The sequence below is a fragment of the Pseudophryne corroboree genome (assembly GCF_028390025.1).
Source record: "Pseudophryne corroboree isolate aPseCor3 chromosome 3 unlocalized genomic scaffold, aPseCor3.hap2 SUPER_3_unloc_4, whole genome shotgun sequence".
NCBI classification, from domain to species: Eukaryota; Metazoa; Chordata; class Amphibia; order Anura; family Myobatrachidae; genus Pseudophryne; species Pseudophryne corroboree.
The window spans coordinates 550,644-613,432 of record NW_026967530.1 but is presented as its reverse complement, the minus strand read 5'-3'; the positions used below and the strand labels follow the sequence as shown (position 1 = coordinate 613,432).

Below are 62,789 nucleotides of genomic sequence, written 5' to 3'. Positions count from 1 at the left end.
ATATTTATTTACTAGCTCAAGACATACTACAATAGATACTGTGTGCCCTCTTTCCATCGGTTAGGGGGTCTGACATGTACTGCACCTGGGATCACTGGTTAGTTCAAGAAATGGGCGATGGCTAGGACTTGTCAGTATTCTAAATTCCTCTCTGGTTATATTGAGGAAGCTATTGTTTTGGATCTTCCAAACAAACTCTGTCTCTGGGCTTTGTTTACCCCACTGTCCCCTCTTTCAGTTGAGACAATGACATCTCAGCACTCATTCTTCTGGAGAGAAACCTGGACCTATTCATAAACAAAGGTGTAAGCCCTCTTCATAGAATCTTAAAGCTTAGTGTAAATAAGGCTATTTGTTTTCAGTTTGTGGGAAAGATTATGACTGAATTCCAGTCACCCACCCTGCATTTATGTGTCATTTATTTGGAATGCAATTAATCTTATTTTCTACTTCTGTGCATAACCATGAGCAGGAACTATGCGAATCCCTCCCAACTGTCATAGGCACAACACCTCTTCAATACCCCACAGCTGGACACCAAACACTACCCTCCAACCTTTGTCTGAACCCTCCCAGCATGCAAAGGAGAATTTCTCAGGTCCAAGAGCCGTTTTAAACTTACCATACTTGCTGACATTATTAAGGGGAATATTAACTATAAAACGCATTATATTGGTTAAATATGTAGCGATCGAATCGCTCGCTAGTCGCACACAAACACCGCCATAAATACCCATCTCCATGCGCAGGCGACGTCAGAGCGTCCCCTACGCAACCTGAGGGGATGCGTACGCACGGGGGAGTCGGTGCGCAAGCAGCGGGCACGTGCATTGGGGTTAGTACAAGGCATCATAGGTCGCTATATTTTTCGACTTTGACAGTCGACCCTTTGGCAGTCACCAATAACTGCCACTTAACAATTCAAACAGAAAAATATATGTCATCATGGAATACCTTTTTATGATTGGGTAGAGGGAGGAGAGGAGAAGGTGGGAAAGGTATGACCTAGTGGGATAGTAGAAGCATGTGTGTATGAATCCCTGTTTGAGGGGTCATGTATCATCGTGCCGTACGTGTTTTAAATCAAGCTTCGAGGTATTGCGAAGTATACATTTGAATCCTTCTTATCCCGTATTAAGGGTCTGTGGATGGGCTGTCAAACTTTACCGAGCTCTTTTCGGCTTTTGGTTGCAACAAAATGGGGGAGCACATTTAGTTGATGATACATGAATGGGGGGAATATGTGAGTGCTGATATCTGTGTCTATATTTCCTATCGACTATGTGTGTCATTACCTGAAGGTTGTAGAGGTGAAGATAAGAAGCAATTGTTATAAATGCAGTCATAAACTATGTGAGTTTAGCATGCATTCGCCGATTGAGGTCTTGTCTTGTGTCTTGTCTTGATGTACATGTTGTCTCTCGGTGCTTTTGCTATAAATGGCAACGAAAGCTTTCCCAATGTCCATAAAATTACAGTCTCTAAAGTATTTGGGCTTTCGTAAAAATTTAAAGTCACTAGGGATATTGGGGGTCTGTGGCATAGTCCATCAATGGTCTGTATAAGAGAGGTTGTCAAATTCTTCTTCCAAGCGGATGTCTTTGTACCTTGGAGGAAAACAAAGGAGAAACGGGCGAAAGAAACGGACCGTGGAATCACATTTTCATCACAACATTGTCTCTATCGTTGGGTCATAAATCAAATTAGTTGTTGTTGTTACAGTGTCCTCGCTCCTCAGACTCATCACTCTGGTATTACTTTTACACCTCGTCAAAATCCGAACGCATCTAAATATCAGACCAACCAGTATGACGACTCTCAGAATACTCAAGAGAAATTTCCCTACATCCATGATAATACCTTGGGCCCATTCTCCTAAACCAGAGAACCAATTTCGTGGGTTCAACCATGACACCCAACTGGTCAGCTCATTACCCACAGCAGCGAGAGTGAGATTATGTCTCCTTCGGAACTCCCACTTTAATTGTAAAATGTCATCCATCTTTTGGTCTATGACCTCGACCGGGTCCTCAGTGCTGTTTGTAATGTACGTGCAGCACTTTACTCCATACTGAGTTGCTAGGGTGACACAATACCTGCCTGTCACTGCTGTGAGGTAATTGAGAATCATCCTATGCTGAACCAGTTCTGTTTTGTAGGCTTGTAACTCTCTCCCTGTATACCTGAACGTGTCGTCATACATTTCGGTGATATTGTCTATCAGGTTCGCAAGCGCGTTTATATACCTAAAGTTTATCACTCCCCTGGCTGTACGAGTGATATCCATCGCGAGGAGGAATTGAATCCCGGTGGATTCATGGATCAGATCAGAGGCATGATGCTCTGTCTTCTCTATCAGGTGCCTTTTAACGACGTGCTCGTAATGAGTGTGAGTATAAGGAGCTTGGGCACCACGGTGAATATCTTTCATTTTGTTATGGGATACAATCATTACTTCAGGCAGTACTTTTCCAATATAACACAATCCCTCTGAGTTTGGGGCGAGGAACCTATACGCCTTCCTCCCGCATATGAAATATGCATCATCGGGGAGAACATATGGGACTGAGTATGTCATAACCATGTTACAAACTTTCCGTGTGAAATCTCCTAACCCTAATTCTCCCATCTGTCTAGTACACATATCTGGTTGTATGATATGTGCACAGTATCCTGGTAATACTTCTCCAACTCGCATGGTCCTACTTCCTAGAGTGTACCTATACCGGAAAAATTTCCTATGGTCGGTTATCTGGCGTATAAGTTCTGTGTCTATGAGCAATCTGTCTGCTCTATGTGAGAATGTCATGGTTTGATTACTCCATGACACTTCCCAATTTCCCGGCTTTCGGGGATTGGAAATGTTAAAGCACACTAGGGACCTATCCACATGATATTGGTGGAGCTTCAAACTAGGAGGACTAGAGATATTAAACCTCTTATCCACCGGCCTCCCACCACTTAACTCAAGTACCTCTCCTACAGTTAAAGGGAATGGTACTAGCCCTGATTTGCTATGACCTTGAGGTACTTGAGACCACACCCAACAGTCTGTCTGATTTAACACTTTACCCACTAATGAGTGATAGTCACCCAATGGATGCCGGTCCATGTTGATATTAAAACTGGACTGACATTTCTTGATGCACCCATCCTCAACTATATTGTCACAATGCCTACATATGCAATTTTCTTCAGCTAACAATCCTTCACAATTCCTTCTATGGTCAATGCTACCAGATCGTTTTCTGATACTCTCCTTTACTCGGTGATTATGTTGTTCTTGGAAATCTACGCCTCCGTCTCTGTCATCAGAAACCCATTCCGGATCCTTTCTCGGCCTCACTGGTACTCTCACCGAAACAGACTGCTCTGGTCAACATCATGGTCAACAGGAAAACACGGACTGCAGTCTCTTGGGGCGAGTCCATCTTACAGGAGAAGAAAGAGAAATTTGTAATGGGGGTACAAAAAAAATACTTTGAGGGGAAAGAAAAATGTTACGATGTCTTATGTCCTCTAGTCTTGTTGTTCTTCTTGCTCTGCTGTTATCTCAAAGGTGCTGTCTCTCAGTCTTCCAAACGAACATTCCGGTGATGCAATATTCCTTCCAAATCCCTGATCTTTCTGTAAGGAGCAAAAATCTTGCATTACCATTTGTCTAACTGATGTGTGACATACCATCTTTAAAGCATGAGAAAATGAGAGAGAAGAGAAAAAACAAACAAACGAGAGAGAGAACAATTCATATATGTGTTACATAAAACAACAAAAAATAGCATTGTCAGATCTTCCGCTCACCATCAGGCTGTCACACCAACACATCCATTGGTATCTTTGCGCAGTCTCTCCCACCAGTATTTCCACACTCCACCTTTCTGTGCCTGGCCAGGACACACCGATGTCGGTAGGTCACACTGGGGTTAGGTAGACTTCTGCAAAGACCAAGTAGCCATGTGATGTTTGAGTTCTGCCAATGAACGTCAGAGATGGGGAAACAGAAACATTTATAGATAAATTATGTCAAAGTCAGAAAAATGTCTCTATGCACGTTGCCATATTTGCACCGCACACTGGTCCGCGCTGCGCATGCGTACGCTCTCCCGTGAAGGCGCATACCCGCAATAGCGTGCACTCGCAGGCGCGGTATGCGTATTTACGGTAGAGTTTATGTAGTCGTAGCGTGCGACTCATTCGTTACATATTTTCACAATTAATGTAGTTTGTAGATCATGGTCCCTTTGATAGTTTCTGAAAGTTTGGTTAATATAGAATGTCCCTGAGCTGAGGAATCCCTCTTTGTATTGTAGGAAGGGTCTAACAGGAATCATACAGCAGTGTTTGGTACCCATCGGAAGAGTATTTAATTAGCAATATTCCGGTGTTGGTTTGGAGCGTATTAATCGCTCGTGCGAATAGTTATGGACATAAGAAGTTTATGTCCATTTCTATTATTTACTCATACTCAGGTATGCGGCGGGAAACCTAGTTTCCCACCCACCTGAGCTGTTTGAAATCGTCACAGCCCACCTATATGAATCAACCTATGACCTTTTGTTATGATGCAGGGCCGAATTCCTTCGGCCAATGGACAATGGGATTGTAGGGACTATGAGATTGCATTGTGTGTGGGGCATAAATAGGCAGGCCGACCATATCCAACTGCACTCTCTCACCAACGGTTATCTGCTGATAGCCGGGAGCTGGATATCGAGGCGCATGCGATCATACCCTTTGTGCGTAAGTTTTCTCTCCGTAATCATTGTCTTTCTGTGAGCCAATTTCTCTCATCTCTCTCCGTCTCTCTCTCTTTCCCTTCTCTTTCTCTCGTATCTCACATAGACTAGTATTGTATTGTGTTAGATAGTATTGTATTTTGGTTAGGAAGTCTCTGTTATATTGTAGTGTATCATTTGTACTGTTATCCCCTTTTTACAAGTATATTAGATATAATACAGTTAATAGGCTTTGGACCCTAAACCAGTATCTGTGTATTTCCTATAGTGTTAAGTGTTCACTTGAGCGTCGGTGACGCTCAAGCAGCTTTGTAGTTAGTCAGGTTACACAAGGTTGCACTTACACCCTGTACTCACATTAAGGTATTCTGTGTATTTCATTGGTATAAGGTTTAGACATAAAGGTATAGCGTTGTGAGCGTCTGCGCCGCTGGTGACCTCCTCGTGGTCTCGAGCGTAAGCTACGCCATAGCGAATCATTACTCTAGTCATAGCCAATAACGTGTCCTGTGATCACTGGGCCGTGAGCGAACGTGACGCTTGAGCGTCTCGCCTACGGCTGAGCGATCGTTACGCAACTAGCGTACCATTACGGTACTTCTTAAGTAAACAGCGTACAGTGTTCTTAGACTTCATAAAGGGTTGTTTATACGACAAGGGAATTTAGCATTGTCAATTGGGGACTCGTCCGATCCTTCTCATATCTGCACTAGGTAGATCAGCAGACATTATCCCTCCAGCAAAGGGTGGGAGGTTGTCTCGCAGTGCTGACGGGATAAGCGTCTGCTTCGCTTAGATAAAGAGTGCTGAAGGAATCCGGGAACCGGAAGTAAGAACAAAACGCTTGTGTCTTTTAAAACTGTTTTATTTCTCTTCTGTCTTGCGTATACACGCACGCATACATTTATCTGCATTTCTTTTTCAATTTCGTATATCACTATTCCTGTTTGCCAATTTTATAGTTGATAGAAAGGGCTAAAAAGAGATTTGCTGTTATTTCATAGTAGAGGTAATAGTTAAAGTATAGAACAACACACGGTTTGTCTAGGAGACAAGGCAGTCAGTGTGGATTGCGGTAGATGATCAGGGATCATTTACATTGATAAAAGTATATATTGTGTTACGGTGGATCTTTGCATTGCGTACACGTGTCGCTAACAAAGACTAGCGTACGCAATCCAAAAGGCAGACGCACGCAGCGTACATTACGCAACGTAGCGTCCGGTTACGCCCACGTAGCTCAAGACACGAAAAGTTGGATTTTAGCGCAAAGCGATAATTAGCGCAAAGGCGATAAGTAACGCACAGCGGTAGATAACGCGAAGCGGTAAATAACGCAAATCTATTTTTGGAAAATCTGAAATTTAGTTTAACAGATCCTGCTCCTAATTGGTAACACGGTTGGACTGAAGACAATTTCTGCGCAGAAATAGATATAGAAACAAAGTGTACATGTGTTGAGTGAGTGTGTTTTATATCACATAAGTTTATATAACTTAGAGGTTGAACCAAAAGGAAAGTCGGGTACTCGTCAAGGGACACACGTGTAAGTGACATATACGGTGGCTAGGGAGGCATCCCTGGTTAAATAATATTTGAGCATTAGAGTATAGCGGACCATAAGGTAACAAGACCAGGAGGTCATAAGGTAACAAGACCAGGAGGTCGCAAGGTACTAAAAGGTCCGCTATAAAGGTACAAGAGGCACAACGCCTGGGGTGTTGGTGCAGAACCCATATAGGCCATAAGCTCTTGCTGAAGGAATCGCGGCCGGAAACATCGATTCCATTAATCTCTCAGTACATAACAGGTAGTGCTTATGTACTGAACGATTGGACCGCACGTAATTGTGTGCAGTAGTTAGTAATCTGACCTAATACCATTAGAGTAAAGTGGTCACAAACGCTATTTGTACATTCTGACGTGATTTGTGTAATTTTTTATTTTTTGGAAGAGAAGTTCGCTGGTCACTCAGGAACTATCTAACAACCCCACCTTTACTGGAAAGAGTAAGTGTCCTGCGGGTAACCCTCATATGTTCCAGTAAACAGAAGGTTCCATAGGGGCCCTGTATCGAGTACGCCAGCACCATATCGGAGTGATCAGGTCGTATTGGTCGAGGTGGGCGAGTGAGTGGGGTACTCGGTAAACCGCCACCGCCGGCCTATTTTTGAATAATTTGGTTTGCTGTAAGGGTTCGCTGAAGACCGTGATAAAGATCACAGGAGTAGTAAGCAACACCTGCAGATTATGGGGGCCAGTTGTTCAGGTAGGGGGCGATCAACCTCGGTTCGGGTTGATTCAGAGAACCGACCAGTCGGGTCGGCAAGATACATCATGTGTGAAAAATACGGTAGTCACACAGAGGTTTTATGTGATGAATGGGAGAGAATGACTGTACAAGACAGGGACAAATTCCCAAGAATAGGTAGCTTCAGTCCAGAAGTGTTACAAAATTTAAGGAGGAGGATATGTCTCATAAAATCAACAAAGAGACGAATTCAGCATCATGATTATTTACAGTTATGGCACCAGGAAGGTGAGATACAGAGAGGTTTGGCTCTGGCGGCAGGATCTGGGGCAGTCAGGAAGCTGATAGCCACAGCTCCTCCTCCACCATACATTGCAGGAGAGAAGTTGATTGCGGAGAGAAACGCACTGGGTTGTAAAACACAAACTCTTAGTAACCCTGTAAATGTTAATGATGTTAACCAAGTAACCCATGCAATTATTAACCCGTGCAAGTTGTACCCTGTTTTGAACCTTCCTCAGGAGTGTGATCAAGAAGACGATTCGGCAACAATTTCAGCTCTCTCTCTTGCGGCCACCATAGCAGAGACCACAGTAGGCACAGCAACACCCATGAGATTAGTGAAAGCCCCTAGCGGAGGGATAGGTGAGGTCGTGTCAACGGGTAAGTACGGCACCATGCACTACACTGAAACAATTGTACCACAAGTTGTAGAATCTACGCAGAATGAGGCTGTTAGACTTGCTCCTGTAAGGGTAATAGCAGTTCCCAATGGAAAAACAGATGTGTCTGGAGCCACTCCCATAAGGAACATTGCCATGTACACTCCGTTTACTAGAATGGAAGTAAGGACCATAGTGTCTGAATTCCCAGACCCCAGAAAAGATTTAGTGGCAAGCCAAAAATACATCAGGGATCTAGGAAACACTTTAGAGCCCAATAATAAGGATTGGCAGATAGTACTAAGAGCTTGTTTACCTTCCAATGTCGACTCAGTTCAATTCTTGACTGATTGTGGACTAGATAAAGATGTACCGCTTACAGATGTGTACGACAAGGATAATGTAAAAAGGATAAATTTACAGCTAAAAGAGTATTTCCCAGCCGTTGTTAAATGGAACAAGATATTTTCCATTAAGCAAAAGGAGTCCGAAACGGCAACAGAATATTTTCACCGGGCACTATTAGAAATGGCAAAGTACACTGGTATAGAAGACATTAAGACCAACCCAAACCATCGAGAAGTAGCAGTATCTGTACTGATGGATGGTTTGAAAGAAACATTAAAAGCTAGGGTACAGACCACGCAACCATGCTGGCGAGGTCTGTCAGTGTCCACATTGAGAGAGGCTGCTATTGATCACGACAGAAACATCACTAGGCACAGGGAGTCGCAAAGTGATAAGTTGATGTCAGTAAGTATACAGGCGCTGACCACAAGGCAGCCTGCGTATGTACCACCGAATCCTGTGGGTAAGGCAAGTGTAATAACATGTTTTTCTTGTAACAGACCGGGACACTATGCACGAGAATGTAGAACAAAGAGTGTACAAAGATATTTTCAACCCCCTAGACAACGACACGACACACGACATTGGGAGCAGGGTCCACAGAGGCGGAGTTTTGAGCCACATACAGGGGAAACAAAAAGATATCCCCCGAACAGAGATTGGCATGCCTCTGGTAGTTCCCAGCTAACCCCCTCACAGGTAGTCGCTGCCAGCGGGATTCAGGGAGGTCAGCATACCCACTAGGGGTGTGGCCATACCTGTAATCTGCAGCCAGTTAAGTTGATTGCCAGTCTTGGAAGCGAACCAGAGATTGCAATCAATGTAGCTGGTAAAACTTTAAACTTTCTTGTAGACACAGGGGCGGCCAAATCAGTGATAAATTCGACAGTGGGCATGAGAACCACTGGTAGGACAATTCCAGCCATGGGAGTAACAGGAGTAGTCCAGCACTACCCTGTTAGCAAACCAGCCGAGATTACAATAGGGCCTTTGCATACCAAGCATTCCTTTTTGCTGGCTGCATCGGCACCAACTAATCTCCTGGGTAGAGACTTACTATGTAAAATGGGGTGCGTCATTTATTGTACTCCTGAAGGTGTATTCTTGGACATTCCTGAGAATCACGCTCAGGAGGTACGAGACATGTTAGACTCCCCATCAAAATTAATGTCACATTCCATTATGACAAATAGGAATCCATCCCAAGTAGAAGAGATGACATCTCAGATACCACAGTCACTTTGGACAAAAGATGGACAGGACACTGGATTAATGGCAAACGTAGCTCCAGTAGTTGTACAAGTAAAAGATGGTAGGATAGCTCCAAAAATCCCACAGTATCCTCTGAAGCCAGAGGTGGAGTTAGGAGTTTTCCCAGTAATAGAACGCTTGCTGCAACAGGGCATTCTGGTAAGAACGTCCAGCACAGCCAATAGTCCCATCTTCCCTGTTAAAAAGAGTGGGGGGAGGGGTTACAGGCTAGTGCAGGATCTAAGGGGGATTAACAAAATAGTTGAGAGTCAGTTCCCCGTAGTGCCTAATCCAGCTGTCATCTTAATGCAAATTCCTCCCACTGCCATATTTTTCACTGTTATTGACCTCTGCTCCGCTTTCTTTTCGGTACCTCTGCACCCTGACAGCCAATATTTGTTTGCATTCACATACAGAGGAGTCCAATACACGTGGACTCGGTTACCCCAAGGTTTCATAGATAGTCCAAGTATATTTTCTCAGGCTTTGCATGATTGTTTACAGTCTTTCCAACCAGAGAGTGGATCAGTATTGATACAGTATGTGGATGATTTACTGCTGTGTTCAGATTCACTGGAAGCCTCCCTGAAGGATACGAAACAGCTCCTGTTTCATCTTTCAGACACAGGTCACAAGGTTTCCAAAGACAAGTTGCAATTATGCCAAACTAGGGTAAAATATTTGGGACACTGTCTAACACAAGGACTGAGACACCTGACCGCTGATAGAATCCAAGCCATTAGAGACATGACACTACCACAAACCCAGCAACAGATCAGGACGTTTTTAGGAATGTGTGGGTATTGCCGTAATTGGATCCCAGGGTTCTCCATATTGGCGCTACCTCTGCAGGAAATGGTCTCCTCAAACAAACCTGATAGGATTTCGCATACAGACGAATCCGAAACAGCATTTGAGAGACTCAAACAGTGCCTAACGCAGGCACCAGCACTAGGTATGCCAGACTATGGGAAACCCTTTGAACTATACGGAACAGAAAGTGCTGGGTGCGCAGCAGGTGTACTAACCCAAAAGCACGGTGATGCCAGCAGGCCAGTCGCATACTACAGCGCTCAGCTAGACACGGTAGCGTGATCCCTCCCCACATGCTTGCGTAGCGTTGCGGCAATAGCATTGCTAGTGACAAAAAGCGAAGATGTCGTGCTAGGCCACAACCTCACAATCCATACACCGCATGCGGTATCTGCCTTATTGAATTCTGCCCAAACCAGACACGTCTCATCAGCAAGGTTTACAAGATGGGAATTGGCATTAATGGCCCCAGTAAACATCACCATAAGGAGATGCAGCGCATTAAATCCTGCAACATTTCTACCAGGTGTGCCTGGTCAGACACAAAGGGTGGAAGGTGAGAGTGATGGGGAAGGAGGATTTAATGCAAAGGAAGATACACATGATTGTATGGAATATTTGACCCAAAATTTTACCGCAAGGCCTGACATCAGTGACAATCCACTGGAAAATGCAGAACTCACGTTCTACACTGACGGTAGTTGTCATAGACAGTCAGACTCGGGAGACTTGTGTACTGGATACGCAGTCGTAGATGACCAAGACACCATAGAAGCGGAACCGCTAGGCCCACCTCACTCAGCCCAGGTTGCTGAACTGGTCGCCCTAACCAGAGCATGTGAATTGGCTAAGGGTAAGTCAGCCAATATCTACACCGATTCTAGATACGCGTTCGGGGTAGTACATGATTTCGGAGCTCTATGGCGTCTCAGAAATTTCATGACGGCAGCTGGTACACCGATAGCGCATGCAGCTTATATAAAAAGGCTTCTAACAGCGATACAGGAACCCGACAGAGTGGCTGTTATCAAATGTAAAGCACATACATATAGCCAAGACCCAGTATCCCTTGGTAACAGCCGAGCAGACGAAGCCGCAAAGCTTGCAGCTGCTACCCCCATACAGACAGACACCACACAACTGATGGTATTTAATACCATCAACACACAGAAGTTGTGTGAGATGCAGAATTTGTGTTCCACACAGGAAAGAGCAGTCTGGAAGGCAAAGGGATATGGCCAGGAGTCCTCAGGGCTCTGGACGGATGGACATGGTAAACCAGTGGCCCCCAGGGCATACCTTCCATGTCTGGCTGAAGCAGCTCATGGGCTGACTCATCTAGGCAAGGAGGGGATGTGCAAATTGGTAAGAGCATACTGGTGCGCCCCAGGATTCTCCTCTCATGCGAGTAAAAGAGCAATGTCATGCCTTACCTGTCTGAGAAAGAATATTGGAAAGGCAATACCTACAGAACCATCCCATATCCCACCTGCCGGCGGCCCTTTCCAGGTAATACAAATTGACTTCATTCAATTACCCCCATGTCGAAATTTAAAATATGTACTTGTATGTATAGATGTTTTCTCGAATTGGGTCGAAGCTTTTCCAGCAGCTACAAATACCGCTATGTTTACAGCTAAGAAAATTGTGCAGGAATTTGTATGTAGATATGGTATCCCTAGAATCATTGAAAGTGATAGGGGTACTCATTTTACCGGTGATGTCTTTCAAGGAATGTGTAAATTAATGGGTATTGATAGCAAGCTGCACACTCCGTACCGTCCACAGGCGAGTGCGAAGGTCGAAAGAGTGAACAGCACTATTAAAAATAAATTGAGTAAAGTAATGGCAGAGACAGGATTGACGTGGCCAGAAGCTTTACCCATTGTTTTGTATAGCATCAGAACCACTCCCAGGTCCCCTCTTAATCTGTCTCCTTTTGAAATCTTGTTTGGTCGACAACCGCATGTCATGATTAACCCTCAGGATGATTTGAAATGTAACAATGAAGTAACTGTAAAGTACTTGATTAACATGAGTAAGCAGTTGAGGAATCAAAATGATAATCTAAAGTTGGTGATTCCTGATTTACCAGATAGTAATTGTCATGACATTGAACCTGGGGATTATGTAATGATACGAAATTTTCTACGCTCAGGTTGTCTTATTGATAGATGGGAAGGACCATACCAGGTCTTATTGACTAGCACCACAGCATTGAAGGTTGCTGAGAGAGAGACTTGGGTCCACTCATCCCACTGCAAAAAGGTTGCTGATCCAGAGAAGTCCCGTGATAAGGAACAGACGGTAGAGGTTGTATCACTGGAGTGTCTGTTCCAGGAGGACTGAGGCGGCACCTGAGCCTTGAAGACCGAAAGCAGCTGTCGACTTCCCTCTCCCTTTTATTGTTTTCCTCCACTTCCCATCCCCTCTCCCTTAAAATTTCTTTTTCCCCCTTCTCATTCTTCTCCATTTCCTCCTCAAAGATGGACTTGCCCCAAGAGACTGTGATCCGGATTTTGATGTTGACCATGATGTTGACCAGAGCAGTCTGTTCCGGCGAGAGTACCATAGAGGTCGAGAGAGGATCTGGAATGGGTTCCGATTATGATGATGGAGGCGTAGTTTTCCAAGATCAACCAAACCAACAAGCAAAGGCGAGTATCAGAAAACGATCCGATAGAAGAAATTGTGATGGATTGTTAGCTGAAGAAAATTGTATCTGTAGGCTCTGTGATAATCTGGTTGAAGATGGATGCATAAAGAAATGCCAATCCAGTTTTAATATCCATATGGACCGGCATCCATTGAGTGACTATCACTCCTTAGTGGGTAACGTATTAAACCAAACAGATTGTTGGGTATGCTCTCAAGTACCTCAGGGTCATAGTAAATCAGGGCTAGTACCATTTCCTTTAACGTTAGGGGAGGTACTTGAGCTAAGTGGTGGGAGACCGGTGGACCGGAGGTTTAACATCTCCAGCCCTCCTAGTTTGAAGCTCCACCAATACCATGTGGATAGGTCCCTCTTATGTTTTAATATCTCCAATCCCCGTAAGCCGGGAAATTGGGAAGTGTCATGGAGCAACCTTACCATGACCTTTTCACACAGAGCAGATAGAATGCCTACAGATACAGAGCTCGTACGCCACATAGCCAGTAGAGGAAAATCTTTCCGGTATCGATATACCTTAGGAAATAGGATTACTAGAGTTGGAGAGGTATCACCAGGATACTGTGCACATATCGTACAAACTGATACGTGCATTAAGCAGATGGAAGAATTAGGGTCAGGAGATTTCACCTGGAAGGTTTGTAACATGGTCATGTCCTTCTCCGTCCCTTATGTTCTCCCCGATGACGCATATTTCATATGCGGGAGAAAGGCGTACAAGTGGCTTGCCCCAAACTCTGAAGGATTGTGTTATATTGGAAAAGTATTGCCTGAAGTGATGACTGTTACACATGACAAAATGAAGGACATACACCGTGGTGCCCAAGCTCCTTATACTCACACTCATTACGAGCACCGAGTTAAAAGACAACTGTCAGAAAGGTTAGAGCTTCCGGCCTCTGATCTTATCCATGAATCCACCGGGATTCAGGTTCTGGTAGCGTTAGATTTCACTCGTACCGCTCGAGGAGTGATGAATTATAAATACATTTCCGCACTCGCCAATTTGTTAGATAATATCACTGAAATGTATGATGACACGTTTAGATACACTGGAAGAGAACTCCAAGCTTACAAAACAGAACTAGTTCAGCATAGGATGGTTCTTAATTATCTTACAGCAGTAACAGGCGGATATTGTGTTACATTGGCAACACAGTACGGCATAAAGTGTTGCACGTATATCACGAATAGCACCGAGGATCCGGTAGAGGTCATAGACCAAAAGATGGACGATATTCTGCAATTAAAGTGGGAATTTCGTCGAAAACACAATCTCACCCTTGCTGCTGTAGGTAATGAGCTGACTGGTTGGGTGTCATGGTTGAACCCGCGAAATTGGTTCTCCGGTTTGGGAGACTGGGCTCAAGGAGTCATAATGGATGTTGGAAAGTTTCTACTATGTATCTTGGGTGTCGTTATATCGATTGGATTGATATTTAGATGCGGGCAGGCTTTAATGAGGTGCAAACAAAGTACAAAAGTGATGAGCTTGAGGAGTGAGGAAACCGTAATTAACCTGGATTTGATTTATGACCCAATGATAGAAACCAGAATGTGATGAAAATGCGATTATACGGTCCGTTTCTTTCACCTGTTTTTCTGCTTTTCTCCAAGATACAAAGACCCCCTTGGACGAGGAAGTTGACGAGACGCTATACAGACAACAGACAAGCACCAAAGAAGGATTTTGACCACTTGAGAAATGGACACTTGATGAACTTTGCCATGGATCCCCAGTTTCCCTAGTACTTTTAAACTCACGCTAGCCCAACATTTTTTGTAAATCTGATGGCTCAGACAAAGCTATTTGCTCATGCCCAAGGAGCAATACAGCGCAAAGAAGACGACTCTCAACAGATACCGAACACAACTTCGACGACAGATGTACATTTCCCTGACATAGAATATCATTGCATTTTCCATAAGTGTTCTTTATCTTCATCTCTACAACCCTCAGGTAATGACACACATAGACGATAGGGAATACAGGCACAGATATCAGCAACCACATACCTCCCCCATTCATGTATCATCAACTAAAATGTGCATCCCCATTTTGTTACAACTGAAAGCCGAAATGAGCTCGGTAGAGTTTGACAGCCCATCCACAGACCCTTAGTACGGGATAAGAAGGAATTCAAATGTATACTTCGCAATACCTCGAAGCTTGATTTACCACACGTACGGCACGATGATACATGACCCTCCAAACATGGACTCATACACACATGCTTCTGCTTTCTCACTAGGTCATACCCTCTTCACACCTACTCCACTCTCCTTCCTTACCCCACCATGGAAATCAATTAACCCCTGACTTACATTTTTCTCCTTAAATATTTTAGAAGGTGGCAGTTATTATTGACTGCCAAAGGGTGGACTGTCAAAGTCAGAAAAATGTCTCTATGCACGTTGCCATATTTGCACCGCACACTGGTCCGCGCTGCGCATGCGTACGCTCTCCCGTGAAGGCGCATACCCGCAATAGCGTGCACTCGCAGGCGCGGTATGCGTATTTACGGTAGAGTTTATGTAGTCGTAGCGTGCGACTCATTCGTTACATATTTTCACAATTAATGTAGTTTGTAGATCATGGTCCCTTTGATAGTTTCTGAAAGTTTGGTTAATATAGAATGTCCCTGAGCTGAGGAATCCCTCTTTGTATTGTAGGAAGGGTCTAACAGGAATCATACAGCAGTGTTTGGTACCCATCGGAAGAGTATTTAATTAGCAATATTCCGGTGTTGGTTTGGAGCGTATTAATCGCTCGTGCGAATAGTTATGGACATAAGAAGTTTATGTCCATTTCTATTATTTACTCATACTCAGGTATGCGGCGGGAAACCTAGTTTCCCACCCACCTGAGCTGTTTGAAATCGTCACAGCCCACCTATATGAATCAACCTATGACCTTTTGTTATGATGCAGGGCCGAATTCCTTCGGCCAATGGACAATGGGTTTGTAGGGACTATGAGATTGCATTGTGTGTGGGGCATAAATAGGCAGGCCGACCATATCCAACTGCACTCTCTCACCAACGGTTATCTGCTGATAGCCGGGAGCTGGATATCGAGGCGCATGCGATCATACCCTTTGTGCGTAAGTTTTCTCTCCGTAATCATTGTCTTTCTGTGAGCCAATTTCTCTCATCTCTCTCCGTCTCTCTCTCTTTCCCTTCTCTTTCTCTCGTATCTCACATAGACTAGTATTGTATTGTGTTAGATAGTATTGTATTTTGGTTAGGAAGTCTCTGTTATATTGTAGTGTATCATTTGTACTGTTATCCCCTTTTTACAAGTATATTAGATATAATACAGTTAATAGGCTTTGGACCCTAAACCAGTATCTGTGTATTTCCTATAGTGTTAAGTGTTCACTTGAGCGTCGGTGACGCTCAAGCAGCTTTGTAGTTAGTCAGGTTACACAAGGTTGCACTTACACCCTGTACTCACATTAAGGTATTCTGTGTATTTCATTGGTATAAGGTTTAGACATAAAGGTATAGCGTTGTGAGCGTCTGCGCCGCTGGTGACCTCCTCGTGGTCTCGAGCGTAAGCTACACCATAGCGAATCATTACTCTAGTCATAGCCAATAACGTGTCCTGTGATCACTGGGCCGTGAGCGAACGTGACGCTTGAGCGTCTCGCCTACGGCTGAGCGATCGTTACGCAACTAGCGTACCATTACGGTACTTCTTAAGTAAACAGCGTACAGTGTTCTTAGACTTCATAAAGGGTTGTTTATACGACAAGGGAATTTAGCATTGTCAATTACAAAGTTTACCCGGCCGTTCCTGTGTCTACAAGGAACTGACCTCCCAATTACATTAACAGTAACCTCAGGTTTACTACCAGTCCTAATGATCAACTTTCCTGACTGCATATTACAGGTGCGGGCCAAACTTCTTCCTATATGATCCCTGATTACAATTTTGTGTGTCATAACTCTGCTCGTGTTTTTGTCTAGGGGGTTTATATGACTTTTGTCTACTTCTTGATCCACAATCTCTTGCAAAATGACCTTCCTTCTGGCAATTATAACACCTTATCACCTTTGACTTACCCACAGGTACCTGAGGCTTCTTACCTCCCTGTGCTCCCCTGTGCTTGCTGATGTTTTGCTCATGCCCAACAGCGGACTTTCTTAATGCAGCCACCGATGCTTAATACATTCCCGATTGTGTTCCTCCGTTTGAGGTACTTCTGTGTCTAATTTACAATCAGTAATAAATTTCGCAGGGTCAACACTGGAGGGCAAACGTGCCCTTAGCACTGTCCGCCAACCTTTGTTGGTGGGTTCTGTGGAGTTTCCTAGTTCTATAATGTATCGCTGGCTTGCAACCAGATCTTTCCTAGGATCAGGGAATTCAGACATAATTGCTCTTAATTCCATCCGGGACCAGGGACGGTGCATTGCACTGTCCCTGACGGGAATGATTCCCTGAGCGTCAGTCTTCCCATTGGGGACTGTGATCACCCTGACAGGATTAAATTCAACTACATCATCTTGTGTTGGCTCTACAATATGAGGTACATTTGTTTGTGCGTGATATATAACACCGTACGTACCTGTGGACACGACCTCACCTGACCCTCCGTTAAGGGGTTTGATTACTGCCTTTACCGATTTGGTCGTGTCCAACTGGATGTCTTGTATGATGGCTGCTCGAAAAGGTGCCGACATCGTGCTGGGCTCACTTTCTTGCTGGTAATCCTGAGGGAAGTTTAACATGGGGTGCATCTTGCACGGGTTATCAGTTGTACATTTAACAATTTTACTTTTATCATTGTTACATTTGTTACAATTATTCTTATCATCAATAATACAGTTGCTAAGTGCATGTTTATCATACACCAGTGTGCCATTCTCTGTAACCACCTTCTCTCTTGTTTCCATATTTCTCTTACCAAAGTGAGAGTCAGCTGTGTAAACTAATCCTCCTTGTATCTCACTTTCCCGTTGCCATAGCTGTAAACAATCATAATGTTGGATCCGCCTCTTTGCGGACTTAATTAGACATATCCTTTTCCTTAGATTTTGTAACACCTCGGAGCTAAAACTGCCTACCCATGGGAACTTTTCCCCATCATGCACAGTCATTCTTTCCCATTCATCGCACAAAACCTCTGTATGTGATCCGTATTTCTCACACATGATATACCTTGCCGACCCTATTGGCCGGCTTACTAAATCAACTTGAACCAGGGTTGATCGCCCCCTACCTGAACAACTGGCCCCCATCTTTGCAGGTGTTGCTTTCACTACCTCTGACCTTCAAATCAGGGTCTTCAGCGAACCCTTACAAAAACCAGGATGTCCGGCTTAGGCCGACGGTGAAAGTTTACCGAGTACCTTCACACACTCGCCCACGTCGACTAATACGCCCACACGCTGCCCTAGCGCTGGCGTACTCAACCCAGGGCCCCTGCGACCTGAACCTCTATTTACTGGAACATGTGGGTGTGATCCGAAGAGCACTTACCCTTCCCAGTAACTATTGGTTGTTAGAGGATTCCCGAGTGACCAGCGAACCTCCCTTAAAAATAAAAAAAATTACACAAATCACGTTAGAAAGTACAAATAGCGTTTATGACCCCTGACGTACCCAAATGGTACTGGGTCAAGTTTACAGACTAATGCACACAATTACATGCGGTACAATCGTACTGCACATAAGCAACTAATCTTATGTGCGGAACGACCAACGGAATCGAAAATTACGGCTGCGAATTCCTTCAGCCAGAGCTTGTTGGCCTATATGGGTACTGCACCAACCCTCCTGTGGTTGTGCTTCTTGACTCTATCTATAGCGGACTTTCTAGTCTGCTGTACCTAGACCTCCTGGTCTGTCTCTCTGGACCTCCTGGTCCGTGACCTCCTGGTCTGTGTCTACAGTAGACCTCCTAATCTGCTATACTCTAATGCTCTTATTTCAATATTTAACAAGGGATGCCTCTCAAGCCACCACGCGCTGTCACTTTTGCGGATGTACCTCTGCGAGAACCCGACTTCTACGTTCCAACAAAAATGAGAAAATACTTATATATACACACTCTTTGACCTCATATACTCTTTACTTTCGTTTCTGTACAGAAATCCCTTTCATTCAGTATCGCAGTCTAGTCCTAGAGGAGTTGCAACTAGAGAAGGATCTATTAGATTAAAATTTAGGACACTGAGATTGACTTGCGCTATTATCGCGTTGCCTCCGTATCGCCTACTAAAACAATACTATCATGTGATTTGTATTACGTGGGCGTATCCGTACGCTCCGTTGCGTAATATACGCTCCGTGCGTCGACCCTTGCTTCGCGTACGCTTGCCCCGCCCTTGGTTAGGGACGTGTGTACACAGGCCAGATATGTCCACAATAACACAACACGTTTATATCAATGCAAATGATCTTTAACTGTACTCATTCACCGAACACCACACAGACCTAGGCAAAGCCGTGTGCGTGTTTTACAACTATTCCCTTAAATATTACTTTTTACTTTTAACTACAAATAGCAACAAATCTTTCTATCAATGATAAAATGGCAACCAGGAGAGTGAGATGTGAAAATTACACAAATGGAAAAGAAATACAGGTGTGTGCGTGCGTGCGTGCGTACGCAATGTGTATCAACAGAAATAAACAGTTTTAAAAGACAATAGCGTACTGTTCTTACCTTCCGGTTCCGGATTCCACCAGCATTCCTACAGCGTAGCGAAACAGACGCTTATCTAGTCAGCACTACTGTATCCCTCACCACCAATACGGATACGAAGGGATACTACTTTCCCGGCCTTTGCTGACAGATAAAGTCTGTGTTTGCTAGTGCGGATATGTGGAGGACGGACGAGCTCTCAATTGACAAAGCTGATTATTTACCTTATAACATTCACTATATATGGGTAAGAGACTCAGTACGCAATTGGCGTATGGGGTACCGTAAGGGTACGCACTTAGCGTAGCAGATGCTTAGCCGTGGTCGAGACGCACGAGCGGCACGTTCGCTCACGGCTTACGCTTGGTATCGAGCACGCTATAGGCGGCCGACTACCGTAATGCTACGCCACTAGCGTAGCGGACGCTGAGCCCACGAGTGGAACACAAACGGCGCAGATGCTCACGGGATGACACTCAGTAAACCTTGTATGCAACACACTGAAAGATTAAGCTTATACTGTAAACCTTACTACTGAAATACTGTAATGATATAACGCTTCTTAACCTTGTTAATATAAAAGCTGCTTGAGACGCTCCGAATACCCTCAGCAATGTAATAAACACACAATACCTTGCTAAGGTTCCAAAACCTTTACTAACGAGATTTAGTTATATCAAAAGGGAAAATACAGTTAACATCTTATACACTACAGGCTAACATCAATATCTAACAGAATAACTACACATAAATATACAATAGCGGCACAATCGCAAACAATAACATACAATGAGAGAGAGTAAAAGAGAGAACGTGGCAAAATACAGTCAGAGAATAAGGGTGGTCACAGAGAGAAACTTACACACATGGGAATGAATCGTAGGCGCAATCTGGAAATCCAGCCCTCAGTTAATCAGTGATGAAAACCTTGTGGAGAGTAGAGTCTTGTGTCCCCAAGCCTATTGCAAACTATATTTATTTACTAGCTCAAGACATACTACAATAGATACTGTGTGCCCTCTTTCCATTGGTTAGGGGGTGGGACATGTACTGCACCTGGGATCATTGGTTAGTTCAAGAAATGGGCGATGGCTAGGATTTGTCAGTATTCTAAATTCCTCTCTGGTTATATTGAGGAAGCTATTGTTTTGGATCTTCCAAACAAACTCTGTCTCTGGGCTTTGTTTACCCCACTGTCCCCTCTTTCAGTTGAGACAATGACATCTCAGCACTCATTCTTCTGGAGAGAAACCTGGACCTATTCATAAACAAAGGTATAAGCCCTCTTCATATAATTTCAAATCTTAGTGTAAATAAGGCTATTTGTTTTCAGTCTGTGGGAAAGATTATGACTGAATTCCAGTCACCCACCATGCATTTATGTGTAATTTATTCGGAATGCAATTAATCTTATTATCTACTTCTGTGCATAACCATGAGCAGGAATTATGCGAATCCCTCCCAACTGTCATAGGCACAATACCTCTTCAATACCCCACAGCTGGACACCAAACACTACCCTCCAACCTTTGTCTGAACCCTCCCAGCATGTAAAGGAGAATTTCTCAGGTCCAAGAGCCGTTTTAAACTTACCATACTTGCTGACATTATTAAGGGGAATATTAACTATAAAACGCATTATATTGGTTAAATATGTAGCGATCGAGTCGCTCGCTAGTCGCACACAAACACTGCCGTAAATACCCATCTCCATGCGCAGGCGACGTCAGAGCGTTCCCTACGCAACCTGAGGGGATGCGTACGCACGGGGGAGTCGGTGCGCGATCAGCGGGCACGTGCATTGGGGTTAGTACAAGGCATCATAGGTCGCTATATTTTTCGACTTTGACACCATTCATTTGCATGAATGGCATGTCGACTGAAAAAAATCCGCTTCCCAGTTTAGGACTACCGAAATGAACACTGCAGACATGGCTGGATGATGAAGTTCTTCCCACCTTAACGTGCGACTTACCTCCTTCATTGCTTTTTGGCTGTGAGTTCTTCCCTGATGGTTGAGGTATGCTACTGCCGTCGCATTGTCCAAGTGGATTTGCACTGGTTTCCCCTGAAGGGTTTCCTTTGCCTGAATAAGTGCCATGTATATGGCCCAAAGTTCCAATATATTTATTGGCAGGCAACTTTCTTCCTTGGTCCACTGACCCTGGAAGCAACTCCATCCTGACACCGCTTCCCAGCCCTGAAGGTTGGCATCTGTTGTCAGAATTAACCAATCTGATATCTAAAAAGGTCTCCCTTTGTCCAGATGGGATGTATGTAGCTACCAGGCTAATGACCTCCTTACTTCCAGAGGAGGAACCATTGTTTTTATTGTCTGATGTAACCCATTCCATTTGGAAAGGATCAAACATTGTAGAGGCCTCAAATGGGACCGAGCATACTCCACCATGTCGAATGTCAGCACCATCAAAAATATCACATGCATTGCTGCGTGAATGGATACCATTTGACTGTGGCAGCTCCATAATCCTTGACTGAATCTTGAATATTTTGTTCAGAGGTAAGATTACTCTCTGAAGACCTGAATCCAACACAGCCCCTAAGGGAGTTGTCCATTGTGATGGGTCCAGGGATGATTTTACCCAATTTATGAGCCAACCATGTCTCTGTAATCTATTGTCTGTTGTAGATGACACTGAAGCACTTACTGAGATTGTGCCAGGATTAATAAATCATTGAGGTATGGAAAACTCCTTATCCAGTGGTGGGATTCAGCCGGTTCGCACCGGTTCTACAGAACCGATACCTAATTTACTATCGGTTCTGCAGAACCGTTTGCTGGCCTGCTGAATTCCACCACTGACCCACTGATACAACCCGGGCGCCTGCTGTTAATTTTTATTACTTTTTTTGTCCACCGCAGCTTGCCCTGGCCGGGACAATGATTATAAATTAATATAATGGCTGCCTGCCTGGCTCTGCTCTTCTGGGCTGGGCAGGGCTGGCCAGGCTGTCAGTCAGCCTGTGTAAGCCCCACCCTGCCTCCCTTGTTGTTGGCAAGGATTGGATCCCCCTGCACACGTGTTTTGAACTTCTGTGCAGACTGTGCAGAGGAGAGGACTCAGAGGCGGAGCCACCATCAGCCATCACGCGGCAGCGGACGGTGCGCAGAAGGGTAGCCTGGAAGACAACAACTTACAACAAGTCAGTACGGAGTCGTGACTCGGGATTGCCAGAGCGGGGACAGACAGACGCACGGCACGGGCACAACACTGTTCAGCCAGTTCCTAATGGCTCGGCGGCCGCGTCCGTGACATCACATCAGCGTCTGAGGCGGAGACTGCGGCGCAGACAGAAGAGCAGAGACAGGCAGCCCGGGAGTACGGACAGTACTGGGTCACCGACCGTCGGCATCTGGGTGAGTTATGCTGCTGTGCTGAGCCTGTCAATGCAGTGTTTAATGTGGCAAGGGAGGGGCCGCTGAGGGCATCAAAATGGCGCAGTTATGCTTGCAGTATGATGAACGAGGGGAGGGAGGCTGCTGCTAGCTTGCCGAGGATGAGTAGCTCAGGGGCTGCCAGGCAGCAGCACAATGCTGTTGGGGAGAGACTGAGAGAGTAGCCAGTATGGCTGGACTCGGTTGCTGGGCTGGCTGTGGGCTGGCCAGAGAGGAGAGGAGCCATTATTAGCCTGCAGTGGTGGAGGAGGGAGGGGGGCATCAAAATGGCGCAGTATGAAGGAGGGAAGACTGCCAGGAAGGGCCCCTGACTGAGGTGCTGAGGGAGATGGGAGTGGTCAGAGAGGCTGCATTTTGGTAATGGCACTTTACAGAGAATATTTGAGCATTCACATTGGGGCAGATCAATGTATTAAGCCTGGTGAAGACATAAAGTGGACAAAAAGTGAGATAAAATGGAAGTAGATAAAGCACCAGCCAATCAGCTCCCAACTGTCATTTTTCAAACACAGCTGATTAGCTGTTGAATTATCTCCTTACACTTTATCACCACTTTATCTCATCACCGTGCTTAATACATCTGCCACATTGTTTGTATCCTTGTTGTATGGATGTACAATACCATTCTTCATGCTGCCATGGGACCATGATTTCTGTACTTAGGGTGAGACTGCGATGTATGCTTCTACTTACATGTCCAGAAATAAATGTTATAATTATATTTTAAAAGATTTTTTTTTTACCTAGCCCTTGAAACTAAGGATGAAAAGGCAACACAGTTTGACAGATTTTTTCAATAAGAAAACAAAGTCAGATTCTTCTGTTGTATCAGAATTGGCCTTGGAAGGTTCAACACAGTCACTAGCACAACCAATCCAGCCTGAAGAAAGCAGCACGTCAATTGAAATAGAAAATCACATCAACTCCAATATTGTAAATAGTCTTCCTGAATGCTGGTCAGTGCAACAATATAAAAATTTTAAAGTAAAATATGAAGGACTGGGAATTTCTAACAAAAAGTTAGGTTGTGAGTATTGTGCAAAATATGATTTCATAAAAGAGAAAAGTGTTCATACGTCAAAAGAGTGGAAAGGTTTTCAGATTGAGGCATCAGGGACAGAGCCGACGCTACCCGCTCAGCAAGGGTATGCATTGCAGGGAGGCGCTGAGGTGAAGAGGCGCTCTCCCTGCTCTGCTACCCTGCCGCTGCGCCTGTCAGTCTGGATGACAGGTAGCAGCTCTGGCAACGGGTAGCGCGGCTCCCTCCTCTCCTCCTCCCCAGTGAGACTGCAGGCATTGTGCAGACTCACCCCTCACATAGCTCTGCTGCCGCCGCCGCCATCCCGCGTTCCGAACTGTATTGGGGGCGTGGCCTAATCGCGGGAGGCGTGGCCACGCCCCCTTATGGAAAAAGTTTTTTTTTTAAATCTTTATGGCGCCTGATGATCCCTGAGCCCCCTCCCCACCTATACAGGAACAGGCAGAGGCTCAGCAATATGCTGCTGCCCAGTAAAGAGGGATGGTGGTGGGAGAGTGCGGCAGACCAGGGTTCGTGCTGGGCCACTCCATAAGTTCCAGACCTGGGTAATTAGTACACCCTCTCCCCCGTCATCACTGTCGACATCCTACAGCCGCTGAAGTAACAGAGCCTGCAAGAAGGCGGAGAAGGGAGAGGAGGAGCAGCGCCAGAGCAGGGACCTCCTGCAGGTACTTGGGCCGCACTGTGGGGGGAATGAGTGGCTGTACCTGGCATAGCGGGTCATTCAGAGATGAACGCAAATGGATGCATATGCAGCCAGATCTGCGTTCATCTCTGCACATGCTGAGGGCCGCCCAGGACAAGGCAAGGCCGCCCAGCATGTGTGGCGCCGCCTCCCGATGCATCCGCAAATTTGATTGAGGACGCATCTGATCTAAGGTTGACCCCTGGCAGTGAAGCCTGGTCAGCAGCCATTTTTTATGGGAGCAGCTGTGTGTGACATCCGGGCCTGCCCCCTTTTTTACCGGCGTCACCCCCGCAACACCTTAACTCCGCTACGCTGTCGCCTATCAATCACATTGTGGTCGCATCCATTGGGGAAGCGACCGCAATGTGTGTGGCCTCATACCCATGGCGCATGCACAGTTTGCTGCCACTGGCAAACTGCGCTGAGGGCCGCTATTACAGCGGGGTCTCAATGACCTTCATAATGTGTATAATGGGCTGTATCTGGCATAATGTGTATAATGGGCTGTATCTGGCATAATGTGTATAATGGGCTCTACTCTGGCGTAATGTGTAACAGCGGCTCTCCTGTATGGCGTAAGTTGTATAAGGGTACTACTGTACGGTGTAATGTGACTAACGGACACTACTGCGGTGTAATGGTGACTAATGGACACTGCTGTGCGGTGTAGTGTGAATGACGGTCGCTGCTGTGCAGTGTAATGTGACTAACGGACACTACAGTGTGGTGTAATGTGACAAACGGACACTACTGTGTGGTGTAATGTGACAAACGGACACTACTGTGCGGGGTTATGTGACTAACGGACACTACTGTGCGGTGTAATGTGACAAACGGACACTACTGTGCGGGGTTATGTGACTAACGGACACTACTGTGCGGTGTAATGTGACTAACGGACACTACTGTGCGGTGTAATGTGACAAACGGACACTACTGTGCGGGGTTATGTGACTAACGGACACTACTGTGCGGTGTAATGTGACTAACGGACACTACTGTGCGGTGTAATGTGACAAACGGACACTACTGTGCGGGGTTATGTGACTAACGGACACTACTGTGCGGTGTAATGTGACTAACGGACACTACTGTGCGGTGTAATGTGACAAACGGACACTACTGTGCGGGGTTATGTGACTAACGGACACTACTGTGCGGTGTAATGTGACTAACGGACACTACTGTGTGGGGTTATGTGAACTGGTACTATTCTGTGGCCCTATATTTTTGGCGCGCGCCTTCGGCGCACACTGTTCCTATTCTGAGCATGGCCAGAGGAAACTGTTGCCCTGAGCTCTTCAAGATCTAGAACTGGCCCTGTCTTCGATTTTAAATGTGAATAAGGGGCACTATTATGTGGCATAATATGAATCAGGGACACTACGTTTGGGTTAATGTGCATAAGATTGTAATACTGTGTTGCGTAATTTGAAATGTGGGTACCATTGTGGTCACGCCCCTTCCTTTTGTGACCACACCCCTTTTTGGAGTGCGTGCTATCCCTTTTTTACGGATGGGAGGGCGCAAATTTATTATTTGCAGGGGGGCGCCAAACACACTAGCACCGGCCCTGATCAGGGAAAAACAGAGTGGTACAACAAGCTTCTCTAAGGAAAAAAATGAAAGAACATTTTTCATCAAAGGCTCATAACATTTGTAAAGACAACTTCAAAATACGTGAGCAGGATACTATAACAAACGTAGTAGATACAATGAATAAAAAATATTTCAGTACTACTTGTAGAGTATTTAATACAGTTTACAGCCTGTCAAAAAGATGTAAACCATTTTCAGACATAGAAGATGAGATTGAACTGCAAATGAAAAATGGATTAGATATGGGAATAGGATTGCATTCACGTAAAACTGCTGTGAAAATAGTTGATTTTATTGCAAAGGAAATTAAAAAAGAAATATTTACTAAAATTACTGAACATGATAAGAAAATATGTTTGATTATTGACGAAGCTTCAACGATATCTTGCAAACCAGTTATTATACTTTTCTTAAAAGTTGAGGACTCAGTTTCATCTCCAACAATTTTTGTTGAGCTAGTTGAATTGGAAAAACAAGATGCAGAGACAATATGTTCTTCAGTTATGGAAAGTTTAAATAAAGTTGGGCTTACTAAGAACTACTTACAAAAACATTTAATAGGATTTTGCTCTGATGGTGCAAGTGTTATGCTTGGGAGAAAATCTGGAGTGAGCACTAGGATAGCAAAAGACTTTCCAAACATAATAATATGGCACTGTTTAAACCATCGCCTCCAACTTGTTTTAGATGACTCAATAAAGGAAATAAAGCAAGTAAATCATTTCAAAATATTCATTGATAAGATATATACTATTTTTCATCAATCCAATAAGAACCAGATTGAACTTACCAAAATATCCGAACAACTAGGAATTGAAATTATAAAGATTGGTAGAGTTTTGGGACCAAGATGGGCTGCCTGTAGTTTAAGGTCAACCCTAGCTGTGTGGCGCGCTTATCCTGCGCTACATCACTATTTTTCTTCAAATGCAAAGTACTTGGGTATGGCTACCCGTCTTAAAAATATATTTTTTTTCACTGATTTGGCATTGATGATTGATATTTTAAACGAAATTTCTCTACTTTCCAATGCACTGCAAGCAAGAAATACAGACATAATAAAGGCTGAAAAACTTGTGATACGATCTATTAAAGCATTTGAAATGCTTGAAAAAGAAAAGGGTCCATACGAAAAAAAAATTAATGAATTAATTACTTCAGAAAGCTACAAAAATATAGATTTTGTAGAAAATCATCGATTTGTTGGCCTTCCTCGGGAAACACTTTTAGAAGGCATTGTAACGAATTTGAAAAAAAGATTAATGGATTGTGGACATTTAAAAGCAAGTTGTAGCCAATTTAATGATAGTAATACATTTAAATTTCTCACTTTTTTGGAGCCAGATTACTGGAATATTGAAGAAGTAATAGTTCCATGGAAAGCAGCTGAAGAGCAATTGCATGTATTTAATACATATTTCAATTACCAAATTGATATTAATGAGTATCGAGATTTTGTGGAAAATGTTTTAAAAAACTACCAGAACTATTCAATTCCTGAAAGTGTTCAAAGAGCTAAAAATATTGTCAGAACAATTGCTGTAAGTTCAGCAGAAGCAGAAAGGGGTTTTTCAAAGATGAACATTATATGTTCTGAGAAGAGAAGTCGCCTAACTGTTTCCAATATATCAAACATAATGATTATCAGTCTAATCGGCCTACCGCTAAAGGAATGGAATCCTACTCCTACCGTGCAAAGATGGTTAAGGGTAAATCACACAGCTGATGATGCTCGGATAAAAGCAAAGAAAATTGCAAGTGAGGACGCCAATCAAACAGCAATATGGAAATATCTTCAATAACTGTTTGTCAGGTATTTAATATTAAAAATCTTCCTTTAAACATAATCTAGTTGTCTGTACCTCTTTTACTGTTCTTATTGCAGTATTTAATGCGTGAATTATTAAACTACCTTTCGGTATATCTTTTGGTATAGTTAAAATGGTCATTAGGACATAGAACCTGTTGTTAATTTATTTGAATCCCACCACTGTCCTTATCCCCTGCTGGCGGAGACAAGCTCCCATTACCACCATCATTTTGGGGAACACTCTGGGAGCTGTGGCCAGTCCAAATGGTAGGGCCTGAAACTGCAAATGTTGCTGGACGATAGCGAACCTGAGATAGCACTGATGGGACAGAGCTATAGGAACATGTAGGTAATCATCCTGGATATCCAGGGATACCATAAAATCCTCCAGCTCCATGGCCAAAATAATGGAACTTAAGGTCTCCATGTGATACCGAGGCACGCAAATGTATTTGTTCAGTACTTTGAGATTGAGTATGGGCCGGAACAACCCATTTGGCTTCTGGACTAAAAACAGGTTGGAATAAAAGCCCTGTCCTCATTGTGCATGAGGAACTGGAATTATCACTCCTGATTGTAGCAACTTCTGAACTGCCTCTTGTAAGGCCCTGGCCTTCATTTCCACTGAGGACAGGCTGGTACAAAAGAACCTTTGTGGAGTGTGTTCCTTGAAAGCAAAGTCATAACCGTGAGATACCGCTTCTTGCACCCAGGCATCTGTTAAAAAGTTGGCCATCCACCCTGGGGTCTCCCAGGTGGAGGCCCACACCATCAGGCTGATGGCTTATCTTCTGACTTGGAAGCTGGCCTTCTGATAGCCCAATGCTGTTTAGTCTTACCAGATTGAGACTGCTTGCCATAACATGCTTTTTCTTGAGTCCGAAAGAACTGAAAAGCTGGAATTTTAGGCTTGGATTTGTGTGTGGAAGGAAACTTCACTTTCTTGGAGTCTGCTTCTGACTCCAAAATACTGTATAATTCTTTACCAAAGAGAATATCTCCAGTAAAAGGCAGACTCCATAACCTTCTTAGATTCTGAGTCAGCTTTCCATGTACATAGCCAAATTGCTCTGTGAGCTGCTACTGCTGAGGCTTATGCTTGAGAAACAATAGCACCCATATTCAAGGCTGCTTCTTCCATAAACATAGCAGCCTGTTTAATATGTGCAATATGGGATTTTTGCTCTCTAGATGCCAATGAAAGATCATCCTCCAATGCATCAGCCTAAGCAGCCACTGCTTTTGCCATCCAGGCTGATGCCATGGCCGGTCTTACAATAGCCCCTGACAAGGAGAACAATTTGCACATAGCGGGTCATTCCGAGTTGACCGCTAGCTGAAAATGTTTGCTGCGCTGCGATTAAGTAAAAAACTGGCACTTCTGCGCATGCATATGCGGCGCAGTACGCACGCGCGAAGTACTTTCACAACGGCCGATGAATTTTAACATAAGGTCTAGCGAAGCTTTTCAGTCGCAATGGCCGCCGCAGAGTGATTGACATGAAGTGACCGTTTCTGGGTGGCAACTGACCATTTTCAGGGAGTGCTCAAAAAAACGCAGGCGTGCCATGAAAAATGCAGGCGTGGCCGGCCGAACGCAGGGCGTGTATGTGACATCAAATCCGGAACTGAATGGTCTGAAGTGATCGCAAGCGCTACTCAGAAACTGCACAATGTTTTTTGGTAACCGTCCTGCGATGCAATCATTCGCACTTCTACTAAGCCAAGAAACACTCCCAGAGGGCGGCGGCTTAGCGTTTGCACGGCTGCTAAAAACTGCTAGCAAGCGATCAACTCGGAATGACCCCCATAATCCATTTTGAACCAGAGTCCTGAAAGGATAAGCCAATTTTGCATGACAAACATGAATTCAGTGTTAGTGCTGCTGTGGAGAGTGTATCCTCCTCACCCTTGCCTCTCTTAGACGTGATAAACAAATCACACACCTGTACAGTGTTAACTACACAATTTGTGAAGAAAATAACTTTAAAACTTGTTAAAGTGACATACAATCTGATACCTCCCTGCTTTGCACCAGCATTGAGGATCGGTATATACACAGAAACTGACAGAATTATAGTAAAGTCAGCAATCACACTAGCAGTCACAGGTTATACATTAGTATAATAAGCAATATGAGCACATAATCAACTACAGATACATTTCAAGTATGTAGGAGAACATTACTGCATTACCTTATATAGGAGTTTAATCGGATTCGGTCGCTCCAGCGAAAGAAACAGCAGCAATAGTTTACAGACTCATATGCATCAGGCACTTATCCAACTACTCGTACCCAATGGTAGGTAGAGACTTAGTGCTGTATCACCCGTCTCTGGAGAGTGGGATACAGGGAGACTTCACCCCGCTTCCAAGATCGATCAATTAGTGAATGCTGAGTGGATCCAGACGCTAATAGTGTACACCACCACCCCATGAACCTATAGTGAACACAGATGCCCAAGTGAACTCTGATGCACCAGTCACACAGCCGCCTAAGCTTTTTAGATACACACTGTCTCAGATGGAAGCGGGGATACAGTTCATGGCGGGCAACTCAGAGGAAACAGGTCATGAACCGGGGGAGTGGTGACCAGGGGGGCATCTCCCTCCCCACTGCTGACATCAACCTCAGGGATCAAGGCCTCATACTACCCCTGGAACCTATGATCCCTGGGGCCTAGCGCTGGTGCACCCGAGGTGGCAGCCGCTTCAACAACTGTTCGGTAGTCTCCACCCGATACAGTACTGCTGTATCTCGCGTTTTCCCTGCTAAGTTGAACCGATGCCTTACCTTCTCCCCATGCTCCGGCCACAGCCTGGTAACGTCAGCTGGACTTGCTAGTACATCCTACACAGACACCCGCCGAAACAGCACTGTACACATGGGTAAGCATTGTCACGACCCAGCGGGGAGTTGTTGGAGCGACTCTTTCTAAGGTACGTATAAGATGCTTTTAGATAGATCACTCTGAAAAAAGTAAGACTATGAAAATAAAATAATAAAAAGCGTATGGGTGCTAAAAACCAGCAGCCCATTGACCATGGTCTGGCTCCTGCCGCACCAAACAAAAAACTGATTTGCATGAGCCAGGAGGCGGGGATATAGGGGACTGGCCTGGTGCATTCTGGGAGGCCAAAAGCTTTGATCGTTGGTGCCAATCCGCTGTCGCAACATCCATATTCCAATGTTATCCTGTGGATAACCTGTGGACCCTGCCGGAAAAATAGGTATTTTTAAAATGCTTCTGAAATAATAAAATATATATAACAGCACAAAAAATATGAACAGCTGATATATCGATGGTTCGTCGGCCAGTGCAACATGTCTGTGAACAACGTAATTCACAGACATATCGTGTTGACCCAGCAGCACAGCCAATGGCCAATATATCTACAGATATTTGGGCACATCATTCTGTGTGCATGGGCGGTCGGCCGACCACCCATACATTAGGGAGGCCAATCCCGGGCCGATTTTTCAATCCCGGGATTCGGGATTGAAAAACGCTCAATCCCGGGATTGCAGTAATGATCAGTGAAAAAGGGTGTAGGGAGCAGCGCTGGAGGGTAGGTAGTGGTGCGGGAGGGTGTAGGTAGCGGCGCGGAAGGGAGGGAGGGTGTAGGTAGCGGTGCGAGAGGGTGTAGGTAGCAGGGCGGGAGGGTGTAGGTAGCAGGGCGGGAGGGTGTAGGTAGCAGGGCGGGAGGGTGTAGGTAGCGGTGTGGGAGGGTGTAGGTTGCTGGGCGGGAGGGTGTAGGTAGCTGGGCGGGAGGATGTAGGTAGCTGGGCGGGAGGCTGTAGGTAGCGGTGCGGGAGGGTGTAGATAGCGGGGTGGGGCGGGAGGGTGTAGTTAGCGGTGCAGGTGGGTGTAGGTAGCGGGGAGGGTTGGTAGCGGCACGGGAGGGAGGCTGTTAGCACTGCATGGAGGGAGGGTGGATGTAAGTAATACCACTTACTATAAGGTGGGCGGCAGCCATGGACACACTGAACACGGCGGCATTTCAAATGAAGCGCCGGCCGCCAGCCAACCAGAGCTGGCGGACCGGCAGCCAATCGGGGAAGCGGCTGCAGCAGTCGCTCCTGATTAGCTGCCGGTCCGCCATTTCTGATTGGCTGGCGGCCGGCGCCAGATTTGAAGTGCCGCCACATTCAGCGTTTGTCTATGGCGGCCGCCAGCCTAATTGTAAGTAGTATTACTTACACACCCTCCCTCCTGCACATGCGCAGTGTAATCCAGTGAATCCCGGGATTGGATGCTCCTATCCCGGGATTCAAATCCCGGCATTTTTGGGCCCACATCCCGGGATCCCACCGATCCCGATCCCGGGATTGGCCTCCCCACCATACACTTCCTGCACAAGCCAGCGTTGATTGACAGCAGTGTGAGCGTATCAGTTGAAACCATATGTATGACTCTTCAGGTAGGTGTCACATTCAGTGGCCAGAGCCACGGATGGGGGTCACTACCTAGCACTACCACTAGATCCTCTTACAGATCTCTCACTGGATCACTGCAGACGGGCCAGTTGCCTAGGTTTTGCCTTGTGCTGTATCCGGAAGATAGATCGACAATGTCTAGGTCACCATCTAAATGACAACACCACATGGTCAACCTGCATTAAGTCAACAGGGACAACAGCTTGACAGGATTAAAAGGCTGCTAAGTGAATGGTCGGAGGGCTTAAGGTCAACACGTAAAAATGGTCAACAGATTCAAAAGGTTGACATGGAATTGGTCAACACAAAATGGGCAACACGTGCTTTTCTAAAATACACTGCTCAAAAAAGTCAATCACACTTCTGTGAAATCAAACTGTCCACTTAGGAAGCAACTCTGATTGACAATCAATTTCACATGCTGTTGTGCAAATGGAATAGACAACAGGTGGGAATTATAGGCAATTAGCAAGACACCCCCAATAAAGGAGTTGTTCTGCAGGTGGTGACCACAGACCACTTCTCAGCTCCTATGCTTTCTGGCTGATGTTTTGGTCACTTTTGAAAGCTGGCAGTGCTTTCACTCTAGTGGTAGCATGAGATGGAGTCTACAACCCACACAAGTGGCTCAGGTAGTGCAGCTCATCCAGGATGGCACATCAATGCGAGCTGTGGCAAGAAGGTTTGCTGTGTCTGTCAGCGTAGTGTCCAGAGCATGGAGGCGCTACCAGGAGACAGGCCAGTACATCAGGAGACATGGAGGAGGCCGTAGGAGGGCAACAACCCAGCAGCAGGACCGCTACCTCCGCCTTTGTGCAAGGAGGAACAGGAGGAGCACTGCCAGAGCCATGCAAAATGACCTCCAGCAAGCAACAAATGTGCATGTGTCTACTGAAACGATCAGAAACAGACTCCATGAGGGTGGTATGAGGGCCCAACGTCCACAGGTGGGGGTTGTGCTTACAGCCCAACACCGTGCAGGACGTTTGGCATTTGCCAGAGAACACCAAGATTGGCAAATTCTCCACTGGTGCCCTGTGCTCTTCACAGATGAAAGCAGGTTCTCACTGAGCACATGTGACAGACGTGACAGAGTCTGGTGACGCCAAGGAGAACGTTCTGCTGCCTGCAACATCCTCCAGCATGACCGGTTTGGCAGTGGGTCAGTAATGGTGTGGGGTGGCATTTCTTTGGGGGGCCACACAGCCCTCCACGTGCTTGCCAGAGGTAGCCTGACTGCCATTAGATACCGAGATGAGATCCTCAGACCCCTTGTGAGACCATATGCTGGTGCGGTTGGCCCTGGGTTCCTCCTAATGCAAGACAATGTTAGACCTCATGTGGCTGGAGTGTGTCAGCAGCACCTGCAAGACGAAGGCATTGATGCTATGGACTGGCCCGCCCGTTCCCCAGACCTGAATCCAATTGAGCACATCTGGGACATCATGTCTCGCTCCATCTACCAATGCCACATTGCACCGCAGACTGTCCAGGAGTTGGTGGATGCTTTAGTCCAGGTCTGGGAGGAGATCCCTCAGGAGACCATCCGCCACCTCATCAGGAGCATGCCCAGGTGTTGTAGGGAGGTCATACAGGCATGTTGAGGCCACACACACTACTGAGCCTCATTTTGACTTGTCTTAAGGACATTACATCAAAGTTGGATCAGCTTGTAGTGTGTTAGTATTCTAGATGAGGCCGTACCAATGACCTATACAGTGACATTGTTACTTCTTTCTTTCTGCTATTGATTCCTCTCCTAATGCAGCCAAGCATCTGACTAGCCTTCCTCATTGCTGTGTTACATTACTTACCTGCCTTTGTCACCTGAACAATTGACTCCTAGATCCCTTTCCTCCTCAGTAGTTCCCAGTATAGTGCCATTAATACTATATTTATCCTTTATGTCACCTGAGATAGTGACTCCTAGATCCCTTTCCTCCTCAGTAGTTTCCAGTATAGGGCCATTAATACTATATTTATCCTTTATGTCACCTGAGATAGTGACTCCTAGATCCCTTTCCTCCTCAGTAGTTTCCAGTATAGTGCCATTAATACTATATTTATCCTTTATGTCACCTGAAATAGTGACTCCTAGATCCCTTTCCTCCTCAATAGTTTCCAGTATAGTGCCATTAATACTATATTTATCCTTTATGTCACCTTAGATAGTGACTCCTAGATCCCTTTCCTCCTCAGTAGTTCCCAGTATAGTGCCATTAATACTATATTTATCCTTTGTCACCTGAAATAGTGACTCCTAGATCCCTTTCCTCCTCAATAGTTTCCAGTATAGTGCCATTAATACTATATCCTTTAGGTCACCTGAAATAGTGACTCCTAGATCCCTTTCCCCTTAAGTAGTTTCCAGTATAGTGCCATTAATACTATATTTATCCTTTATGTCACCTGACATAGTGACTCCTAGATCCCTTTCCTCCTCAGTAGTTTCCAGTATAGTGCCATTAACACTATATTTATCCTTTATGTCACCTGAAATAGTGACTCCTAGATCCCTTTCCTCCTCAGTAGTTTCCAGTATAGTGCCATTAATACTATATTTATCCTTTATGTCACCTGAAATAGTGACTCCTAGATCCCTTTCCTCCTCAGTAGTCTCCAGTATAGTGCCATTAATACTATATTTATCCTTTATGTACCTGAGATAGTGACTCCTAGATCCCTTTCCTCCTCAGTAGTTCCCACTATAGTGGCATTAATACTATATTTATCCTTTATGTCACCTGAAATAGTGACTCCTAGATCCCTTTACTCCTCAGTAGTTCCCAGTATAGTGCCATTAATACTGTATTTATCCTTTATGTACCTGAGATAGTGACTCCTAGATCCCTTTCCTCCTCAGTAGTTCCCAGTATAGCGCCATTAATACTATATTTATTCTTTGTTACCCGAGATAGTGACTCCTAGATCCCTTTCCTCCTCAGTAGTTTCCAGTATAGTGGCATTAATACTATATTTATCCTTTATGTCACCTGAAATAGTGACTCCTAGATCCCTTTCCTCCTCAGTAGTTTCCAGTATAGTGCCATTAATACTATATTTATCCTTTATGTCACCTGAAATAGTGACTCCTAGATCCCTTTCCTCCTCAGTAGTCTCCAGTATAGTGCCATTAATACTATATTTATCCTTTATGTCACCAGAAATACTGACTCCTAGATCCCTTTCCTCCTCGGTAGTTCCCAGTATAGTGCCATTAATACTATATTTATCCTTTATGTCACCTGAGATAGTGACTCCTGGATCCCTTTCCTCCTCAGTAGTTTCCAGTATAGTGCCATTAATACTATATTTATCCTTTATGTCACCTGAAATAGTGACGTCTAGATCCCTTTCCTCCTCAGTAGTTTCCAGTATAGTGCCATTAATACTATATTTATCCTTTATGTCACCTGAGATAGTGACTCCTAGATCCCTTTCCTCCTCAGTAGTTCCCAGTATAGTGCCATTAATACTATATTTATCCTTTATGTCATCTGAAATAGTGACTCCTAGATCCCTTTCCTCCCCAGTAGTTACCAGTATAGTGCCATTAATACTATATTTATCCTTTATGTCACCTGAAATAGTGACTCCTAGATCCCTTTCATCCTCAGTAGTTTCCAGTATAGTGCCATTAATACTATATTTATCCGTTATTTCACCTGAAATAGTGACTCCTAGATCCCTTTCCTCCTCAGTAGTTCCCAGTATAGTGTCATTAATACTATATTTATCCTTTATGTCACCTGAGATAGTGACTCCTAGATCCCTTTCCTCCTCAGTAGTTCCCAGTATAGTGCCATTAATACTATATTTATCCTTTATGTCACCTGAAATTGTGACTCCGAGATACCTTTCCTCCCCAGTAGTTCCCAGTATAGTGGCATTAATACTATATTTATCCTTTATGTCACCTGAAATAGTGACTCCTAGATCCCTTTCCCCCTCAGTAGTTTCCAGTAGAGCGCCATTAATACTATATTTATCCTTTATGTCACCTAAAATAGTGACTCCTGGATCCCTTTCCTCCTCAGTAGTTCCCAGTATAGCGCCATTAATACTATATTTATTCTTTGTTACCTGAGATAGTGACTCCTAGATCCCTTTCCTCCTCAGTAGTTCCCAGTATAGCGCCATTAATACTATATTTATTCTTTGTTACCTGAGATAGTGACTCCTAGATCCCTTTCCTCCTCAGTAGTTTCCAGTATAGTGGCATTAATACTATATTTATCCTTTATGTCACCTGAAATAGTGACTCCTAGATCCCTTTCCTCCTCAGTAGTTTCCAGTATAGTGCCATTAATACTATATTTATCCTTTATGTCACCTGAAATAGTGACTCCTAGATCCCTTTCCTCCTCAGTAGTCTCCAGTATAGTGCCATTAATACTATATTTATCCTTTATGTCACCAGAAATAGTGACTCCTAGATCCCTTTCCTCCTCAGTAGTTCCCAGTATAGTGCCATTAATACTATATTTATCCTTTATGTCACCTGAGATAGTGACTCCTAGATCCCTTTCCTCCTCGGTAGTTTCCAGTATAGTGCCATTAATACTATAGTTATCATTTATGTCACCTGAAATAGAGACTCCTAGATCCCTTTCCTCCTCAGTAGTTTCCAGTATAGTGCCATTAATACTATAGTTATCATTTATGTCACCTGAAATAGTGACTCCTAGATCCCTTTCCTCCTCAGTAGTTTCCAGTATAGTGCCATTAATACTATATTTATCCTTTATGTCACCTGAAATAGTGACGTCTAGATCCCTTTCCTCCTCAATAGTTTCCAGTATAGTGCCATTAATACTATATTTATCCTTTATGTCATCTGAAATAGTGACTCCTAGATCCCTTTCCTCCCCAGTAGTTACCAGTATAGAGCCATTATACTATATTTATCCTTTATGTCACCTGAAATAGTGACTCCTAGATCCCTTTCCTCCTCAGTAGTTCCCAGTATAGTGCCATTAATACTATATTTATCCTTTATGTCATCTGAAATAGTGACTCCTAGATCCCTTTCCTCCCCAGTAGTTACCAGTATAGAGCCATTATACTATATTTATCCTTTATGTCACCTGAAATAGTGACTCCTAGATCCCTTTCCTCCTCAGTAGTTCCCAGTATAGTGCCATTAATACTATATTTATCCTTTATGTCATCTGAAATAGTGACTCCTAGATCCCTTTCCTCCCCAGTAGTTACCAGTATAGAGCCATTATACTATATTTATCCTTTATGTCACCTGAAATAGTGACTCCTAGATCCCTTTCCTCCTCAGTAGTTCCCAGTATAGTGCCATTAATACTATATTTATCCTTTATGTCACCTGAAATAGTGACTCCTAGATCCCTTTCCTCCGCAGTAGTTCCCAGTATAGTGCCATTAATACTATATTTATCCTTTATGTCACCTGAAATAGTGACTCCTAGATCCCTTTCCTCCTCAGTAGTTCCCAGTAAGATAGTGACTCCTAGATCCCTTTCCTCCTCAGTAGTTTCCAGTATAGTGCCATTAATACTATATTTATCCTTTATGTCACCTGAAATAGTGACTCCTAGATCCCTTTCCTCCTCAGTAGTTTCCAGTATAGTGCCATTAATACTATATTTATCCTTTATGTCACCTGAAATAGTGACTCCTAGATCCCTTTCCTCCTCAGTAGTCCCCAGTATAGCGCCATTAATACTATATTTATCCTTTATGTCACCTGAGATAGTGACTCCTAGATCCTTTCCTCCTCAGTAGTTCCCAGTATAGTGCCATTAATACTATATTTATCCTTTATGTCACCTGAAATAGTGACTCCTAGATCCCTTTCCTCCTCAGTAGTTTCCAGTATAGTGCCATTAATACTATATTTATCCTTTATGTCACCTGAAATAGTGACTCCTAGATCCCTTTCCTCCTCAGTAGTTTCCAGTATAGTGCCATTAATACTATATTTATCCTTTATGTCACCTGAAATAGTGACTCCTAGATCCCTTTCCTCCTCAGTAGTTCCCAGTATAGTGCCATTAATACTATATTTATCCTTTGTCACCTGAGATAGTGACTCCTAGATCCCTTTCCTCAGTAGTTCCCAGTATAGTGCGATTAATACTATATTTATCCTTTATGTCACCTGAGATAGTGACTCCTAGATCCCTTTCCTCCTCAGTAGTTTCCAGTATAGTGCCATTGTTACTATATTTATCCTTTATGTCACCTGAATAGTGACTCCTAGATCCCTTTCCTCCTCAGTAGTTTCCAGTATAGTGCCATTAATTCTATATTTATCCTTTGTCACCTGAAATAGTGACTCCTACATCCCTTTCCTCCTCAGTAGTTTCCAGTATAGTGCCATTATATTATATTTATCCTTTATGTCACCTGAAATAGTGACTCCTAGATCCCTTTCCTCTTAAGTAGTTTCCAGTATAGTGCCATTAATACTATATTTATCCTTTATGTCACCTGAAATAGTGACTCCTAGATCCCTTTCCTCCTCAGTAGTTTCCAGTATAGTGCCATTAATACTATATTTATCCTTTATGTCACCTGAGATAGTGACTCCTAGATCCCTTTCCTCCTCAGTAGTTCCAGTATAGTGCCATTAATAATAAATGTATCCTTTATGTCACCTGAGATAGTGACTCTTAGATCCCTTTTCTCCTCGTTTCCTTTATAGTGCCATTAATACTATACTTTGCCTTTATGTCACCTGAAATAGTGACTCCTAGATCCCTTTCCTCTTCAGTAGTTACCAGTATAGTGCCATTAATACTATATTTATCCTTTATGTCACCTGAAATAGTGACTCCTAGATCCTTTTCCTCCTCAGTAGTTTCCAGTATAGTGCCATTAATACTATATTTATCCTTTAGGTCACCTGAAATAGTGACTCCTAGATCCCTTTCCTCCTCAGTAGTTCCAGTATAGTGCCATTAATTCTATATTTATCCTTTATGTCACCTGAGATAGTGACTCCTAGATCCCTTTCCTCCTCAGTAGTTTCCAGTATAGTGCCATTAATACTATATTTAGCCTTTGTCACCTGAAAGTGACTCCTAGATCCCTTTCCTCCTCAGTAGCTCCCAGTATAGTGCCATTAATACTATTTTTATCCTGTCACCTGAGATAGTGGCGCCTAGATCCCTTTCCTCCTCAGTGGTTTCCAGTATAGTGCTATTAATACTATATTTATCCTTTATGTCACCTGAGATAGTGACTCCTAGATCCCTTTCCTCCTCAGTAGTTTCCAGTATAGTGCCATTAATACTAAGTTTATCCTTTATGTCACCTGAGATAGTGACTCCTAGATCCCTTTCCTCCTCAGTAGTTCCAGTATAGTGCCATTAATACTATATTTATCCTTTATGTCACCTGAGATAGTGACTCCTAGATCCCTTTCCTCCTCAGTAGTTTCCAGTATAGTGCTATTAATACTATATGTATCTGTTATGTCACCTGAGATAGTGACTCCTAGATCCCTTTCCTCCTCAGTAGTCCCCAGTATAGCGCCATTAATACTATATTTATCCTTTATGTCATCTGAAATAGTGACTCTGAGATCCCTTTCCTCCTCAGTAGTTTCCAGTATAGTGCCATGAATACTATATTTATCCTTCAGGTCACCAGAGATAGTGACTCCTAGATCCCTTTCCTCCACAGTAGTTTCCAGTATAGCGCTATTAATAGTATATCCTTTATGTCACCTGAGTTAGTGACTCCTAGATCCCTTTCCTCCTCAGTAGTTCCCAGTATAGTGCCATTAATACTATATTTATCCTTTATGTCACCTGAAATAGTGACACCTAGATCCCTTTCCTCCTCAGTAGTTCCCAGTATAGTGCCATTAATACTATATTTATCCTTTATGTCACCTGAAATAGTGACACCTAGATCCCTTTCCTCCTCAGAAGTTCCCAGTATAGTGCCAGTAATACTATATTTATCCTTTATGTCACCTGAGATAGTGACTCCTAGATCCCTTTCCTCTTAAGTAGTTTCCAGTATAGTGCCATTATTACTATATTTATCCTTTATGTCACCTGAGATAGTGACTCCTAGATCCCTTTCCTCAGTAGTCCCCAGTATAGTGCCATTAATACTATATTTATCCTTTATGTCACCTGAAATAGTGACTCCTAGATCCCTTTCCTCCTCAGTAGTTCCAGTATAGTGCCATTAATAATAAATGTATCCTTTATGTCACCTGAGATAGTGACTCTTAGATCCCTTTTCTCCTCGTTTCCTTTATAGTGCCATTAATACTATACTTTGCCTTTATGCCACCTGAAATAGTGACTCCTAGATCCCTTTCCTCCTCAGTAGTTCCCAGTATAGTGCCATTAATACTATATTTATACTTTATGTCACCTGAAATAGTGACTCCTAGATCCCTTTCCTCCTCAGTAGTTACCAGTATAGCGCCATTAATACTATATTTATCCTTTATGTCACCTGAAATAGTGACTCCTAGATCCCTTTCCTCTTCAGTAGTTACCAGTATAGTGCCATTAATACTATATTTATCCTTTATGTCACCTGAAATAGTGACTCCTTGATCCTTTTCCTCCTCAGTAGTTTCCAGTATAGTGCCATTAATACTATATTTATCCTTTAGGTCACCTGAAATAGTGACTCCTAGATCCCTTTCCTCCTTAGTAGTTCCAGTATAGTGCCATTAATTCTATATTTATCCTTTATGTCACCTGAGATAGTGACTCCTAGATCCCTTTCCTCCTCAGTAGTTCCAGTATAGTGCCATTAATACTATATTTATCCTTTATGTCACCTGAGATAGTGACTCCTAGATCCCTTTCCTCCTCAGTAGTTTCCAGTATAGTGCTATTAATACTATATGTATCTGTTATGTCACCTGAAATAGTGACTCCTAGATCCCTTTCCTCCTCAGTAGTCCCCAGTATAGCACCATTAATACTATATTTATACTTTATGTCATCTGAAATAGTGACTCTGAGATCCCTTTCCTCCTCAGTAGTTTCCAGTATAGTGCCATGAATACTATATTTATCCTTCAGGTCACCAGAGATAGTGACTCCTATATCCCTTTCCTCCACAGTAGTTTCCAGTATAGCGCTATTAATAGTATATCCTTTATGTCACCTGAAATAGTGACACCTAGATCCCTTTCCTCCTCAGTAGTTCCCAGTATAGTGCCATTAATACTATATTTATCCTTTATGTCACCTGAAATAGTGACACCTAGATCCCTTTCCTCCTCAGTAGTTCCCAGTATAGTGCCATTAATACTATATTTATCCTTTATGTCACCTGAAATAGTGACTCCTAGATCCCTTTCCTCCTCAGTAGTTTCCAGTATAGCGCCATGAATACTATATTTATCCTTTATGTCACCTGAAATAGTGACTCAGAGATCCCTTTCTTCCTCAGTAGTTTCCAGTATAGTGTCATTAATACTATATTTATCCTTTATGTCACCTGAAAGTGACTCCTAGATCCCTTTCCTCCTCAGTAGTTTCCAGTATAGCGCTACTTAATACTATATTTATCCTTTATGTCACCTGAGATAGTGACTCCTAGATCCCTTTCCTCCTCAGTAGTTCCAGTATAGTGCCATTAATAATAAATGTATCCTTTATGTCACCTGAGATAGTGACTCTTAGATCCCTTTTCTCCTCGTTTCCAGTATAGTGCCATTAATACTATACTTTGCCTTTATGTCACCTGAAATAGTGACTCCTAGATCCCTTTCCTCCTCAGTAGTTCCCAGTATAGTGACATTAATACTATATTTATCCTTTATGTCACCTGAAATAGTGACTCCTAGATCCCTTTCCTCCTCAGTAGTTACCAGTATAGTGCCATTAATACTATATTTATCCTTTATGTCACCTGAAATAGTGACTCCTAGATCCCTTTCCTCTTCAGTAGTTACCAGTATAGTGCCATTAATACTATATTTATCCTTTATGTCACCTGAAATAGTGACTCCTAGATCCTTTTCCTCCTCAGTAGTTTCCAGTATAGTGCCATTAATACTATATTTATCCTTTAGATCACCTGAAATAGTGACTCCTAGATCCCTTTCCTCCTCAGTAGTTCCAGTATAGTGCCATTAATTCTATATTTATCCTTTATGTCACCTTTGAGTGACTCCTAGATCCCTTTCCTCCTCAGTAGTTTCCAGTATAGTGCCATTAATACTATATTTAGCCTTTGTCACCTGAAAGTGACTCCTAGATCCCTTTCCTCCTCAGTAGTTCCCAGTATAGTGCCATTAATACTATTTTTATCCTGTCACCTGAGATAGTGGCTCCTAGATCCCTTTCCTCCTCAGTAGTTTCCAGTATAGTGCTATTAATACTATATTTATCCTTTATGTCACCTGAGATAGTGACTCCTAGATCCCTTTCCTCCTCAGTAGTTTCCAGTATAGTGCCATTAATACTATGTTTATCCTTTATGTCACCTGAGATAGTGACTCCTAGATCCCTTTCCTCCTCAGTAGTTCCAGTATAGTGCCATTAATACTATATTTATCCTTTATGTCACCTGAAATAGTGACTCCTAGATCCCTTTCCTTCTCAGTAGTTCCCAGTATAGTGCCATTAATACTATATTTATCCTTTATGTCACCTGAAATAGTGACTCCTAGATCCCTTTCCTCCTCAGTAGTTCCCAGTATAGTGCCATTAATACTATATTTATCCTTTATGTCACCTGAGATAGTGACTGCTAGATCTCTTTCCTCCTCAGTAGTTTCCAGTATAGTGCCATTATACTATATTTATCCTTTATGTCACCTGAGATAGTGACTCCTAGATCCCTTTCCTCCTCAGTAGTTTCCAGTATAGTGCCATTAATACTATATTTATCCTTTATGTCACCTGAAATAGTGACTCCTAGATCCCTTTCCTCCTCAGTAGTTTCCAGTATAGTGCCATTAATACTATATTTATCCTTTATGTCACCTGAAATAGTGACTCCTAGATCCCTTTCCTCCTCAGTAGTCCCCAGTATAGCGCCATTAATACTATATTTATCCTTTATGTCACCTGAGATAGTGACTCCTAGATCCTTTCCTCCTCAGTAGTTCCCAGTATAATGCCATTAATACTATATTTATCCTTTATGTCACCTGAAATAGTGACTCCTAGATCCCTTTCCTCCTCAGTAGTTTCCAGTATAGTGCCATTAATACTATATTTATCCTTTATGTCACCTGAAATAGTGACTCCTAGATCCCTTTCCTCCTCAGTAGTTTCCAGTATAGTGCCATTAATACTATATTTATCCTTTATGTCACCTGAAATAGTGACTCCTAGATCCCTTTCCTCCTCAGTAGTTCCCAGTTTAGTGCCATTAATACTATATTTATCCTTTGTCACCTGAGATAGTGACTCCTAGATCCCTTTCCTCAGTAGTTCCCAGTATAGTGCGATTAATACTATATTTATCCTTTATGTCACCTGAGATAGTGACTCCTAGATCCCTTTCCTCCTCAGTAGTTTCCAGTATAGTGCCATTGTTACTATATTTATCCTTTATGTCACCTGAATAGTGACTCCTAGATCCCTTTCCTCCTCAGTAGTTTCCAGTATAGTGCCATTAATTCTATATTTATCCTTTGTCACCTGAAATAGTGACACCTACATCAATTTCCTCCTCAGTAGTTTCCAGTATAGTGCCATTATATTATATTTATCCTTTATGTCACCTGAAATAGTGACTCCTAGATCCCTTTCCTCTTAAGTAGTTTCCAGTATAGTGCCATTAATACTATATTTATCCTTTATGTCACCTGAAATAGTGACTCCTAGATCCCTTTCCTCCTCAGTAGTTTCCAGTATAGTGCCATTAATACTATATTTATCCTTTATGTCACCTGAGATAGTGACTCCTAGATCCCTTTCCTCCTCAGTAGTTCCAGTATAGTGCCATTAATAATAAATGTATCCTTTATGTCACCTGAGATAGTGACTCTTAGATCCCTTTTCTCCTCGTTTCCTTTATAGTGCCATTAATACTATACTTTGCCTTTATGTCACCTGAAATAGTGACTCCTAGATCCCTTTCCTCCTCAGTAGTTCCCAGTATAGTGCCATTAATACTATATTTATACTTTATGTCACCTGAAATAGTGACTCCTAGATCCCTTTCCTCCTCAGTAGTTACCAGTATAGCGCCATTAATACTATATTTATCCTTTATGTCACCTGAAAGAGTGACTCCTAGATCCCTTTCCTCTTCAGTAGTTACCAGTATAGTGCCATTAATACTATATTTATCCTTTATGTCACCTGAAATAGTGACTCCTAGATCCTTTTCCTCCTCAGTAGTTTCCAGTATAGTGCCATTAATACTATATTTATCCTTTAGGTCACCTGAAATAGTGACTCCTAGATCCCTTTCCTCCTCAGTAGTTCCAGTATAGTGCCATTAATTCTATATTTATCCTTTATGTCACCTGAGATAGTGACTCCTAGATCCCTTTCCTCCTCAGTAGTTTCCAGTATAGTGCCATTAATTCTATATTTATCCTTTATGTCACCTGAGATAGTGACTCCTAGATCCCTTTCCTCCTCAGTAGTCCCCAGTATAGTGCCATTAATACTATTTTTATCCTGTCACCTGAGATAGTGGCGCCTAGATCCCTTTCCTCCTCAGTGGTTTCCAGTATAGTGCTATTAATACTATATTTATCCTTTATGTCACCTGAGATAGTGACTCCTAGATCCCTTTCCTCCTCAGTAGTTTCCAGTATAGTGCCATTAATACTAAGTTTATCCTTTATGTCACCTGAGATAGTGACTCCTAGATCCCTTTCCTCCTCAGTAGTTCCAGTATAGTGCCATTAATACTATATTTATCCTTTATGTCACCTGAGATAGTGACTCCTAGATCCCTTTCCTCCTCAGTAGTTTCCAGTATAGTGCTATTAATACTATATGTATCTGTTATGTCACCTGAGATAGTGACTCCTAGATCCCTTTCCTCCTCAGTAGTCCCCAGTATAGCGCCATTAATACTATATTTATCCTTTATGTCATCTGAAATAGTGACTCTGAGATCCCTTTCCTCCTCAGTAGTTTCCAGTATAGTGCCATGAATACTATATTTATCCTTCAGGTCACCAGAGATAGTGACTCCTAGATCCCTTTCCTCCACAGTAGTTTCCAGTATAGCGCTATTAATAGTATATCCTTTATGTCACCTGAGTTAGTGACTCCTAGATCCCTTTCCTCCTCAGTAGTTCCCAGTATAGTGCCATTAATACTATATTTATCCTTTATGTCACCTGAAATAGTGACACCTAGATCCCTTTCCTCCTCAGTAGTTCCCAGTATAGTGCCATTAATACTATATTTATCCTTTATGTCACCTGAAATAGTGACACCTAGATCCCTTTCCTCCTCAGAAGTTCCCAGTATAGTGCCAGTAATACTATATTTATCCTTTATGTCACCTGAGATAGTGACTCCTAGATCCCTTTCCTCTTAAGTAGTTTCCAGTATAGTGCCATTATTACTATATTTATCCTTTGTCACCTGAGATAGTGACTCCTAGATCCCTTTCCTCAGTAGTCCCCAGTATAGTGCCATTAATACTATATTTATCCTTTATGTCACCTGAAATAGTGACTCCTAGATCCCTTTCCTCCTCAGTAGTTCCAGTATAGTTCCATTAATAATAAATGTATCCTTTATGTCACCTGAGATAGTGACTCTTAGATCCCTTTTCTCCTCGTTTCCTTTATAGTGCCATTAATACTATACTTTGCCTTTATGCCACCTGAAATAGTGACTCCTAGATCCCTTTCCTCCTCAGTAGTTCCCAGTATAGTGCCATTAATACTATATTTATACTTTATGTCACCTGAAATAGTGACTCCTAGATCCCTTTCCTCCTCAGTAGTTACCAGTATAGTGCCATTAATACTATATTTATCCTTTATGTCACCTGAAATAGTGACTCCTTGATCCTTTTCCTCCTCAGTAGTTTCCAGTATAGTGCCATTAATACTATATTTATCCTTTATGTCACCTGAAATAGTGACTCCTAGATCCCTTTCCTCCTTAGTAGTTCCAGTATAGTGCCATTAATTCTATATTTATCCTTTATGTCACCTGAGATAGTGACTCCTAGATCCCTTTCCTCCTCAGTAGTTCCAGTATAGTGCCAGTAATACTATATTTATCCTTTATGTCACCTGAGATAGTGACTCCTAGATCCCTTTCCTCCTCAGTAGTTTCCAGTATAGTGCTATTAATACTATATGTATCTGTTATGTCACCTGAAATAGTGACTCCTAGATCCCTTTCCTCCTCAGTAGTCCCCAGTATAGCACCATTAATACTATATTTATACTTTATGTCATCTGAAATAGTGACTCTGAGATCCCTTTCCTCCTCAGTAGTTTCCAGTATAGTGCCATGAATACTATATTTATCCTTCAGGTCACCAGAGATAGTGACTCCTAGATCCCTTTCCTCCACAGTAGTTTCCAGTATAGCGCTATTAATAGTATATCCTTTATGTCACCTGAAATAGTGACTCCTAGATCCCTTTCCTCCTCAGTAGTTCCCAGTATAGTGCCATTAATACTATATTTATCCTTTATGTCACCTGAAATAGTGACACCTAGATCCCTTTCCTCCTCAGTAGTTCCCAGTATAGTGCCATTAATACTATATTTATCCTTTATGTCACCTGAAATAGTGACTCCTAGATCCCTTTCCTCCTCAGTAGTTCCCAGTATAGTGTCATTAATACTATATTTATCCTTTATGTCACCTGAAATAGTGACTCCTAGATCCCTTTCCTCCTCAGTAGTTTCCAGTATAGCGCCATGAATACTATATTTATCCTTTATGTCACCTGAAATAGTGACTCAGAGATCCCTTTCCTCCTCAGTAGTTTCCAGTATAGTGTCATTAATACTATATTTATCCTTTATGTCACCTGAAAGTGACTCCTAGATCCCTTTCCTCCTCAGTAGTTTCCAGTATAGCGCCATTAATACTATATTTATCCTTTATGTCACCTGAGATAGTGACTCCTAGATCCCTTTCCTCCTCAGTAGTTCCAGTATAGTGCCATTAATAATAAATGTATCCTTTATGTCACCTGAGATAGTGACTCTTAGATCCCTTTTCTCCTCGTTTCCAGTATAGTGCCATTAATACTATACTTTGCCTTTATGTCACCTGAAATAGTGACTCCTAGATCCCTTTCCTCCTCAGTAGTTCCCAGTATAGTGACATTAATACTATATTTATCCTTTATGTCACCTGAAATAGTGACTCCTAGATCCCTTTCCTCCTCAGTAGTTACCAGTATAGTGCCATTAATACTATATTTATCCTTCATGTCACCTGAAATAGTGACTCCTAGATCCCTTTCCTCTTCAGTAGTTACCAGTATAGTGCCATTAATACTATATTTATCCTTTATGTCACCTGAAATAGTGACTCCTAGATCCTTTTCCTCCTCAGTAGTTTCCAGTATAGTGCCATTAATACTATATTTATCCTTTAGATCACCTGAAATAGTGACTCCTAGATCCCTTTCCTCCTCAGTAGTTCCAGTATAGTGCCATTAATTCTATATTTATCCTTTATGTCACCTTTGAGTGACTCCTAGATCCCTTTCCTCCTCAGTAGTTTCCAGTATAGTGCCATTAATACTATATTTAGCCTTTGTCACCTGAAAGTGACTCCTAGATCCCTTTCCTCCTCAGTAGTTCCCAGTATAGTGCCATTAATACTATTTTTATCCTGTCACCTGAGATAGTGGCTCCTAGATCCCTTTCCTCCTCAGTAGTTTCCAGTATAGTGCTATTAATACTATATTTATCCTTTATGTCACCTGAGATAGTGACTCCTAGATGCCTTTCCTCCTCAGTAGTTTCCAGTATAGTGCCATTAATACTATGTTTATCCTTTATGTCACCTGAGATAGTGACTCCTAGATCCCTTTCCTCCTCAGTAGTTCCAGTATAGTGCCATTAATACTATATTTATCCTTTATGTCACCTGAGATAGTGACTCCTAGATCCCTTTCCTCCTCAGTAGTTTCCAGTATAGTGCTATTAATACTATATGTATCTGTTATGTCACCTGAAATAGTGACTCCTAGATCCCTTTCCTCCTCAGTAGTCCCCAGTATAGCACCATTAATACTATATTTATACTTTATGTCATCTGAAATAGTGACTCTGAGATCCCTTTCCTCCTCAGTAGTTTCCAGTATAGTGCCATGAATACTATATTTATCCTTCAGGTCACCAGAGATAGTGACTCCTATATCCCTTTCCTCCACAGTAGTTTCCAGTATAGCGCTATTAATAGTATATCCTTTATGTCACCTGAAATAGTGACACCTAGATCCCTTTCCTCCTCAGTAGTTCCCAGTATAGTGCCATTAATACTATATTTATCCTTTATGTCACCTGAAATAGTGACACCTAGATCCCTTTCCTCCTCAGTAGTTCCCAGTATAGTGCCATTAATACTATATTTATCCTTTATGTCATCTGAAATAGTGACTCCTAGATCCCTTTCCTCCTCAGTAGTTTCCAGTATAGCGCCATGAATACTATATTTATCCTTTATGTCACCTGAAATAGTGACTCAGAGATCCCTTTCTTCCTCAGTAGTTTCCAGTATAGTGTCATTAATACTATATTTATCCTTTATGTCACCTGAAAGTGACTCCTAGATCCCTTTCCTCCTCAGTAGTTTCCAGTATAGCGCTACTTAATACTATATTTATCCTTTATGTCACCTGAGATAGTGACTCCTAGATCCCTTTCCTCCTCAGTAGTTCCAGTATAGTGCCATTAATACTATATTTATCCTTTATGTCACCTGAGATAGTGACTCCTAGATCCCTTTCCTCCTCAGTAGTTTCCAGTATAGTGCCATTATACTATATTTATCCTTTATGTCACCTGAAATAGTGACTCCTAGATCCCTTTCCTCCTCAGTAGTTTCCAGTATAGTGCCATTAATACTATATTTATCCTTTATCTCACCTGAGATAGTGACTCCTAGATCCCTTTCCTCCTCAGTAGTTTCCAGTATAGTGCCATTATACTCTATTTATCCTTTATGTCACCAGAAATAGTGACTCCTAGATCCCTTTTCTCCTCAGTAGTTCCCAGTATAGAGCCATTAATACTATATTTATCCTTTATGTCACCTGAATTAGTGACTCCTAGATCCCTTTCCTCCTCAGTAGTTTCCAGTATAGTGCCATTAATACTATATTTATCCTTTATGTCACCTGAATTAGTGACTCCTAGATCCCTTTCCTCCTCAGTAGTTCCCAGTATAGTGCCATTAATACTATATTTATCCTTTATGTCACCTGAGATAGTGACTCCTAGATCCCTTTCCTCCTCAGTAGTTTCCAGTATAGTGCCATTATACTATATTTATCCTTTATGTCACCTGAAATAGTGACTCCTAGATCCCTTTTCTCCTCAGTAGTTCCCAGTATAGAGCCATTAATACTATATTTATCCATTATGTCACCTGAATTAGTGACTCCTAGATCCCTTTCCTCCTCAGTAGTTCCCAGTATAGTGCCATTAATACTATATTTATCCTTTATGTCACCTGAAATAGTGACTCCTAGATCCCTTTCCTCCTCAGTAGTTTCCAGTATAGAGCCATTAATACTATATTTATCATTTATGTCACCTGAAAGTGACTCCTAGATCCCTTTCCTCCTCAGTAGTTTCCAGTATAGCGCCATTAATACTATATTTATCCTTTATGTCACCTGAAAGTGACTCCTAGATCCCTTTCCTCCTCAGTAGTTTCCAGTATAGCGCCATTAATACTATATTTATCCTTTATGTCACCTGAGATAGTGACTCCTAGATCCCTTTCCTCCTCAGTAGTTCCAGTATAGTGTCATTAATACTATATTTATCCTTTATGTCACCTGAAATAGTGACTCAGAGATCCCTTTCCTCCTCAGTAGTTTCCAGTATAGTGTCATTAATACTATATTTATCCTTTATGTCACCTGAAAGTGACTCCTAGATCCCTTTCCTCCTCAGTAGTTTCCAGTATAGCGCCATTAATACTATATTTATCCTTTATGTCACCTGAGATAGTGACTCCTAGATCCCTTTCCTCCTCAGTAGTTCCAGTATAGTGCCATTAATAATAAATGTATCCTTTATGTCACCTGAGATAGTGACTCTTAGATCCCTTTTCTCCTCGTTTCCAGTATAGTGCCATTAATACTATACTTTGCCTTTATGTCACCTGAAATAGTGACTCCTAGATCCCTTTCCTCCTCAGTAGTTCCCAGTATAGTGACATTAATACTATATTTATCCTTTATGTCACCTGAAATAGTGACTCCTAGATCCCTTTCCTCCTCAGTAGTTACCAGTATAGTGCCATTAATACTATATTTATCCTTTATGTCACCTGAAATAGTGACTCCTAGATCCCTTTCCTCTTCAGTAGTTACCAGTATAGTGCCATTAATACTATATTTATCCTTTATGTCACCTGAAATAGTGACTCCTAGATCCTTTTCCTCCTCAGTAGTTTCCAGTATAGTGCCATTAATACTATATTTATCCTTTAGATCACCTGAAATAGTGACTCCTAGATCCCTTTCCTCCTCAGTAGTTCCAGTATAGTGCCATTAATTCTATATTTATCCTTTATGTCACCTTTGAGTGACTCCTAGATCCCTTTCCTCCTCAGTAGTTTCCAGTATAGTGCCATTAATACTATATTTAGCCTTTGTCACCTGAAAGTGACTCCTAGATCCCTTTCCTCCTCAGTAGTTCCCAGTATAGTGCCATTAATACTATTTTTATCCTGTCACCTGAGATAGTGGCTCCTAGATCCCTTTCCTCCTCAGTAGTTTCCAGTATAGTGCTATTAATACTATATTTATCCTTTATGTCACCTGAGATAGTGACTCCTAGATCCCTTTCCTCCTCAGTAGTTTCCAGTATAGTGCCATTAATACTATGTTTATCCTTTATGTCACCTGAGATAGTGACTCCTAGATCCCTTTCCTCCTCAGTAGTTCCAGTATAGTGCCATTAATACTATATTTATCCTTTATGTCACCTGAAATAGTGACTCCTAGATCCCTTTCCTTCTCAGTAGTTCCCAGTATAGTGCCATTAATACTATATTTATCCTTTATGTCACCTGAAATAGTGACTCCTAGATCCCTTTCCTCCTCAGTAGTTCCCAGTATAGTGCCATTAATACTATATTTATCCTTTATGTCACCTGAGATAGTGACTGCTAGATCTCTTTCCTCCTCAGTAGTTTCCAGTATAGTGCCATTATACTATATTTATCCTTTATGTCACCTGAGATAGTGACTCCTAGATCCCTTTCCTCCTCAGTAGTTTCCAGTATAGTGCCATTAATACTATATTTATCCTTTATGTCACCTGAAATAGTGACTCCTAGATCCCTTTCCTCCTCAGTAGTTTCCAGTATAGTGCCATTAATACTATATTTATCCTTTATGTCACCTGAAATAGTGACTCCTAGATCCCTTTCCTCCTCAGTAGTCCCCAGTATAGCGCCATTAATACTATATTTATCCTTTATGTCACCTGAGATAGTGACTCCTAGATCCTTTCCTCCTCAGTAGTTCCCAGTATAGTGCCATTAATACTATATTTATCCTTTATGTCACCTGAAATAGTGACTCCTAGATCCCTTTCCTCCTCAGTAGTTTCCAGTATAGTGCCATTAATACTATATTTATCCTTTATGTCACCTGAAATAGTGACTCCTAGATCCCTTTCCTCCTCAGTAGTTTCCAGTATAGTGCCATTAATACTATATTTATCCTTTATGTCACCTGAAATAGTGACTCCTAGATCCCTTTCCTCCTCAGTAGTTCCCAGTATAGTGCCATTAATACTATATTTATCCTTTGTCACCTGAGATAGTGACTCCTAGATCCCTTTCCTCAGTAGTTCCCAGTATAGTGCGATTAATACTATATTTATCCTTTATGTCACCTGAGATAGTGACTCCTAGATCCCTTTCCTCCTCAGTAGTTTCCAGTATAGTGCCATTGTTACTATATTTATCCTTTATGTCACCTGAATAGTGACTCCTAGATCCCTTTCCTCCTCAGTAGTTTCCAGTATAGTGCCATTAATTCTATATTTATCCTTTGTCACCTGAAATAGTGACTCCTACATCAATTTCCTCCTCAGTAGTTTCCAGTATAGTGCCATTATATTATATTTATCCTTTATGTCACCTGAAATAGTGACTCCTAGATCCCTTTCCTCTTAAGTAGTTTCCAGTATAGTGCCATTAATACTATATTTATCCTTTATGTCACCTGAAATAGTGACTCCTAGATCCCTTTCCTCCTCAGTAGTTTCCAGTATAGTGCCATTAATACTATATTTATCCTTTATGTCACCTGAGATAGTGACTCCTAGATCCCTTTCCTCCTCAGTAGTTCCAGTATAGTGCCATTAATAATAAATGTATCCTTTATGTCACCTGAGATAGTGACTCTTAGATCCCTTTTCTCCTCGTTTCCTTTATAGTGCCATTAATACTATACTTTGCCTTTATGTCACCTGAAATAGTGACTCCTAGATCCCTTTCCTCCTCAGTAGTTCCCAGTATAGTGCCATTAATACTATATTTATACTTTATGTCACCTGAAATAGTGACTCCTAGATCCCTTTCCTCCTCAGTAGTTACCAGTATAGCGCCATTAATACTATATTTATCCTTTATGTCACCTGAAAGAGTGACTCCTAGATCCCTTTCCTCTTCAGTAGTTACCAGTATAGTGCCATTAATACTATATTTATCCTTTATGTCACCTGAAATAGTGACTCCTAGATCCTTTTCCTCCTCAGTAGTTTCCAGTATAGTGCCATTAATACTATATTTATCCTTTAGGTCACCTGAAATAGTGACTCCTAGATCCCTTTCCTCCTCAGTAGTTCCAGTATAGTGCCATTAATTCTTTATTTATCCTTTATGTCACCTGAGATAGTGACTCCTAGATCCCTTTCCTCCTCAGTAGTTTCCAGTATAGTGCCATTAATACTATATTTAGCCTTTGTCACCTGAAAGTGACTCCTAGATCCCTTTCCTCCTCAGTAGCTCCCAGTATAGTGCCATTAATACTATTTTTATCCTGTCACCTGAGATAGTGGCGCCTAGATCCCTTTCCTCCTCAGTGGTTTCCAGTATAGTGCTATTAATACTATATTTATCCTTTATGTCACCTGAGATAGTGACTCCTAGATCCCTTTCCTCCTCAGTAGTTTCCAGTATAGTGCCATTAATACTAAGTTTATCCTTTATGTCACCTGAGATAGTGACTCCTAGATCCCTTTCCTCCTCAGTAGTTCCAGTATAGTGCCATTAATACTATATTTATCCTTTATGTCACCTGAGATAGTGACTCCTAGATCCCTTTCCTCCTCAGTAGTTTCCAGTATAGTGCTATTAATACTATATGTATCTGTTATGTCACCTGAGATAGTGACTCCTAGATCCCTTTCCTCCTCAGTAGTTCCCAGTATAGTGCCATTAATACTATATTTATCCTTTATGTCACCTGAAATAGTGACACCTAGATCCCTTTCCTCCTCAGTAGTTCCCAGTATAGTGCCATTAATACTATATTTATCCTTTATGTCACCTGAAATAGTGACACCTAGATCCCTTTCCTCCTCAGAAGTTCCCAGTATAGTGCCAGTAATACTATATTTATCCTTTATGTCACCTGAGATAGTGACTCCTAGATCCCTTTCCTCTTAAGTAGTTTCCAGTATAGTGCCATTATTACTATATTTATCCTTTATGTCACCTGAGATAGTGACTCCTAGATCCCTTTCCTCAGTAGTCCCCAGTATAGTGCCATTAATACTATATTTATCCTTTATGTCACCTGAAATAGTGACTCCTAGATCCCTTTCCTCCTCAGTAGTTCCAGTATAGTTCCATTAATAATAAATGTATCCTTTATGTCACCTGAGATAGTGACTCTTAGATCCCTTTTCTCCTCGTTTCCTTTATAGTGCCATTAATACTATACTTTGCCTTTATGCCACCTGAAATAGTGACTCCTAGATCCCTTTCCTCCTCAGTAGTTCCCAGTATAGTGCCATTAATACTATATTTATACTTTATGTCACCTGAAATAGTGACTCCTAGATCCCTTTCCTCCTCAGTAGTTACCAGTATAGCGCCATTAATACTATATTTATCCTTTATGTCACCTGAAATAGTGACTCCTAGATCCCTTTCCTCTTCAGTAGTTACCAGTATAGTGCCATTAATACTATATTTATCCTTTATGTCACCTGAAATAGTGACTCCTTGATCCTTTTCCTCCTCAGTAGTTTCCAGTATAGTGCCATTAATACTATATTTATCCTTTAGGTCACCTGAAATAGTGACTCCTAGATCCCTTTCCTCCTTAGTAGTTCCAGTATAGTGCCATTAATTCTATATTTATCCTTTATGTCACCTGAGATAGTGACTCCTAGATCCCTTTCCTCCTCAGTAGTTCCAGTATAGTGCCAGTAATACTATATTTATCCTTTATGTCACCTGAGATAGTGACTCCTAGATCCCTTTCCTCCTCAGTAGTTTCCAGTATAGTGCTATTAATACTATATGTATCTGTTATGTCACCTGAAATAGTGACTCCTAGATCCCTTTCCTCCTCAGTAGTCCCCAGTATAGCACCATTAATACTATATTTATACTTTATGTCATCTGAAATAGTGACTCTGAGATCCCTTTCCTCCTCAGTAGTTTCCAGTATAGTGCCATGAATACTATATTTATCCTTCAGGTCACCAGAGATAGTGACTCCTAGATCCCTTTCCTCCACAGTAGTTTCCAGTATAGCGCTATTAATAGTATATCCTTTATGTCACCTGAAATAGTGACTCCTAGATCCCTTTCCTCCTCAGTAGTTCCCAGTATAGTGCCATTAATACTATATTTATCCTTTATGTCACCTGAAATAGTGACACCTAGATCCCTTTCCTCCTCAGTAGTTCCCAGTATAGTGCCATTAATACTATATTTATCCTTTATGTCACCTGAAATAGTGACTCCTAGATCCCTTTCCTCCTCAGTAGTTTCCAGTATAGCGCCATGAATACTATATTTATCCTTTATGTCACCTGAAATAGTGACTCAGAGATCCCTTTCCTCCTCAGTAGTTTCCAGTATAGTGTCATTAATACTATATTTATCCTTTATGTCACCTGAAAGTGACTCCTAGATCCCTTTCCTCCTCAGTAGTTTCCAGTATAGTGCCATTATACTGTATTTATCCTTTATGTTACCTGAGATAGTGACTCCTAGATCCCTTTCCTCCTCAGTAGTCTCCAGTATAGTGCCATTAATACTATATTTATCCTTTATGTCACCTGAAATAGTGACTCCTAGATCCCTTTCCTCCTCAGTAGTTACCAGTATAGCGCCATTAATACTATATTTATCCTTTATGTCACCTGAGATAGTGACTCCTAGATCCCTTTCCTCCTCAGTAGTTCCAGTATAGTGCCATTAATAATAAATGTATCCTTTATGTCACCTGAGATAGTGACTCTTAGATCCCTTTTCTCCTCGTTTCCAGTATAGTGCCATTAATACTATACTTTGCCTTTATGTCACCTGAAATAGTGACTCCTAGATCCCTTTCCTCCTCAGTAGTTCCCAGTATAGTGACATTAATACTATATTTATCCTTTATGTCACCTGAAATAGTGACTCCTAGATCCCTTTCCTCCTCAGTAGTTACCAGTATAGTGCCATTAATACTATATTTATCCTTTATGTCACCTGAAATAGTGACTCCTAGATCCCTTTCCTCTTCAGTAGTTACCAGTATAGTGCCATTAATACTATATTTATCCTTTATGTCACCTGAAATAGTGACTCCTAGATCCTTTTCCTCCTCAGTAGTTTCCAGTATAGTGCCATTAATACTATATTTATCCTTTAGATCACCTGAAATAGTGACTCCTAGATCCCTTTCCTCCTCAGTAGTTCCAGTATAGTGCCATTAATTCTATATTTATCCTTTATGTCACCTTTGAGTGACTCCTAGATCCCTTTCCTCCTCAGTAGTTTCCAGTATAGTGCCATTAATACTATATTTAGCCTTTGTCACCTGAAAGTGACTCCTAGATCCCTTTCCTCCTCAGTAGTTCCCAGTATAGTGCCATTAATACTATTTTTATCCGGTCACCTGAGATAGTGGCTCCTAGATCCCTTTCCTCCTCAGTAGTTTCCAGTATAGTGCTATTAATACTATATTTATCCTTTATGTCACCTGAGATAGTGACTCCTAGATCCCTTTCCTCCTCAGTAGTTTCCAGTATAGTGCCATTAATACTATGTTTATCCTTTATGTCACCTGAGATAGTGACTCCTAGATCCCTTTCCTCCTCAGTAGTTCCAGTATAGTGCCATTAATACTATATTTATCCTTTATGTCACCTGAGATAGTGACTCCTAGATCCCTTTCCTCCTCAGTAGTTTCCAGTATAGTGCTATTAATACTATATGTATCTGTTATGTCACCTGAAATAGTGACTCCTAGATCCCTTTCCTCCTCAGTAGTCCCCAGTATAGCACCATTAATACTATATTTATCCTTTATGTCATCTGAAATAGTGACTCTGAGATCCCTTTCCTCCTCAGTAGTTTCCAGTATAGTGCCATGAATACTATATTTATCCTTCAGGTCACCAGAGATAGTGACTCCTAGATCCCTTTCCTCCACAGTAGTTTCCAGTATAGCGCTATTAATAGTATATCCTTTATGTCACCTAAAATAGTGACTCCTAGATCCCTTTCCTCCTCAGTAGTTCCCAGTATAGTGCCATTAATACTATTTTTATCCTTTATGTCACCTGAAATAGTGACACCTAGATCCCTTTCCTCCTCAGTAGTTCCCAGTATAGTGCCATTAATACTATATTTATCCTTTAGATCACCTGAAACAGTGACTCCTAGTTCCCTTTCCTCCTCAGTAGTTTCCAGTATAGCGCCATGCATACTATATTTATCCTTTGTCACCTGAAATAGTGACTCAGAGATCCCTTTCCTCCTCAGTAGTTTCCAGTATAGTGTCATTAATACTATATTTATCCTTTATGTCACCTGAAAGTGACTCCTAGATCCCTTTCCTCCTCAGTAGTTTCCAGTATAGAGCCATTAATACTATATTTATCCTTTATGTCACCTGAAATAGTGACTCAGAGATCCCTTTCCTCCTCAGTAGTTTCCAGTATAGTGCCATTATTACTATATTTGCCTTTGGATTTTTGAGACCCAAGTGCATGATTTTGCATTTTTTGGCATTAAACTGTAATTGCCAGACTCTTGACCATTCTTCTAGTCTTCCTAGATCCTCAATCATTTGTTTTACCCCACCTGGTGTGTCTACCCTGTTGCATACCTTTGTGTCATCTGCAAAAAGGCATACTTTCCCTTTAATGCCATTTGCAATGTCACCAATAAAGATATTAAAAAGCACTGGTCCAAGTTCAGATCCCTGGTGTACTCCACTGGTTACATTTCGATCCTGTTAATGCACTCCATTTACCACAACTTTCTGTTTTCTGGAGGTAATTCCAAGTTGATCGCAGCAGGAATTTAGTTAGCAATTGGGCAAAACCATGGGGGTAATTCCAAGTTGATCGCAGCAGGAATTCTGTTAGCAACTGGGCAAAACCATGTGTACTGCAGGGGGGGGGGGCAGATATAACATGTGCAGAGAGAGTTAGATTTGGGTGGGTTATTTTATTTCTGTGCAGGGTAATACTGCCTGCTTTATTTTTACACTGCAATTTAGATTGCAGATTGAACACACCACACCCAAATATAACTCTCTCTGCACATGTTATATCTGCCTCCCCTGCAGTGCACATGGTTTTGCCCAATTGCTAACAGAATTTCTGCTGCGATCAACTCAGAATTACCCCCCATGTACACTGCAGGGGAGGCAGATATAACATGTGTAGAGAGAGTTAGATTTGGGTGGGTTATTTTGTTTCTGTGCAGGGTAAATACTGGCTGCTTTATTTTTACACTGCAAATTAGATTGCAGATTGAACACACCACACCCAAATCTAACTCTCTCTGCACATGTTATATCTGCCTCCCCTGCAGTGCACATGGTTTTGCCCAGTTGCTAACTAAATTCCTGCTGCGATCAACTTGGAATTACCCCCTCTATCTGCAACTGAGATCTTATCAATTCAATAATCCTAGTTTCCAAGCCCAAGCTTTCAAGTTTATTTAGCAGTCTGCGATGTGGACCAGTGTCAAAAACCTTACTAAAGTCTAGATAAGCTATATCCATGGCTCCACCTTTATCCATCACTTTAGTCACACAGTCAAAAAAGTCAATAAGATTTGTTTGATATTGTGACAGGACGATACCGTACGGAAGCACTCGCAGCTTCCGCGTCCCGTTGACTGCGCACAGAATGGAAGGTCAAGCCGCACGAGGCCTGACCACATAGGGGATTCCCGCTTACCGTCAGTAACCGCCTGTTACTGACTCCACCCACTGCGCTGTGGGCGGGTTCTCGCTGCCACCACCAAACTCCTAACCTGCCGTGGCGTTTGGAACCACGGTTCTGCTCTGTATGTGCCGACGCACTGCTTTACCACACCTGTGTGGTGTCGACGAATCCCCACTAGCCACTTGCTAGGCCTCTACCGGTAGCTGGCGGAAGGCGGAGCTTGGAGACGTCAGGTGCTTCCCTGGACAGCCGGAGGACGGGGCTAGGTTTGGCCTAACCCTGTTGGTCACAAGATGAAGCAGTCTTCTTGAGGCAAAGGTGTTTATTGCTCAAATAACCTTTAAAAAGGCTCCTCCCTATTGCTAGGGGCAACAGCATACAATTAAGATGTTTCAGCAGAAGAAGATGTTACAATACACAATCCTATGGGCCAACTGCCCTTCTTTTATCCCTCTCCAAGACCCCTTACCACAGGGGGTAAGCCCGCCCTGTGGTGTACAACCAATCAATGTTTACCCATGAGCTGTGCATGCTCTGGTCTCATGCACACCTAACATTGTCCCCAATGGACAGTGGGGAGTGGTCGGTCTCCTTTGTCTCTCCCATCTGGGAGAGCAGGGTACTCCCACAGTGCCGTTCAGTCTGGCTGGGGGGGAGGTTTTCCCTCCTAAACTGACTTCCAGAAACCTGCCCGGGACCCCTCTCACTGCCTGCAGCCTGGATTTGGGCTCCAGAGCTGGGCAGCCTGGCTCCCCGGTCCAGGTTTCCTGGCCACTACGGCTAATCTCCATGGAGCTCCAAGAAACCACTCAGCTTGTTTCATAGCTAAGCTGCTTCTCTTTCTCCCTGTCCCCATTGGAACTGTGAGGCTGGATGGGAAAGCATTCCGTTTTTAGGGAAAAGGTCTAGGAGAATCCATCAGCCTGCACAGCTATGGATTCCCCCCTCCTGGGACACACAATCAAGTAAGTGCATTTTACCTTTACATACACTACATTTAAATCACACGGTACATTTCCCCTTTTAAATATACACTGAGCCTGTGCCCTGCACAGACTCTACATACTCAGGCACTGCAGTGCCTTACAACACACTGTATGTCATTATTTTACACAATGTTTTATTTAACTGCTGTGCTTCCCTAGCCCTGCAGCCTGGCTGCTAGGGCTCTCTCTCTCAGTGCTGGAGGCATGGGGCTGGCTTCCCCCATCCTCCAGCCTGCCTTCCTGCCTCTGGGGTTCCAGGGAGCTGGCTCTCCCTGTCCCCCCAGGGTGGCACTGCTTTGGTGGCCCCGCCGCACGCAGCGGCGCACCCCCCTGTACCGAAGCCCGGCGGCCCGGGACACTTGTCCCGGCCGCCGTGACTCTGGCTTGTTTCAGCGCTGAGGCGCCGGGAGCGTAGCTCCCGGACCCCAGCGCTCACCATCCTGCTGCCCGCCTAATTTACCCACGCCGCTAGGGAGCCGGCTAGCCCGGTCCCCCATGAGCGGCGCCTGTCTGGTGGCCTCGCTGCAGCGTCCGGCGGGGAGCCGGGCTGCAGCGCACCCCCCTCGCCGGCTAGCAGCCCGGGACGTCCGTCCCGGCTGCTGCGGCTGGCCACCCGTGCTGGGCTGAGGCGCTGGGAGCAGAGCTCCCGGCCCCCAGCGGCGGCTCTCACATAGAGCACTGCAGCGGGAGCCGAGCTCCCAGCCGCAGCGCTCACCCTTCTCCCCGGCGCGCACACTCCAGTGCGCCCGGGGCTACACTGACCGCTGCCGGGAGCGGAGCTCCCGGACTCCGGCGGTCAGCGGCTGCCTCCTCTCCCCCGGCGCGCGCACTCTGCTGAGCGCGCCGGGGGGCTGTTCTCCCTGCCGTGGTCTCCGGAGGGGTCCGGGACCACGGCACATTTTAAAATACATTTTAAACACATTAATAAAACACGGCGCCTAGCGCCCACAATGCATTTTTAAATCTGGCGCCAAGCGCCCCTTTGTCTTTGCAAATGGCGCCGGGCACTAGGGATTAACCCCTTCAGTGCCAGGGCGGCCATTTGCCTCGTGGCTGGGGCTCTCCGGCCACAGATATTATCTCCCCCCCTAGTGAATCCATGCTGTTTGGGATCCTGTAAATTGTTGGATTTGAGATAATCTACAACTCTTTCTTTAAAGAGTGTTTCCATCAATTTCCCTACTACTGATGTAATAGTCACCGGTCTATCGTTCTTTGCCTCTTCCTTGCTTCCACTTTTGTGCAGTGGGACTACATTCGCTCTTTTCCAGTCCACTGGAATTACTCCTGTAGCTAATGACTGGTTGAATAATTCTGTCAATGGTGCTACCAGAACCTCTTTAAGATCTTTTAGAATCCTTGGATGTATCCCATCTGGCCCCATAGATTTGTCCACATTAAGCAAGCTCTCTCATGTGCACAGGGTCACATTCTGCAGCAGGCTCTCCCACGTGCACAGGGTCACACTCTGCAGCAGGCTCTCTCATGTGCACAGGGTCACACTCTGCAGCAGGCTCTCCCACGTGCACAGGGTCACACCAGTCTCACACATGCACAGTGTCACACAGCAGGCTCTCACACATAGTGTCACACTCACAGCAGGCTCTCACACATACACAGGGTCACACTCACAGCAGGCTCTCACACATAGTGTCACACTCACAGCAGGCTCTCACACATAGTGTCACACTCACAGCAGGCTCTCACACATACACAGTGTCACAGTCACAGCAGGCTCTCACACATAGTGTCACACTCACAGCAGGCTCTCACACATAGTGTCACACTCACAGCAGGCTCTCACACATAGTGTCACACTCACAGCAGGCTCTCACACATAGTGTCACACTCACAGCAGGCTCTCACACATAGTGTCACACTCACAGCAGGCTCTCACACATACACAGTGTCACAGTCACAGCAGGCTCTCACACATAGTGTCACACTCACAGCAGGCTCTCACACATGCAGGGTCACACTCACAGCAGGCTCTCACACATAGTGTCACACTCACAGCAGGCTCTCACACATACACAGGGTCACACTCACAGCAGGCTCTCACACATAGTGTCACACTCACAGCAGGCTCTCACACATAGTGTCACACTCACAGCAGGCTCTCACACATGCATAGGGTCACACTCACAGCAGGCTCTCACACATGCACAGAGTCACTCTCACAGCAGGCTCTCACACATGCACAGTGTCACACTCACAGCAGGCTCTCACACATGCGGGGTCACACTCACAGCAGGCTCTCACACATGCATAGGGTCACACTCACAGCAGGCTCTCACACATGCACAGAGTCACTCTCACAGCAGTCTCTCACACATGCAGGGTCACACTCACAGCAGGCTCTCACACATGCACAGTGTCACACTCACAGCAGGCTCTCACACATGCACAGAGTCACTCTCACAGCAGGCTCTCACACATGCACAGGGTCACACTCACAGCAGGCTCTCACACATACACAGAGTCACTCTCACAGCAGGCTTTCACACATGCACAGGGTCACACTCTGCAGCAGGCTCTCACACATGCACAGAGTCACTCTCACAGGAGGCTCTCACACATACACAGAGTCACTCTCACAGCAGTCTCTCACACATGCAGGGTCACACTCACAGGAGGCTCTCACACATGCACAGGGTCACACTCTGCAGCAGGCTCTCACACATACACAGAGTCACACTCACAGCAGGCTCTCACACATGCACAGGGTCACACTCACAGCAGGCTCTCACACATACACAGTGTCACACTCACAGCAGGCTATCACACATAGTGTCACACTCACAGCAGGCTCTCACACATGCACAGTGTCACACTCACAGCAGGCTCTCACACATGCACAGAGTCACTCTCACAGCAGGCTCTCACACATGCACAGT

At 43.2% G+C, this 62,789-nt stretch overlaps 1 protein-coding gene across 1 annotated transcript; it reads left to right on the top strand.

Annotated features, from left to right (window-relative positions):
• The first annotated feature begins 23,454 nt into the window (after positions 1-23,454).
• Positions 23,455-27,936, top strand: LOC134984201 (E3 SUMO-protein ligase KIAA1586-like). The gene is made up of 3 exons (XM_063949836.1): positions 23,455-23,472; positions 23,556-23,953; positions 26,127-27,936. The coding sequence occupies exons 1-3, from the start codon at positions 23,455-23,457 to the stop codon at positions 27,934-27,936; spliced, it is 2,226 nt and encodes a 741-aa protein (XP_063805906.1).
• The last annotated feature ends 34,853 nt before the right edge of the window (positions 27,937-62,789 follow it).

Excerpts from the sequence above, each read along its gene's own strand:
- LOC134984201 (XM_063949836.1), top strand. Across the intron at positions 23,954-26,126 it reads ACGCTACCCGCTCAGCAAGG|AGTGGTACAACAAGCTTCTC; the intron begins GTATGCATTGCA and ends AGGGAAAAACAG.